This window comes from Moschus berezovskii, chromosome 6 (assembly GCF_049115385.1).
Source record: "Moschus berezovskii isolate FMDL1 chromosome 6, NW_MosBer_1.0, whole genome shotgun sequence".
NCBI classification, from domain to species: domain Eukaryota; kingdom Metazoa; phylum Chordata; class Mammalia; order Artiodactyla; family Moschidae; genus Moschus; species Moschus berezovskii.
In genome coordinates, this window is record NC_142465.1 from 35,789,274 (window position 1) to 35,861,362 (window position 72,089).

At 39.1% G+C, this 72,089-nt stretch overlaps 1 protein-coding gene and 1 pseudogene across 1 annotated transcript; one reads left to right on the forward strand and one right to left on the reverse strand.

The window, feature by feature from the left end:
• The first annotated feature begins 4,804 nt into the window (after nucleotides 1-4,804).
• On the forward strand, nucleotides 4,805-5,722 carry LOC129536675 (olfactory receptor 8S1-like). Its single transcript, XM_055395721.2, has one exon. It carries the CDS (start codon nucleotides 4,805-4,807, stop codon nucleotides 5,720-5,722), a length of 918 nt encoding a protein of 305 aa, XP_055251696.2.
• Nucleotides 5,723-27,689: 21,967 nt separating this feature from the next.
• On the reverse strand, nucleotides 27,690-53,829 carry LOC148777591 (uncharacterized protein C1orf53-like; annotated as a pseudogene).
• Nucleotides 53,830-72,089: the final 18,260 nt, after the last annotated feature.

Below are 72,089 nucleotides of genomic sequence, written 5' to 3' on the forward strand. Positions count from 1 at the left end.
AGTTCCAGTTTCCTTCTGGCCTGTCTTCTGAGTCACTGATATTTCTTCAGCTTTGTCTAATTTTTATTAAACTTGTCTACTGAAATCAGCTCTTGAGCTTTCTAGATATAGAAAAAAATGATCAAAAAAGAGTCAAACATAGGTAAATTTTAATTACCATTAATCACATACTAATAATGCCATATATAATAATTATGTCTTTAATGTGTGTCATGATAAATACATGATGACATTAGCAAAATTATTCAAAGGTAAACTATGAGTCTCTTATCTCCAATGGTAATTCCCAGAGGGATCATCCAGTAACCCTTTTTAGCTAATGAGTCCACAGTATGCTTCAGACTGAGCCTCCCAGCAATCAGGATGGGCCGAGTGCCTCCTGGGCTTTTAGGTTACACCTTGTCATCCCCTTGGCCACCTGAACACACAAGCCCTTCTAAATGGTAGACCTGAGCATCCTTTGTTAGGATGACGCTCTTAGCAGTGGCAATGGTAATAGAGCTATGGAAGGAAACGGTTGCGCAGTTATGCTATGGGAAATATGAAAGAGGTTGCTTTATTCCTTGTTAGGAATTTGAAGTTCTCAAATTTGAAGTTTTCTCTGTCATTTTATGGAGTAATTTAAGGGATAAGAGCAAAATGCTATTAGAGTTTAGAAGAGTTTTCTGACATCTTTATTTGCAGGAGCTTTTAAGGGCTGAGCTTATACATCTCTTTTTATGCCCAGAACGTCTAATAGAAAAATTAATGTCAGTTTACATGATGGAACAGTTGTGGCGTGTTTTCTCTCTTGTTAATTTCTCCTGAGCTCAGAGTTAGCTCAGAAAAACAGGCTGTAATATGCACCAGGAACAGAGAAACTTGGTGATGTTTTCCATTTTCTGATGCTTCTTCCTGCTCTTTTGTTCCCTGTGTAGGAGCCACTTCCCCTCAGTTCCGGCCACCTCTCACCTTCCCCTTGTCAGGCCCCTTTTCTCCTACAGGTCTCTCATCTTGCCTTTGTTGCCCTGGGCTGAAGTAGTGCCCCCATCCCCAAGTCTCTCCAACCTGGTGCTAATTTCTGTCACATAGAATGTTGGTTTGTTCCTCATAATTACTTCTTGTCCTCCTTTTTGGAAAGTTAAACACTCAGGTTAGAGGTGAAGACAGGAGGATCTAATGATTCTTTAGCACCTTGGTTGTCTTCAGTACCACACTTCAGTTAGTAAATTAAGTCCTGACAACATTCCAAGGTGATTATTTTTAGCTTTCTTTTCACATATGAGACAATTACAACAAAAGTTTCTGTAAATCTTACTATACTCTTTGTTCCTGGTGTTGAAAGCCCACGTTATACCAGAAACCTGGAAGTTTGGGGAGGTTAATGCCTAAGAGCTGTCTATGAGAGGTGAGAGGGCATCAGGAAAACGATAGATTTTGGGCACCTCATGAACCAAAATTAACCCTCTCCAAGCACTCCAAACGTACAGGGTCCAGAAACTAATTCTATCTTTAATTACAGGTATTCCCAGTAAGTATGTACTTGTAGGTATGTGCAAGTTCAAGGCACAAAACTTTACACTGGGGCAAATGTCTCCAGTTGGCAGCACTTTTCTCCAGTGTCCTTTCCTTATCTGGTTTCATGCAAGTGCAGGATGTTTCAGTCCCTTACTTGGGCCTAATCAGATCTGATCTCTATGAGTAGTAAAGCCCTAGATTATTTTCTTTCTGATTTTCCTCTGTTTACTTACTCATTCACTCATTTGTGCATTTACTTTAATTGTTAAGTCTCTTTCATTGGAGGCAGATTCTACACCATCTGAGCCACCAGAGAAGACCATTTTTTTTAATTGTTCAACTCTGTTTTATTTAATTTTGAAACAGATCAAAAATACATTGTTAGAATCTTTTAATTCTTAAGAGGGCATGTATTAGTTGTCTTTATCCATTAGCCTGTAAAAGCAAGCTATTTTGTCTACAGCTGGAATTTAGCTTGGCTACGGTAAATGATGAGTTTCTTTTTTAAAGTTAATTAATTTTAATTGGAGGATAATTTCTTTACAATATTGTGGTGGTTATTGCCATACATCGACATGAATCACCCATGGGTGCACATGTGTCCCCCCATCCTGAAAGCCCCCTGCCCACCTCCTGCTCCACTCTGGGTTGTCCTGGAGCACTGGCTTTGAGTGTCCTGCTTCATGCATAGAATTTGCACTGGTCATCTATTTTACATATGGTAATTTACATGTTTCAATGCTATTCTCTCAAATCATCCCAACCTTGCTTTATCCCACAGAGTCCAAAAGTCTGTTCTTTATATCTGTGTCTCTTTTGCTACCTTTCAAATAGTATCATCATTATTGTCTTTCTAAATTCCATATATATGTGTTAATATACTGTATTGGTGTTTCTTGTTCTGACTTACTTCACTGTGTAGAATAGACTCCACTTTTATCCACCTCATTAGAACTGACTCAAATATGTTCTTTTTTATAGCTGAGTAATATTCCATTGTGTTTATGTACCACAACTTCATTATCCCTTCATCTGCTGATGGATATCTAGGTTGTTTCCATGTCCTAGCTATTGTAAAGTGCTGTGATGAACACGGGTACATGTGTCTCTTTTGATTTTGGTTTCCTCAGTGTGTATGCCCAGTAGTGGGATTGCTGGGTCATATGGCAGTTCTAGTTCCAGTTTTTAAAGGAATCTCCACACCATTCTCCATAGTGGCTGTACAAGTTTGCATTCCCACCAGCAGTGTAAGAGGGTTCCCTTTACTCCACACCCTCTCCAGCATTAATTGTTTGTAGATTTTTTTGATGACAGCTATTTTGACCAGCTTGAGATGATACCTCATTGTGGTTTTGAGGAAGCCCATTTTTAAGTAACATTTTTGAGCAACTCCTTTGGGCCAATGCTGGGTCCTTTTGTATGTCTCATTCTAAAATGAACTCTTCTCAGACTGTCTTTCTGTGGAAGTGATCTAGTCAGTTAACTGCATCTAATTATGATACCAAATGAAAACTTATAGTGGTACCATTCTCAGAGCTATTTACATTCTCAATTTGGAATCCGAAGCGTCAATTCTGCATGAATGAAGCATCAAGGACAGTGAATTTGTAGCACCAGGTAAACAAAATAAGTGATTTTATTTACTTCTGTGACCAGAAGTAACTAACTCACTACACCTCTATCTGTGAGGAAGTATGGACCCTGATAGAGCAGTTTCTAGGCTTATCCTTCATAAAAATGCCCTATGCAAGATTTTTACTCTTTGGCTTTTATTTGTAGGAGAATAAGTTTCCCCGAAGTTTAAGGAATTTCTATTGCTCGTAAGTAGGACTCCATTTAGAGATGAGTAAAATGGAGGGCACCAAAATGGAGGGGACCTTCCTTTGTGCTGCCCTCCAAAATTTAATGGGTGGTTCTCTGTATTTCATGACTTGATTTTCCAGTGTCTTCTGCCAGTGATGCAATGTGTTCAATATGAATCCAGATTTTTATAACTAGAGCTACAGTAGTGAGTAAAAGAAAAGAAAAACAGTGTTAATATTGTAAAATTATTATAATCCCATGAGAGGAAGGTTTTAGGTTTTTATAAATAATATATACAACTTAGCCTTTTTATTTTCATCTTTCAGAAATCAAGGGAGAGGTCTGCATCCAACAGGAATTTTTAGACTCCATCTTAACACTGAAAATTCACACCGACTTTCAGACCTAGTCATCTTCTTGATCACTGGATTCAAAAAAAGCTTTTGTTTAATTCTGTGCTAGTTGTTGCTTGACTAGGTGAGAAATACAGATAATGTGAACTTGATTTTTAAGAATAGCTCTGATTCCAGGTGTTGTTTGGATAAACATGGTAGAGAAATAATAATTCCTTTGAGAAACTGAGTGGTGGATCTTTCACTGTGAACACAAGATATTGAGCAGGACAGGAAAGGTTGAGATGGTGAAGTCAATAGTATTGAAGGGTTATCCTGAGTCTTGGGTTGTAATTTCAGTCGTCAGTTTAGAGTAGAGAAAGAGAAGGCCAATCTTTAGAAAGTTAGAGGGTACTCTTTATTTGCAAATGGCATGAAGGCACGGACAAGAGATGTATCTGAATAGATTACACAAGCTGAGCATGGAGATTATGAGCAGAGTATGTTCCCATATTGGTCAGCAGTTTCCTATGATCACTTATATAACATCTGGGATATCGCTGTGCCCCTTATCTTTAATTAATTCCCTTTCTCCTCACTCTGCAAATTGCCAGCCACTACCCCTCTTCACTTTCCATTATTGACCCTATTTAAATATTTAGTGAAAAATAAAAGCCATTTTTTTTTAATGGCAGATCCCTTTTTAACACCAAATCTGCTTATTTCATGCATGTTTGGTGAAGTAAACCCTCTCCTGCCTTCGGCCATGCGCTGCTTCTGCTCTGAGACCCAGCTGCTCTCAAAGACACCATTTCTGCAATTTTCTCTTATTCCTCCTTTAATTTCTCCCTCTTTACTAGTTTATTATCAACAGTTCACAAACATCATCAAGTAACTTTAATAATAAAACAATAGCAAGTAAACTCTAAGACATTAAAGAAGGAACAATAAAAGTGGAGAGGGAGTTGATCTGGGGTTGGGATCCCACAACAAAAATTACAGGTTTTGGTAAACTTAGAGACTTGGGGAAGTTTATCATTTCAAAACTTACATTTTTGAGTAGGCATAAAACTTTGTGAATGGAGAGGGTTAAAACACTTGGATATTTGTTAGCCATCAGAAAATATTTCACCTGATATTTTTCTTGCATTCCCAAGAAAATACCGAAGGCAATGAGAAACCACAGTGTTGTCTCTGAGTTTATTCTTCTCGGACTGTCTGCTGACCCCCAAATCCAGGCTCTGCTCTTTGTGCTGTTCCTTGTTATTTACATCCTGACCCTGATGGGGAACCTGATGCTGCTGATAGTGATCAGGGTGGATTCCCAGCTTCACATCCCCATGTACTTTTTCCTGGGACAGTTGTCCTTTCTGGATCTCTGCCACTCTTCTGTAACTGTGCCCAAGCTATTGGAGAACCTCCTGTCTGAGAAGAAAACCATCTCAGTAGAGGGCTGCATGGCTCAGGTCTTCTTTGTGTTTGCCACTGGAGGCACAGAATCCTGCCTACTTGCTGCCATGGCCTATGACCGCTATGTTGCCATCACTTCTCCTCTGCTCTATGGCCAGGTGATGAACAGACAGCTGTGTTTGGGGTTGGTGGGTGGTTCATGGGGCTTCGCTTTTCTGGATGCTCTCATCAATATCCTTGTAGCTCTCAACTTAGACTTCTGTGAAGCTCAAAATATCCACCACTTCAGCTGTGAGCTGCCCTCTCTTTACCCTTTGTCTTGCTCTGATGTGTCTGCAAGCTTTACTGCCCTGCTCTGCTCCAGCCTCCTGCATTTCTTTGGAAATTTCCTCTTGATATTTTTCTCCTATGTTCACATTTTGTTTACCATCCTGAATATCAGCTCCACCAAATGCAGAAGAAAGGCCTTTTCCACCTGTTCCTCCCACCTCACTGCAGTGATCTTCTTTTATGGCTCAGGTTTACTCCGCTATCTCATGCCAAATTCAGGATCCATTCAAGAGCTGATCTTCTCCTTGCAGTATAGTGTGGTCACTCCCATGCTGAATCCTCTCATCTACAGCCTGAATAACAAGGAAGTGAAGGCAGCTGTGAGAAGAATGCTGAGAAGATGCTTCTAGTGTTTCAAACCATAGATAAAAAATTATAATGATGAGGAACTTGGGTAGAATTGCAATAAATAATGCCTGGATATTTAGGAGAATTCTCTGATATAAGGATCTGCAAGATGCCATACATTTTTTTCTTGAAAATACTTAAGAAAAGGTGAAGGCATTCTATGGAATGATACCAGTTTCATCCTAGTTAGAGGAAGGTGGCTAGATGAACCTTTTATCTCACAATTCTTCTTACAAAAATATTTAATTTATTACACACAGAGTATGGTAGATATTGTTATTACCTGCTTAGGCATTCTTTACCATTTTTCCAGTAACTAAACTCCAGCTAAAGTCTCATAGAGATTGTTAATCACAGTGTCCCCAAATCTTCCCCATCTCGTCTCATTACTCACTCATCCTTTTTGACACAGTGGCTGGCTGGTACAAGAATGAGCACATGGTCAGTGCCAGATCATTCACCCTCTTAAGATATTTGAAATTGTTTATTTTATTGGATCAACATGTTCCCATAGAGATTACAAGTAACACATGTGTTTATCCTGCTTCAAACCATTTACCTAATGCCCAACCATCTCCAGCTTTGTGGGAACCCCATGACAAAAGATTTCCTGGTTCATACACGTGTGTGTGTGTACACGCTCAGTCGCTTCAGTCGTGTCCGACTCTTTGCGACCCTATGGACTGTGGCCTGCCAGGCTCCTCTGTCCGTGGGACTCTCCAGGCAAGAATACTGGAGTGGGTTGCTGTGCCCTCCTCCAGGGTCTCTTCCCAACCCAGGGAGTGATCCTGAAACTCCTGCGTCTCCTGCATCGCAGGTGGATTCTTTGCCGCTGAGCCACCGAGGGAACCCTGGCTTGTACACACTGCTGGACAAATAGCTCTGCCCATGAGCCCGAGTAATGCTGCAGAAAAGGCAGGATGTAAGGAAGTCAGTGGCAGAGCAAGTGCTGTATAAGACTTGTGATAAACCCCAAGACGAAACCAAAAGAATTTCAGCAAAAGCCCTTTGGATCATGAACATAATTAGAATGCTATTGAGAAGACTACTTAGGAGAGGCAATTAAAATTATCATGTCAAAAGTCAATTATTGCTTCTTTCTGAAATTACTGTTTAGTTTTTAAATTATTTACAACCTATCCATTGTAATCCTCCCATTCACATTGTACTCCCCAGGAGCAGAGAATATAAACTCAAAAGACAGCAGTGACATCTTCTGGCATCTTTACTACTTTTTCGAGAATATTAAAATAGTTTCAAACGTATTTGTTGCACAGCAAATATGTTGGACTGTTCAAGTCATGAGCAGAGAAACAGACTATATCTAAGATGAACTCTCACCAGAGGGACCCCACTGCCAAAGTGGTTTGAAATAATTCTTTGAGTAGAATAGCCTATTGTATGAGTGCCAGTCTCTTCCTTCTTGGTGAGGCTAATTCTGGTCCATTGACTCACAAATAGTGTGACTGTGGCTGCAAAGTGGTGATTATATACAGGTTCAACAACATTTTCATTCACCAAGGTTGATCTGCTGTTGACATTGATGAAAATTATTTTACTAAAGGTTACACACAAGTTTTTTTAGATACATTATCAGATACCTTCCACTGTTTCTATTGTGAATTAACAATTCAGTTACTTGGTTATTTCTAATATATAGGAATGCTGTGGTATTTGTACATAAGTCTTGTATGTTATTGAACTTGTATCTCGTTAAACTATCTTCCTATTTCTAATGGCTCATTTATACATATTATTGGATTTTTTAAATTACATTTTAAATATTTTGTCATACATAAGGGAAAGCAGTTTTTTTCTTTTTCCGTGCAGTTTTTATATATTTCATTTTAAAAGTTGGTATAGTAAAGGTCTGCTACAAACATCTTTCTATTGGGATCAGTAAGAAAGCTTCTAATATTTCAGCATTAAGAATGATTATTCTGTTTCTGATCAATACCTTTAACTTATTATAAGAGGTCTCTTCTAACAGTATTTTGCTAAGAATTGGTGTCAGATTTTAACAAGTGCTTTTTCTATTGAGGACCAGGAGTTTTTCTCTTTTGTTTACTAATATGTTGTATCTGTTACATAATAAGCATGTAATAAGTACATATCAAATAAAAAAGTAAATTTATTAAAATAATCATATGGCTTTTACTGTTTAGATTTTTAAGAATAAATTGTATTGCTAGGTGTTCTGGTGTTGAAGAATTGTTACATTCCAGAAATCACCTTACTTAGGTAGAGTAGTAAAACCTGAATTAACTTTTGCCGATGTTTAACTTAGGGATTTCCTATTGATGTTCATAAGTGAGATAGTATAAGTTTTTTTCTTGCAGTCATGTGGTCTGTTTTTTCAACAACATTATTGAGATACTTCACACATCACAAAGTTCACCTATTTCAAGTGTACAATTCAGTGGTTTCTAGCATATTCACAGAATTGTGCAACCATTACTATATAACCCAACCTCAGAGTGTTTTCATCACCTTAAAATAAACCCCATACCCATGGCTGTCACTCTCCATTCCTAACCCCCAACTCTGGCTCTGCTGCTAAGCTGCTAAGTCACTTTGGTCATGTCCAACTCTGTGCAACCCCATAGATGGCAGCCCACCAGGCTCCCCGTCCCTGTGATTCTCCAGGCAAGAACACTGGAGTGGGTTGCCATTTCATTTTCCAGTGCATGAAAGTGAAAACTGAAAGTGAAGTCGCTCAGTCATGTCCGACTCTTAGCGACCCCATGGACTGCAGCCTGCCAGGCCCCTCCATCCATGGGATTTTCCAGGTAAGAGTACTGGAGTGGGGTGCCCTTGGCTTCTCCGACTCTGGCCCTCAGTTCAGTTCAGTCGCTCAATCGTGTCCGACTCTGCGACCCCATGAATCACAGCATGCCAGGCCTCCCTGTTCATCACCAACTCCTGGAATTTACTCAAACTCACCTCCATCGAGTTGGTGATGCCATCCAGCCATCTCATTCTCTGTCATGCCCTTCTCCTCCTGCCCCCAATCCCTCCCAGCATCAGAGTCTTTTCCAGTGAGTCAACTCGTTGCATGAGGTGGCCGAAGTATTGGAGTTTCAGCTTTAGCATCAGTCCTTCCAATGGACACCCAGGATTGATCTCCTTTAGAATGGACTGGTTGTATCTCCTTGCAGTACAAGTGACTCTCAAGAGTCTTCTCCAATACCAGAGTACAAAAGCATCAATTCTTCGGCGCTCAGCTTTCTTCACAGTCCAACTCTCACATCCATACATGACCACTGGAAAAACCATAGCCTTGACCAGACGGACCTTTGTTGGCAAAATAATGTCTCTGCTTTTCAATATGCTATCTAGGTTGGTTATAACTTTCCTTCCAAGGAGCAAGCGTCTTTTAATTTCATGGCTGCAATCAGCATCTGCAGTGATTTTGGAGCCCCAAAAAATAAAGTCTGACACTGTTTCCACTGTTTCCCCATATTTCCCATGAAGTGATGGGACCAGATGTCGTGATCTTAGTTTTCTGAATGTTGAGCTTCAAGTCAACCTTTTCACTCTCCTCTTTCACTTTCATCAAGAGGCTTTTTAGTTCCTCTTCACTTTCTGCCATAGGGTGGTGTCATATGCATATCTGAGGTTATTGATATTTCTCCTGGCAATCTTGATTCCAGCTTGTGCTTCTTCCAGCCCGGTGTTCCTCATGATGTACTCTGCATATAAGTTAAATAAGCAGGATGACAATATACAACCTTGACCTAACAGAAGCAGAAGATATTAAGAAGGGGTGGCAAGAATACACAGAAGAACTGTACAAAAAAGATCTTCACGACCCAGATAGTCACGATAACGTGATCACTGACCTTGAGCCAGACATCTTGGAATGTGACGTCAAGTGGGCCTTAGAAAGCATCACTACGAACAAAGCTAGTGGAGGTGCTGGAATTCCAGTTGAACTATTTCAAATCCTGAATGATGACTCTGGCCCTAGGCAGTCACTAATCTACTTTTTGTCTTTATAGATTTGCCTGTTTTGGACATCTGATCATGTCATCTTTGTATTTTCTTAAAATATTTGCATAAAAAGGCTTATCACTTCCTTGAAGGTTTTATAAAACTCATTTTAAAAATTTTAAAGATTTTTTTGTCTTTTTGTTGTTGTGGAGGAAAAAGTTTGATCAGCAGTTTATTTCCTTTAATAGTTCAGTTCAGTTCAGTTAAGTTGCTCAGTCGTGTCCGACTCTCCGCGACCCCATGAATCACAGCACACCAGGCCTCCCTGTCCATCACCAACTCCCGGAGTTCACTCAAATTCATGTCCACAGAGTCGGTGATGTCATCCAGCCATCTCATCCTCGGTCGTCCCCTTCTCCTCCCGCCCCCAACCTTTCCCAGCATCAGAGTCTTTTCCAGTGAGTCAACTCGTCGCATGAGGTGGCCAAAGTATTGCAGTTTCAGCTTTAGCTACAGTCCTTCCAATGAACACCCAGGATCGATCTCCCTTAGAATGGACTGGTTGGATCTCCTTGCGGTACAAGGGACTCTCAAGAGTCTTCTCCAACAGTTAGTCATGCATTAATTCATGAATCAATTTTAGTGATTTGTAATTTTGTCTATTATTCATTTAATGTTTTTAACTTCATTGGTATTTTGCTGCTTACTATAACAATTTTCAAATGTTTTGCAGCATTCATTTAATATAGAAATAAATTTCTTTACAACAAAATGAAAGAATTTTATGACCAACATCTATATAATCACGAGCTTCCCTGACAGCTCAGTTGGTAAAGAATCTACCTGCAATGCAGGAAACCCCGGTTCAATTTCTGGGTTGGAAAGATTTCCTGGAGAAGGGATAGGCTACCCACTCCAGTATTCTTGGGCTTCCCTTGTTGCTCAGTTGGTAAAGAATTAATCTGCAATATGGGAGACCTGGGTTTGATCCCTGGTTGGGAAGATATCCTGGAGAAGGGAAAGGCTACCCACTCCAGTATTCTGGCCTAAAGAATTCCATGGACTGTATAGTCCGTGGGGTCACAGAGTCTGACATGACTGTGACTTTCACTCACTTTCACTATAATTACACCTGAATTTTACTGTTGACTTTTTAGTATACATACATGGCTTATCTATAGATCCATCAATCCATTAATGCATTTCAAAAAAAGGCATCAGTACTCTTCACCCTAAATTCTTTAGCATGCACATCATTAACTAGAGTTCAGAATTTGACTATACCCTCACCTTTTCTTTTGAGGTAAGTCTACGTGCTGAACTAGTAAGAATGTCATTTGGTGAATTTTGGTAAATTCAAACTGCTATGTAATCCAAATCCCTGTTCAAACATAAAATATTACCAACACCCTAGCAAACTGCCTCATGTCCCTTTCCTCAAGTTATTCTTGTCCCCACTTTTCCACTTGTTAAACACTGTTCTGCTTTGTAAAACACTGTATAAACAGAATCAAATGGTATGCAAGATTTTGTGTCAAGATTATTTCATTCAGCATGTTTTTGAGATTCATCCATGTTGTTCATATATCAGTAATTTATTTTATTTTTGTTGTTGAGTAATATGTGAACATACCATTGTATGAATACATTCCACTTGCTTATCCATTTTGCTGGGTTGTTTCCAGTTTGGGACTATTAGTAATAAAGCTACTATAAACATTCTTATAAAAACTCTTTTGCACATAATTATTTTTATTTATTCTGGGAATATTTAGTATTGGAATTATTGGGTCATAGTAGGCATAAGTTTTATAAGAAATTGTCACATTTTTTTCCAAAAGGGTTATATCGTTTGATGAATCTATCAACAGTGTTTGAGAGTTCTGTTTGCGCTGCATCTTACCATTTGGTATAGTCAGCCTTTCTAATTTTAGCTTTGTTTTGGTGGGTTTCTGTTGAAATATCCACATGATTTGGGGGCTTTTCTGGTGATGCTGGTGGTAAAGAACCTGCCTGCCAATATAGGTAGATGTAAGACACGTGGGTTCAGTCCCTGAATTGGGACAATCCCATGAAAGAGGGCATGGCAACCCACTCTAGTATTCTTGTCTGGAGAATCCCATGGACAGAGGAGACTGGCAGGCTATGGTCCATAGGGTTGCAAAGAGTCAGACATGACTGAAGCGACTTAGTGTGCATGCATCCAAGTGATTTTTGTTGGCATTTCCCTGGTGGTTAATGATGTTGAATGTTTTAGATATTTAGTAGGCATTAATGTATTTTATTATATGAAGTGTTTGATCAAGACTTTTTGCTCATTTTTAAATTATTTGTTTTATTAAGTAGTAGGAATTTTTAATGGGCTTCCCAGGTGGCTCAGGGGTAAAGAATGAGCCTCTAATGCAGAAGACTCAGGTTTGATCCATGGGTTGGGAAGATCCCCTGAAGGAGGCAATGACAGTATCTTGCTTGGGAAATCCCATGGACAGAGGAGGCTGGTGGACTAAGTCCATAGGGTCACAAAGAGTCAGACATGATTTAGTGACTAAACAACCACCAATGCTGGGAATTTTTTATTTATTTATTTTTTAATTTTAGTTGGAGGCTAATTACTTTACAATATTGTATTGGTTTTGCCATACATTGACATGAATCCGCCCTGGGTGTACATGTGTTCCCCATCTTGGGGAGTTTTTAATATATCTTGGGTACTAGTTCTTGTCATATCTATATTGTGTCTTTTCTCCCAGTCTGTGGGTTTTTAAAAATTATTTTTATTGTCTTTTTAAAATTTGTTTATTTTAATTGGAGGATAATTACAATATTGTGATGATTTTTGCCATATATCAATATGAATCAGTCATGGGTATACATGTTTCCCCTCCATCCTTCCTGAAAAAAAAGGAAAGTAGAAAGGAAAGTGAAGTCGTTCAGTTGTGTCTGACTCTTTGCAACCCCATGGACTGTAGCATATACCAGGCTTCTTTGTCCATGGGATTTTCCAGGCAAGGGCACTGGAGTGAGTTGCCATTTCCTTCTCCAGAGGATCTTCCTGACCCAGGGATCGAACCCAGGTCTCCCATATAGCAGGCAGATGCTTTACCATCTGAGCCACCAGGGAAGCCTCCATCCTGAACTCCCTCCCTATTCCCACCACAACCTATCCCTCTGGTTGTTACAGAGCACCGGCTTTGGGTGCCCTGCTTCCTACATAAAACTCACACTGATTATTTATTTTACATATGGTAATACATATGTTTCAGTGCCATTCTCTCAAATCATCCCACCATCTCCTTCTCCTGGTCCCATCATTTCATGGCAAATAGATGGGAAAACAATGGAAACAGTGACAGACTTTTTTTCTTAGGCTTCAAAATCACTGCAGATGGTGACCGTAGCCATAAAATTAAAAGATGCTTGCTCCTTAGAAGAAAAGTCGTATAAGGCCTGGCTGTTCTGGCCTAATGTGGGACAATTCTGATGGTCTAGACTCACTCCAGGGCTTCCTGTGGAGCTAAACTCTGATGCAGGCCTGACAAAGCTGTGGACAATCCAGAGGAGGCCCTGGAGTGAGTCTAGACCATCAGAGTTGTCCCACATCAAGCCAGAACAACCAGGCCTCATATGACTGCCTCACTTAATCAGTGGTACAGTCTGTTCTTAGAAGGACATAACCTTGGCAAGGTCACTCCCTGCACCTGAGGCAGACACTGAAGGAGCTAACAGCTGGAAGCTGTCTGCTAACCACACGCCCTGCATCTGGGCAACGTGCATGTGTGCTGTCACTTCAGTCGTGTCTGACTCTTTGCAATCCCATGACTATAACCTGCCAGGCTCCTCAGTCCATGGAATTCTCCAGGCAAGAATACTGGAGTGGGTTGCCATTGCCCTCCTCCAGGGGACCTTCCCGACCAGGGACTGAACCCTGGTCTCATGCCTCCTGCATTAGCAGACAGGTTCTTTACCACTAGCACCACCTGGGCAGCAGGTCTTACTAAAGCAGAATCTTGGCAGTTTATCTCTGTGTCTGCCACAACCTACAAAAACAAGGCTAGTGGGACTTAACAGCTGTTGCTGCTGTGATTAGTGTCTAGACTGTAACTTCTATTCTTCATCTCCGTTCCCTGAGACCCGTTAGAGCTTCCCTTCACCATCAGCTCACATTCTGCTAAATGAACAAGGACTTCATCGCTGAGGCATATGAGACTTAAATTTCTGTCCTTTATAGGATGTGGCTCCTGTAACTACATGCCAAGAGACATCCTGGAGGATCCCCTGAGTGCTACACGTTTTCTCTGTTATTTCTGTTATGCAGCAACAGTCCTACCTCACAGTGGTCATTGGTGGTCATTCCTGCCATTGCTCCCTGCATCTCAGACATTTAACCTTGGATTAGTTCCCTATTACTCTACGCACACTTTTTAGGTAAGACTTTTAGTGAGAAGTTATTGATGTTAGGTTCTCTGTTGTTTTGTTTGTCAGAAATTGCTTTTATTTAATGCCTACTTGAAAGACATTTGCCCTGAGTATAGAATTCTACATATATAGTTTCTCTCAGCTCACTATGTTCTGGCTTTTGCCGTTGTCATGAAGACAAGTCCAATTTCATTGTCATTACCAGGTAGATATTTGATCACTTATCTTATAGTTGCTTTTCTATACTCCATACATTTGGTATTCTATAGTTTCACTATCATGTGGCTAGATTCATGTTCATTTTTTTCTTAATCTGCTTTGTATTTATTGGAATTCCTAGAAGATATTTTACAGTATTACCTCTTCTTCATCATCTGCGAACTTTCGCAATTCTGATTAAACATGTATTATATCTTCTATCATTCTTATCTCTTATCCTCTTTCTAGTATTTTTAATCTATTTGTTCTTAGAACTGCAAACTGATTAACTTCTTTGATTTAATAATACAATTGATCAGTTCTCTCTAAAACTGTATTTAGTCACTTGTTTAATTCATCCTTGAAATTTTGGACTTCAATTATATGTGTGTTCTTGTGTTTATGACATTTCTACAATTTCTGTTTCTTTTTTTTTTATTTCTCAAATGACTTCATTGTGCCCAGTAAGTCTTATTCCTCGATATAAGTTTACATTGTAAACTTCCCTTATTTCTAAAAATGTATTTAACTAAGCTATTTTATTTTTGGTAACTAATAATCCCAGTATCAAATATCTTGGCATTTCTGATTCTTGATTTTTATCTGGTTTCTCATTCATGGTGAGATTTTTCTCTATATATTTGATTTTCTTTTTAGTGTCTGTGGTTCATTTTTCTTAGAACTTTTATCTGTGGGAATACTTTGAAACTTGAAATTGTATCCCTCAAGTAAATTTGCACCCATCTCTGTTACTTGTCCCAGAGCACAGCCAACCTGTAACTTTAAAATTAAATTCCCCACTTGATGTGTTCAGAATCACATAAAGAAGCTGGAATTTAGAAATCCTCTTTGATGTTATGACCATAAAATTTTCCTTTCCACTCAGAACCAATAGTCCCAGTTTATATATAATTCTAAATTAAAATCCCCACCAAGTATAGGCTGTAGGCTAAGGGTAATCTGTAAAGTGGAGCATCAGGAGTTCAACAGAAACCCTTGGGGTAAAAGTCAGATTTGGCACTCACATCATTATGTTCTGGCTTTCGTTTGGCATTTGACTTTGCAAAATCCTTCTCTTTCCAAGTTCCAGGAATGTATTTAAAATGGTAATTTTAAAATATTCTATGTCCACTGATTTAACTTTTCCAGTTTCAACAGTCATTGAGGGTGTCTAGTCTGCTATATGCAAGAAAAAGGCATCCCTCAAATTTCTTTATTTATTATTACTAATTTTCATGAAAATGTTTTCATCCACATATAGATTGATCACATTCTTTAAAATAAGTGCATAATATACTTATATGAATATACAGCAATTCTACTCTGCTTCTTGTATTTTTAGGTTTTTTTAACTATTATTATTACAAACAGGAATGTGCATTGATCTTTTACCTCTGCGAATATAGGTAAGTATTGCTCTAGGACTGATTTCCAGAAATGAAATTTCAGGGTCAGAGTTTAAATCTCACACAGTTTAAATTTTTAACAGAATTTTTGAGGCAAGTTTGTATATAATAGCTATACATATGTAAAGTATACAGTTTGATAAGTTTTAACAGATGTATACCTCTATGACCAACACAATGAGTATAATGAACAAATTGTCATCCCTAAATATTTCCTTTTGTTGCTCTGTGATCCCTCCCTTTCAACTCTATCATCCTAATAGTCTACTAATTCTGTTATTTCTGCAGTAGTTTCAATTTATTGATTTTTCTACTCACTATGGATTCTTTTCTGCTTCTTTACATTCCTGGAAATTTTTTTATTGTAACCATATAACATGAATTTTACCCTGTTAGATACTTGAAATCTTTTTGAATTCCTGAAAGTATTCTTGAGCTTCATTCGGGGAGCAATAAGGTTACTTTCAGGTTTTGTTTTAAAGCTTCATTAGGCAAGACCAGAGCAGTCTTTAGTCATGTTTAATTTTCCCTAGCATTGAGGCAGTACTTTGCTGAACACTCTGGGGAAGAAATCACAATGCCCACATGAAGGCAATTTCCAGACAGAGATATATGAGCACAGAGGAGCAGAAAGAAGAAAAAACAAAGCAAACAAGAAAGAACCCAATTCAAATTAGTCTGTGAGCCATAATTTCAAAACATATGAGGAAAGACAGACTAAAAAAATTCAGTGATCAAAAGAGGAATGACTATATAAAAAATTCACATTATGACCTATAATGACAAAAATATTTTAAATAGATGTAGTTAAAGACATTCAAAAGGATTAAATGAAGGCATAATTTCCATTTACGACAAACAGGTAACATGGCAGGGAAAAAAAAAAACAAGATCACAGAGAGATAAAAATATTGCATTAGTATTTTCAAAAAAATGGCCACTGAAATGAAAATGTTACTATATGAAATAAACCCCAGACTTTATTTAATTATTAGAATATCTCAGTGTTGTCAAAGATGGACAGTCATACTGAGAAACTCATCACAATGAAGCACACGACACAAGATATTAAAGATATGAATGAGCTACTAAGAGGCTCCAACTTTCTAATAGAAGGACTTAAGGAGATCAAGGAAATAATAAAACATGAAGATATAAAGTCTGAAGAAATAATTGTAACAAATTTTCCATAGTTTAAGAAAATACGACTCGTAAGAACAAACTAGTGGTTACCCCTGGGAAGAGGGAAAGAAGGAGGGCCAAGACAGGGAATTAGGAAGTACGAACTACTACATATAAAATGAATGAGCTACAAGTGTGTATTGTGCAGCACAGGGAATATAATTAGTACTTTATAATAAGTGTAAATTGAGTACAACCTTTAAAAATTGTGAATCACTATGTGTGGCCTTCCCAGGTGACTCAGTCGTAAAGAATACGCCTGCCAAGCAGGAGATGCAGATTTGATCACACGTTCAGGAAGATTCCCTGAAGAAGGAAATGGCAACCCCCTCCAGTATTATTGCCTGGAGAATCCCATGGACAGAGAAGCCTGGTGGGCTGCAGTCCATAGTGTCTCAAAGAGTTGGACATGACTAAGCGACTAACACTTTGATGTTGTACACTTGAAATTTATATTGTAAACCAGCTATACTTCAATTAAAAAAAAAAAGACTGCTCAAGTACTTCAAGGAAAGAAAAATTCACATTAGATAGTGAAATGATAGATGAATGGAGAGAAGGCTTCCAATTTCATCTTAGAGATGTTGAGAGCTGGAAGGAGCACCACTGTTATCACTGCAACAATAAAATTGCTATACATACTGCAGATTAGCACCTGCAGTTCTTGAATCCATAAGCAACTTCAGGTTCCAGGGAAAATGGCTAACTTGAAATCTAGAGAGAGACAAGCAACAGCATGGTTCCAGGATCCAAGCTTAACTAGAATAGATACCACTAAAAGCCATAGAAGCTGGTATGAAGAATAAACAGATTATTAATGAATTCCTAAAGACTGAGTGTAGACTAGTGTGAAAATAAAAGATGGGGCCCCTGGGACCACAGATACTAGAGGTTCACACTTTGTTGCAGGCTTTTCCTTTGAGAAATGTGTGAAGAAACAGAATACCCTAACAGAGCCTCCCTGTGGTGCTGGATGGAGTAGGGGAACAGCAGCCTTTAGAGAAACTCCACTTAATCCTATCTCCTCTATTTCCCTTATGGATCAAAGGCCTTAATCTGCATGCGCTATATAATCAGAACCTTTTGCTTGAGGGTGCTGATAAAATTTCTTCACACCTTGGAAAGAAGAAAAAGGGTGGGGGGAGGAGGAGTACTACCCATGGGGAAAGGGCAAGAATTTGTGCTAGACAGAAAAAACATTCACTGCCTACAGAGATACACTTATAAGAATTAACACAGAATTCCCATTAAAACCATGCAAACAAAAAGACAATGGAATGAAATCTTTAAAGTGCTGCAGAAAGAAATGGTCAATTAAGAATTATCAACTCAGAAAAAATTAGCCTTCAAAATGAAAGAATATATAAAGGCTCTCTCGGCAAGCAAAACATTAATTTATTGCCAGAAGACCTACTTTACAAAAAAGTTAAATGAGGTTCTCAGGTATATAGAATATGATACTATTCTTTGTGTGTGTGCATGCTAAGTTACTTCTGTTGTGTCCGGCTTTTTGTGACCCTGTGGACGGTAGTGCACCAGGCCCCTCTGTCCTTGGGATTCTCCAGGCAAGAAAACTGGAGTGGGTTGTCATGCCCTCCTCCAGGGGATCTTTCCAACCTAGGGATCGAACCTACATCTTTTATGTCTCCTGCAAAATCACAACTATTTACAGAACAACGGTCAGTGAAAAGTGTTGGGGACATACCAGAAAAGATCTTTGACAGCTAAAGACATAAAGAAGAAAGCATGATGAGACAGGTAGGATAGGTGGACTTATGATATAGTCAAGTACCATACCTCTGAGTAGGTGACCCACGAAAGGGAGAATGATTACAGTTGCACAGGTTCTCACCAAGGATTGAAGGATCTGAACTCCACTTTAGGCTTGCGAACCTGTGGGTCCTGTGCCAGGAAGATAACCCCCCAGAACATTTGGCTTTGAAGGACAATGGGACTTTCTTGGGGAGTCACAGAGGGCTGTGTGAAATAGAAACTCTACTCTTAAAGGAAACATGCAAAATCTCATATGTTCTGGTACCCAGGGCAGAAACAATAATTTGAAAGGAGCCTGGGTCAGACCTACCTGCTGATCTTGGAGAATCTTCTAGAAAGACAGGCAGCATCGTTTTTTGGGACCTCCTTCTGTGGACACTACTGACAAATGCCATTTTGGAATCCTCTCTCTAGCTTGTTAGCCTTAGGACCCAGCCCTACCCCTGCCTAACAACCTGTAGGCAACTGTACTGGTATATCTTGGACCAAGAAGCTGACTGGGCAGGGACACAGCCCCATCCTCATAGCATTGTAGCACAGGAAGCAGTGACCAAAACCATCCTAAAGAAAAAGAAATACAAAAAGGCAAACTGGTTGTCTGAGGAGGCTTTACAAACACCTGAGAAAAGAAGAGAAGTGAAAGGCAAGGAAGAAAGGGAGAAATATACCCAACTAAATGCAGAGGTCCAGAGAATAGCACAGGGAAGTAAGAAAGTCTTCTTAAGTGAACAGTGCAAAGAAATAGAGGAAAAATAATAGGAAAGCCTAGAGATCTCTTTGAGAAAATTGGAGATATCAAGGGAACATTTCATGCAAGGATGGGCATGATAAAGGACAGAAGCTATAAGGACCTAATAGAAGCACAAGATACTAAGAAGAGGTGGCAAGAATACACAGAAGAACTATACAAAAAAGGTTTTTATGACCTGGATAACCACAACGGTGTGGTCACTCACCTAGAGCCAGGCATCCTGGAGTGTGAAATCAAGTGAGCCTTAAGAAGCATTACTCCAAACAAAGTTAGTGGAAGTGATGGAATTCCAGCTGAGCTATTTCAAAACCTAAAAGATGATGCTGTGAAAGTGCTGCACTCAATATGCCAGCAAACCTGGAAAACCCAGCAGTGGCCATAGGACTGGAAAAGGTCAGTTTTCATTCCAATCCCAAAGAACGGCAGTGCATCAGAATGTTCTAAATGTTGTACAGTTGCACCATTTCACATGCTGGCAAGGCAATGCTCAAAATCCTTCAATCTAGTCTTCAACAGTATGTGAATTGAGAACTTCCTGATATACAAACTGGGTTTAGAAAAGGCAAACATAGAAATCAAATTGCCAACATTGCTGGGTCATAGAGAAACCGAGGGGATTCCAGAGAAACATCTACTTCTGCTTCATTGACTATGCTAAAGCCTTTGACTGTGTAGATGACAAAGAACTGTGGAAATTTCTTAATGAGATGGGAATACCAGACCATCTTACCTGTCTCCTGAGAAACCTGTATGCAGGTCAAGAAGCAACAGAACCAGACGTGGAACAATGGACTGGTTCCCAGTTGGGAAAGGAGTACATCAAGGCTGTATATTGTCACCCTGCTTATTTAACTTCTATGCAGAGTACATCATGGAAAGTGCCAGGCTGGATAAATCTCAAGCTAGGCTCAAGATTGCCGGAAGAAATGTCAACAACTTCAAATACACAGATGATACCACCCTAATGGCAGAAAGTAAAGAGGAAATAAAGAATTTCTTGATAAAGGTAAAAGAAAAGAGTGAAAAAACTTGGCTTAAAACAATATTCACAAAACTAACATCATGGCATCTGGTCCCATTACTTCATGGCAAATATATGGGGAAAAAGTGGAAATAATGACAGATTTTCTTTTCTTGACCTCCAAAATCACTATGGACAGTAACCACAGTCCTTGGAAGGACAGCTATGACAAACCTAAACAGCATATTAAAAAGAAGAGACATTACTTTGCCAACAAAGGTCCATCTAGTCAAAGCTATGGTTTTTCCCAGTAGTCATGTATGGATATGAGAGTTGGACTGTAAAGAAAGCTGAGCACCATAAAGAAGGCTGACCTTTCCAGGAGGTCTTGAACCCGGGTCTTCTGCACTGCAAGCAAATTCTTTACTTCTGAGCAACCAGGGAAGCCCCTTAAAGCTCAGCATTCAAAAAAGTAAAATCATGGCCTCTGGTCCCATCACTTCGTGGAAAATAAATGGGAAACAATGGGAACAGTGACAGATTTTCTTTTCTTGGGCTCCAAAATTGCTGCGGACCATAACCACAGTCAAGAAATTAAAAGATGTTTGTTCTTTGGAAGGAAAGTTAGGTTGACAAACCTAGACAGTGTGTTAAAAAGCAGAGACATTACTTGCCAACAAAGATCCATATAGTCAAAGCTATGATTTTTCCAGTAGTCATGTATGGATGTGAGAGTTGGACCATAAAGAAGGCTGAGCACCGAAGAATTGATGCTTTTGAACTGTGGTATTGGAAAAGATTCTTGAGAGTCTCTTGGATTGCAAGGAGATCAAACCAGTCAATCCTAAAGGAAATCAAACCTGAATATTCATCGGAAGGACTGATGCTGAAGCTGAAGCTTCAGTACTTTGGCCACCTGATGTGAAGAGCTAACTCATTTGAAAAGACCCTGGTGCTGGGAAAGATTGAAGGCGGGAGGAGAAGGGAACAACAGAGGATGAGATGGTTGGATGGTATCATCGACTCAATGGACATGAGTTTGAGCAAGCTCCAGGAGATGGTGAAGGACAGGGAAGCCTGCTGGGGGTCTCAAAGAGTCAGACATGACTGAGCGACTGAACAACTCCTTTTCCCACCGAGTCCAAAAGCCTGTTCTTTATGTCTGTGTCTCCTTTGCTGCCCTGCGTGTATGATCGTTGGTACCATCTTTCAAGATTCCATATAGATGTGTGAATATATGGTATTTGCCTTTCTCTTTCTATTTACTTCACTCTGTATAATAGGCTCTATGTTCATCCATTCATGAGAACTGACTAGAATGTGTTCCTTTTTATAGCTGAGTCATATTCCATTGTGTATATGTACCAGACTTCCTTATCAATTCATCTGATGGACATCTAGGTTGCTTCCATGTCCTAGCTATTGTAGATATGATGCTGCAGTGAACATTGGGGTACATGTGTCTTTTTCAGTTCTGGTTTCCTCAGGGTATATGCCCAGTAGTGGGATAGCTGGGTCATATGGTGGTTTTATTCATAGTTTTTAAAGGAATCTCCATACTGTTCTCCATAGTGGTTGTATCAGTTTGCATTCCCACCAGCAGTGTAAGAGGGTTCCCTTTTCTGCACACCCTCTCCAGCATTTATTGTTTGTATACTTTTTGATGATGACCATTCTGGCCAGTGTGAGATGATTCCTCACTATGGCTTTGATTTGCATTTCCCAGACTCTTGAGAGTCCCTTGTACCGCAAGGAGATCCAACCAGTCCATTCTAAGGGAGATCGATCCTGGGTGTTCATTGGAGGGACTGATGCTGAAGCTGAAACTGCAATACTTTGGCCACCTCATGCGACGAGTTGACTCACTGGTAAAGACTCTGATGCTGGGAAAGGTTGGGGGCGGGAGAAGAAGGGGACGACCGAGAATGAGATGGCTGGATGGCATCACCGACTCGATGGACATGAGTTTGAGTGAGCTCCGGGAGTTGGTGATGGACAGGGAGGCCTGGCGTGCTGTGATTCATGGGGTCGCGGAGAGTCGGACATGACTGAGTGACTGAACTGAACTGAACTGAATAATGACTGATATTGAATGTCTTTTCATGTGTTTATTAGCCATCTGTATGTCTTCTTTGAAGACTTGTCTGTTTAGGTGTTCTGCTCACTCTTTGGTTGGGTTGTTTAATTTTTGTTATTAAGCTGCATGAACTGCTTGTATGTTTTGGAGATTAATTCTTTGACATTTGCTTCCTTTGCTATTATTTTCTCCCATTCTGAGGGCTGTCTTTCACCTTGCTCATATTTTCCTTCATTGTCCAAAAGCTTTTAAGTTTAATTAGGTTCCACTTGTTTACTTTTGTTTTTGTTTCCATTACTCTGGGAGGTGGGACATAGAGGATCTTGCTGTGATTTATATCATTGAGTGTTCTGCCTATGTTTCTCTCTTAAGAGTTTTATAGTTTCTGAGCTTACATTTAGTTCTTTAGTCCATTTTGAATTTATTTTTGTGTATGGCATAGAAAGTGTTCTAATTTCATTCTTTTACATGTAGTTGACCATTTTTCCTGGCACAACTTGTTGCAAATACTATCTTCTCCATTGTATACTTTTGCCTCTGTTGTCAAAGATAAGGTGTCCATAGGTGCATGGATTTATCTCTGGGCTTTCAGTTTTGTTCCATTGATCTGTATTTCTGTTTTTGTGCAGGCACCATACTATCTTGATGACTTTAGCTTTGTAGTATAGCCTGAAGTCAGGAAGGTTGATTCCTCCAGTTCCATTTTTCTTTCTCAAGACTGCTTTCGTTATTCGGGATATTTTGTGTTTCCATACAAATTGTGAAATTATTTGTTCTAGTTCTGTGAAAAATACTGCTGGTAATTTTTAGGGATTGCACTGAATCTATAGATTGCCTAGGGTAGTATAGATATTTTCACTATATTGATTCTTCCAATCCAAGAACATGGTATATTTCTCCATCTATTAGTGTCATCTTTGATTTCTTTCATAAGTGTTTTTATAGTTTTCTGTATGCAGATCTTTTGTTTCTTTAGGTAAATTTATTCCTAGATATTTTATTCTTTTTGTTTCAATGATGAATGGGATTGTTTCCTTAATTTTGGTTTCTATTTTTTCATTATCAGTGTATAGAAATGTAAGGGATTTCTGCATATTAATTTTATATCCTGTGACTTTACTGTATTCATTGATCAGCTCTAGCAGTTTTCTGTGGCATATTTGGGTTTTCTATGTAAAGGATCATGTCATCTGCAAACAGTGAGAGTTTTACTTCTTCCTTTCCAAACTGAATTCCTTTGGTTCTTTTTCTTCTCTGATTGCAGTGACTAGGACTACCAAAACTATGTTGAAAAGTAGTGAGTGAGATGGGCGCCTTGTCTTTTCCTGATTTTAGAGGAAATGCTTTCAATTATTCACCACTGAGGATAATGTTTGCTGTGGGTTTGTGGTATATTGCTTTTACTGCTGCTGCTGCTGCTGCTAAGTCGCTTCAGTCGTGTCCGACTCAGTGCGACCCCATAGACGGCAGCCCACCAGGCTCCGCCATCCCTGGGATTCTCCAGGCAAGAACACTGGAGTGGGTTGCCATTTCCTTCTCCAATGTGTGAAAGTGAAAAGTGAAAGTGAAGTCGCTCAGTCGTGTCCAACTAGTAGCGACCCCATGGACTGTATGTTGAGGTAAATTCGTTCTATCCCTACTTTCTGGAGAGTTATTTTTTTTTTTTTATCATAAATGAGTGTTGACTTTTGTCAAAACTATTCTCTGTATCTATTGAAATAATCATATGGTTTTTATCTTTCAATTTGTTACTATAGTGTATCACACTGATTGATTTGTAGAAATTGAAGAATCCTTGAATCCCTGGATAAAGCCCACTTGATCATATATATGATTTTTTAAAATATGTTGTTGGATTCTATTTGCTAGAATTTTGTTGAGGATTTTTGCATCTATGTTTATCTGTGATGTTGGCCTGTAATTTTCTTTTTCTATGGCATCTTTCCCATAGAAAAGACCCTTATGCTGGGAAAGATGGAAGGCAGGAGGAGAAAGGGACGACAAAGGATGAGATGGTTCGATGGCATCACCAACTTAATGGATATGAGTTTGAGCAAGCTCTGGGAGATGGTGAAGGACAGGGAAGCCTGGCGTGCTGCAGTCTCCTTGCAAGTGTTTGATCTCTATGTACTCCAAGGGACTCTCAAGAGTCTTCTTCAACACCACAGTTCAAGAGCATGAATTCTTTGGTGCTCAGCCTTCTTTATGGTCCAACTCTAACAACCACGCATGACCACTGGAAAAACCATAGCTTTGACTCCACAGACCTTTGTTGGCAAAGTAATGTCTCTGCTTTTAGTATGCTGTCTAGGTTTGTCATGCCTTTTCTTTCAAGGAGCAAGTGTCTTAAATTTCATGGCTGCAGTCACCAATTGCAGTGATTTTGGAGCCCAAGAAAATAAAATCTGTCACTGTTTCCATTGTTTCTCCATCTCTTTTTCATGAAGTGATGAGACCGGATGCCATGATCTTCATTTTTTGAATGTTGAATTTTAAGCCAGTTTTTTCATTCTCCTCTTTCACTTTCATCAATAGGCTTTTTAGTTCCTCTTTGCTTTCTGCCCTTAGGAAGGTGTCATCTACATATCTGAGGTTATTGATATTTCTCCCAGCAGTCTTGATTCCAACTTGTGCTTCATCCAGCCTGGCATTTTGGCTGATGTCCTTTGCATATAAGTTAAATAAGCAGTACTCCTTTCCCAATTTGGAACCAGTCCATTGTTCCATGGCCAGTTCTAACTGTTGCTTCTTGACCTGCATACAGGTTTTGCAGGAGGCAGGTCAGGTGGTTGATATTCCCATCTCTTTAAGAATTTTCCAGTTTGTTGTGATCCGCACAGGCAAATGCTTTAATGTAGTCAATGAAGCAGAAGTACATGTTTTTTGAAATTCTCTTGCTTTTTTTATGATCCAGTAAATGCTGGCAATTTGATCTCTGGTTCCTCTGCCTTTTCTATATCCAGCCCGTAAGTTACTTCCAAATCTAAGTTCTCAGTTTTGAGCATTACTTTGCTAGCATGTGAGATCAGTACAAGTGTGCTGTAGTTTGAGCATTCTTTGCCTTTCTTTGGGATTGGAATGAAAACTGACCTTTTCCAGTCCTGTGGCCACTGCTGAGTTTTCCAGATTTGCTGGCATATTGAGTGCAGCACTTTCACAGCATCATCTTTTAGGATTTGAGATAGCTCAGCTGAAATTCCATCACCTCCACTAGCTTTATTTGTAGTGATACTTCCTAAGATTTGACTTTGAATTCCAGGATGTCTGTCTCTCAGGTGTGAGTGATCATACCATCGTGGTTATCTGGGTCATTAAGATGTTTTTTGTATAGTTCTTGTGTGTATTCTTGCCACCTCTTCTTAATTATCTTCTGCTTCTATTCAGTCAGTTCAGTTCAGTCGGTCAGTCATGTCCGACTCTTTGCGACACCATGAATCACACCTCGCCAGGCCTCCCTGTCCATCACCAACTCCTGGAGTTCACTCAAACGCATGTCTATTGAGTCAGTGATGCCATCCAGCCATCTCATTCTCTGTCGTCCCCTTCTCCTCCCGCCCCCAATCCTTCCCAGCATCAGAGTCTTTTCCAGTGAGTCAACTCTTCACATGAGGTGGCCAAAATATTGGAGTTTCAGCTTTAGCATCAGTCCTTCCAATGAACACCCAGGATTGATCTCCTTTAGAATGAACTGGTTGGATCTCCTTGCAGTCTAAGGGACTCTCAAGAGTCTTCTCCAGCACCACAGTTCAAAGGCATCAATTCTTCGGCGATCAGCTTTCCATACAATTTCTGTCCTTTATTGTGCCCATCTTTGTATGAAATGTTCTTGAAGAGATCTCTAGTCTTCCCCATTCTATTATTTTCCTCTATTTCTTTGCATTGTTCACTTAGGAAGGCTTTCTCATCTCTCCTTGCTATTCTTTGGAACTGTGCATTCAGATGGGTATATCTTGCTTTTTGCTTCTCTTCTTTTCTCAGCTGTTTGTAAGGCCTCCGCAAGATAACCATTTTGCCTTTTTGCATTTCTTTTTCTTGGGGATGGTTTTGATCACTGCCACCTGTATAGTGTTACGAACTTCCATTCATAGTTCTTAAGGCACTCTGTCTGTCAGATCTATCCTTTGGAGAGGGAGGGACACTGCAAATGCTGCTGGCATGTGTGGGGAGCGCTCACAGTGGTTGGGCCACACAGGGGTTGCCACAGCCCAATGTGTGCATGCACCTTCCAGGGCCAAGCTCCTGGGTATGCTGCAAGGGCACAGTCCCAGGTGGACTGTGCTCCTCAGGGGAGCTGGTCTAAGGCTATGCCACTCTTGGCAGATCTGAGCCTTCCAGGATCCCAGGAAGATGTGGGTAGTAACTGATTGGCTGTTCACAGCTTGGTGGCTGATGCCATCTCTGGGGCCAAAACTGCAGTGATCTCTTACCTTCTACCTCTGGCTGTCTCGCACCTGCCTCTCTGCAGGGGTCATAAATGGCAGCTGGCTCATCCCCCCTTCAGTGTTTTCTAGGACAGGATCCTTTGTTCTGTGAGCACACCAGGGGTCAGAGTGCTGTGTTAGAATCTTTCCGAGGGAATGGTCCTCTGTTTCTCTTTGTTTTTCTGGCAGTCCCACAGTTTGTCTGTTTGTGCCATGTGACATTAGCCCCCTCAGAGTGGCCTCAGGTCCTTTCCCTGAGGACTGATGACTCAGCCCACACCTCCACACTTAGCCCCCACTGGCTGCAGGCATGAACAAGCATGTGAGTCACTTCTCAGCTGGAAATTGGCATTCTTTTTGATTTCTGTGATCAGTTTTCTTGATTATGCTTCCATCTGAGATTCCTAAGCTCCCTACTGACCCCGCCTGTGAGAGAGTTTCCTACTGTATGGAAACTTCTCCTTCACGACTCCCTCCCCAGGATGGTCCCTGGTCCCTGTTCTGAAATCCTTTGTCTCCCTTTTCATCTTTATCCTTTGCCCTACCTCATTCTGAGGAGACTGGTTTGCCTTTCTGGGCATCTGGGGTCCTCTGCCAGTGTTCAGAAGTCCTTCTGTGAGAGTTGCTCCACATACAGATTTTTGATGTGTCTTTTGGGGAGAAAGTGGTCTTCCCATCCTATTCCTCCACTGTCTTGGGATCAACCCCCGTATTGTCTTTTAAGTGCAGTGTTTAAAGAACCAGCTTCATTCACTTTATTTTTTCTCATATAAAACTATGGTGGCTACAGCTGGAGTCTGGGTTCTCTGCATGGAAACTCTGGGGTGGGTCTTTACAAGAAGGTCAGTGAATTACTGATATGGAAACTTGGTGATCTCTGTCTCTTTCCATAGATCAGGGGTGAGATAATTGCATATTCTGGAAATGGCATCAAAAGTGGCCTTGGCGAAGTTGCCCATATTGGCGGGGCGACCCCTTGCAGAGGTGCAGCAGTGATCAGTCCTGGCCATCAGCAGGAGCTTCTTATGCACAGGTGCCAAGACAATGCCAGTGCCCCTGGGGCAGAGATGAGGTGCTAGGTGCAAATTTTTAAATTTTGATGAGATTTAAATCATATACTTTCTGTTGTACTTCCTGCTTTTTCTGTCCTAAAAATTTTTTGCCTAACACAAGGTCACAAGGGATTTTCTCCTATGTTTTTTCCAGAAATTGTTTTTTATTGAGGTATAATTGGCAGATACCATATTAGTTCCAGGTAGATAACATAATGATTTGAGATTTGTATGTATTGAAAAATGATCACCACAGGGGATTCCCTGGAGGTCCAGTGCTTCCACTGTAGAAGGCATGGGTTTAATCCCTGGTTGGGGAGCTAAGATCTTACATGCTGTGCAGCATTGCCAAAAAAAGAAAAATGATCACCACTTAAGTCTAGTTAACATCCATCATGTAAGTAGTGACAAATTTTTTTCTTATAGAACTTTTAAGATTTACTGTCTTAGCAACTTTCAAATATGCAATACTGTATTATTAACTGTAGCCATCATGTTATATAGTATATCCCCACGACTTAATTATTTCATAGTTGGAAGTTTGTACCTTTTGAGCGCCTTCTCATTTTGCCCACTCCCCATTTCCTGACTATGGCAGCCATTACTGTTCTTTGTATCTCTGAGATTGGTTATTTTTTTTGTTTTTGTTTTATAGATTCCACATATAAGTGGGTTCCTATGGTATTTGCCTTCTCTGTCTGACTTATTTCACTTAAGCATAGTACCTTCAGGGCCCATCCATGTTGTCACAGATGGCAAGATTTCATTCCTTTTTATGGCTGAACAGTATGCCATTGTATACATATACCACAGCTTCTTGGTCCATTCATTCATTGATGGACATTTAAGTTATTTTCATATCTTAGCTATAGTAAATAATGCTGCAGTGAACATGGAGGGTACATACATTCTTTTCCAGTTAGTGTTTTAGTTTTTTTTTTTTTGGTGAATACCCAGAAGTGGAATTTCTGGATCATACTGTATTCGTAGTTCAGGCTTTTTTTTTTTTTTTTTGTAATTAATTTATTTTTTATTGGAGGCAAATTATTTTACAATATTATATTGGTTGGTTTTGCCATACATTGACATGAATTCGCCCCGGGTTTACATAAGTTCCCCCTCCTGAACCCCCCTCCCACCTCCCTCCTCCCTCCTCCCTTTATCCTCCTTCTGGGTCATCCCTGCATGCCAGCCCCGAGTATCTTGAAACATGCATTGACCCTGAACTAGTGATTCATTTCACATATGAGAACATACGTGTTTCAATGACATTCTCCCAAATCATCCCACCCTCACCCTCTCCCACAGAGTCCCAAAGACTGATCTATACATCTGTGTCTCTTTTGCTGTCTCGTATACAGGGTTATCATTTGCATCTTTCTAAATTCCATATATATGCGTTAGTATGCTGTATTGGTGTTTTTCTTTCTGGCTTACTTCACTCTGTATAATAGGCTCCAGTTTCATCCACCTCATTAGAACTGATTCAAATGTATTCTTTTTAATGGCTGAATAATACTCCATTGTGTATATGTACCAAAGCTTTCTTATCCTTTCGTCTGCAGATGGACATCTAGGTTGCTTCCATGTCCTGGCTATTATAAACAGTGCTGCAATGAACATTGGAGTACATGTGTCTCTTTCAATTCTGGTTTCCTCGGTGTGTATGCCCAGGAGTGCGATTGCTGGATCATATGGCAGTTCTATTTCCAGTTTTTTGAGGAATCTCCACACTGTTCTCCATAGTGGCTGTACTAGTTTGCATTCCCACCAACAGTGTAAGAGGGTTCCTTTCTCTCCACATCCTCTCCAGCATTTATTGCATGTAGACTTTTGGATAGCAGCCATTCTGACAGGTGTGAAATGGTATCTCATTGTGGTTTTGATTTGCATCTCTCTGATTATGAGGGATGTTGAGCATTTTTTCATGTGTTTGTTAGCCATCTGTATGTCTTCTTTGGAGAAATGTCTGTTTAGTTCTTTGGCCCATTTTTTGATTGGGTCATTTATTTTTCTGGAATTGAGCTGCAGGAGCTGCTTGTATATTTTGGAGATTAATCCTTTATCAGTTGCTTCATTTGCTATTATTTTCTCCCATTCTGAAGGCTGTCTTTTCACCTTGCTTATAGTTTCCTTTGCTGTGCAGAAGCTTTTGATCTTAATTAGGTCCCATTTGTTTATTTTTGCTTTTATTTCCAATATTCTGGGAGGTGGGTCATGGAGGATCCTGCTGTGATTTATGTCGGAGAGTGTTTTGCCTATGTTCTCCTCTAGGAGTTTTATAGTTTCTGGTCTTACATTTAGCTCTCTAATCCATTTTGAGTTTATTTTTGTGTATGGTGTTAGGAAGTGTTCTAGTTTCATTCTTTTACAAGTGGCTGACCAGTTTTCCCAGCACCACTTGTTAAAGAGACTGTCTTTTCTCCATTTTATATTCTTGCCTCCTTTGTCAAAGATGAGGTGTCCATAGGTGCGTGGATTTATCTCTGGACTTTCTATTTTGTTCCATTGATCTATATTTCTGTCTTTATGCCAGTACCATACTGTCTTGATGACTGTGGCTTTGTAGTAGAGCCTGAAGTCCGGCAGGTTAATTCCCCCAGTTCCATTTTTCTTCCTCAAGATTGCTTTGGCTATTCGAGGTTTTTTGTATTTCCATACAAACTGTGAGATTATTTGTTCTAGTTCTGTGAAAAAGATCGTTGGTAGCTTGATAGGGATTGCATTGAATGTATAAATTACTTTGGGTAGTATACTCATTTTTACAATATTTATTCTTCCAATCCATGAGCATGGTATATTTCTCCATCTATTAGTGTCCTCTTTGATTGCTTTCAGTAGTGTTTTATAGTTTTCTACGTACAAGTCTTTTGTTTCCTTAGGTAGATATATTCCTAAGTATTTAATTCTTTTCGTTGCAACAGTGAATGGAATAGTTTCCTTAATTTCTCTTTCTATTTTCTCATTATTAGTGTATAGGAATGCAAGGGATTTCTGTGTGTTGATTTTTTATCCTGCAACGTTACTGTAATCATTGATTAGCTCTAGTAGTTTTCTGGTAGAGTCTCTAGGGTTTTCTGTGTAGAGGATCATGTCATCAGCGAACAGTGAAAGTTTTACTTCTTCTTTTCCAATTTGTATTCCTTTTAGGTTTTTTGAGGCACTCTACACTTTTTCTTTTCCATAATGGCTATACCAATTTACATTCCCACCAACAGTACACAAAATTTTCCTTTTCTCCGTGTTCTTGCTAATAGTTATTTTTTTAATTGTCTTTTGATACTAGACATTATTGCATGTGTGAGGTGATATCTTATTGTGATTTGTTTTGCATTTCCCTGATGATTTGTGATTCTGAGCACCTTTTCATGTACCAATTTTTATTTGTATGTCTTTAGAAAAATGTCTATTCAGATCTTCTGCCCATTTTTTAAAATTTTTATTTAATAAATGGTACAAAGCACAATGCCAAAAACATTAGCAGTTAAAATTTCACCAAATGAAAAAATACTATAGAATACACAGTTGTAAAAAGCTACATTAAGTTATTTTACAACTGCCTCAAGCGGCAAAAAGAAAAAAAACCCAGTACCATACCTAAGTTATCCCTCTCTCAAAATAATGCCATTTATGTTATAAACCGTGAGCATCCCATCAAAAGACGGGAACTGCTTTTGTTAGTTCATATATATATATATATATATATATATATATATATGACTGTATCACTTTGCTATACACCTGAAACAAACACAACACTGTAAATAAAATATAGTACAATATAAAATAAAAATAAGTAGCAGACCTTTGGGGCTTTACACCGAGTTAGAGTTCCAATCAGAGGGATAACAGCACCACAGCCATACTGAATCCACATGAAGGAGGATTCATCCACATCTCTCTTCTGCCCATTTTAAAGATTTTTTTTTTTTTTTTGCTATTGAGTTGTATGAGTTCTTTATATATTTTGGATATTAACCCTTTATCAGATATATGATTTGCGAATAATTTCTCTCATTCATTAGGTTACCTTTTCATTTTGTTAATGATTTCCTTTGCTGTGCAGACTTTTAATTTGATGTTGCTCCACTTTATTTTGCTTCATTCTTAATATAAAAAGTCTTCCTTCAATTTATTTCCTTGTCAGTAATATTTCTATTCTCTCTAAAAGCTTTTAATATTTTAAAAAATCTTTGATGATACTACTTCAGATCATTAGAATGGCTATTATTAAAAATCATAAAAAATGTTTTGTCAAGGATGTGGAGAAATTGGAACCCTTATGCACGACTTGGTGGAAATATAAAATACTGCAGCACTGTGGAAAACAGTATATGAATGGCAGGTCCTCAAAAAAATTAAACATAGAGCTGTCATATGATCCAGCAGTTCTGCCTATATGCTCAAAAGAATTGCAAGCAGGGCCTTGAGCATATTATTTCCACTCTCATGTTCACAGCAGCGGGGCTCCCCAGGTGGTGCTAGCTGTGAAGAATTCACCTGCCAATGCAGGAGATGCAAGAGATGAGCGTTCAATTCCTGGTTCAGAAAGGTCCCCTGGAGTGGGAAATGGCAACCCAGTATTCTTGTCTAGAAAATTCCATGGCCAGAGGAGCCTGGTGGACTACCATGGGACTGCAGAGTCAGACACGACTGAGCGACTCAGCACTCCTACTACTCATAGCAGTGCTATTCAATACAGTCAAAAGCTAGAAGCAACCTGATTGTTTGTCCACAAATTAATAAACAAAATGTGCATATGTATAAAATAGAAAATTTTTCAGTTTTAAAAAAGAAGGAAATTCTGACATGTGCAGTAACTCGGGTGGACCTTGAGGACATAATGCTAATAAGCTAAACAAGCTAATCACTACAAAACAATTATTGTATAATTCTGGCTACATGAGGTATACAGAACAGTCAGATTCATAGAGATAGAATGCATTGTGTCAGTTGTCCGGGGGTCTGAGAAAAGGGAGAGTTGGGAGTTACTGTTTAATATTTGGAGTTTCAGCTTGGGAAAGTGAAAACGTTCTGGAGACGAATGGTGATGACAGTTGCACAACTATGTGAATGTACTTAAAGCTACTTAAAGCTACTGAACTGTACTTTTAAATGATTAAAACAGTTTAAAATAACCTTTGATACTCATCAGTTTCACTAGAATATGCTTTAACATTGATTTATATTTATTTATCCTGCTTAGTGTGAATACACTTTCAATAAATAAGATACATCTTTACAGAAAATTCTCTGGTTCTTTATTAAAATATTCTCTATCATTCATTTCCCTTTGGAGCTTTTGGATAGTCTCAGTAGGGCTATGCAATTTCTCAACATATTTTTGTCTCTTAAATGGTTTTCCTTTTTTATGTCTTATTTTGCTATGTTGCATTCTGAGAGAATTTTGTAATACTATCTTCAAAATCACCCATTCATTTGTAAACAGTGTAGTATAGATATTATTCAATCCATTACAGTTGTAAGTTTAATGAGAATACTTGTAAAGAGATCTAGTAATTTATTTCATTAGCTGTTTGATCTTATTTCATTTTTACCTTTATTTTTTCAGAAATCCTTTTTAATATTTAAATTGTGTCATTCATTTGTTCCTTTGAGTGTCCTAAAATCATCTGTACTAATGTCTATGTTATAGGGTTCCAAAATAGTAGTAAATTGATGATTTTGTTGGCTAGATTTATATGACAGTCATGAAGAGGGTGACAGAGGGTGAGAGGACTGGATAGCACTATCAACTCAATGGTCATGAGTTTGAGCTAGCTTTGGGAGATAGTGAAGGGCAGGGAAGCCTGATGTGCTGCAGTCCATGGGGTCACAAAGAGTCAGATGCAACTAAGCAACGGAACAACAAGAAAAGGATATTTTTCTTACAATTTTAAATTCTATATTATTTCAAGGCATATAGAATCCTCTGACCTGTGTATGCTTCATGTGGTGTCATGCACATTAAGAACTCAATAAATAATTTTTGAAATCAGTACTCAGTACAATTCAAATAATGAGTTGCCAAGAGAATGATAAGATATCTGAATAAGGGAAGGATGAAGAGGAGAGTATGATAATCGCCTCAGTATTTCTTGGTGGTGCTGATCAATGCGTATAGATGAAGCTCATTGAGTGACATGAAATAAAATCATCTGGTGTCAAACTAACAGTGCAAGATTCAGAGAATAAGTCTGGTACATCTCAGGTTTATGAATGACAATGAATCGGGGAAGAAGTGCCTGCAGGGAAGAGGAGAGCCAGCCCAGTGAGATATACCATCCTGAAGTAGAGGAGCATGGCCAGAGAGGAGGATGAACAGGGAGTTTGTTTCCCATTGCTACATGGGAATGCAGTCATTAAATTTCTTATAAAGGGAAATTCAGTGCATCCTATAGGTAACAATATATGTAATTTACCATGAAAATTATCTATTTCCAGAAAGAAATTTTAGAAAGAATAATACTTAATATGAGGAGATATAGGACAGGAATAAGATTATGAGTGCAGAAGGATGTTTCAGTTAAGGTCAAAAGTGTGAATGAAGAAGGATAAACAGAAAGTACTAGAAAAGGATATTAGAAATTAATCTAAATAATGGTAGTCATTATCATTCATGTAGAGTTCAATACACATTCCTAGGGCTGAATACATGCATAGAAAAATCTCAGTGAACACCTGGCTTGCACTTCTGGTTGATCTCTGCATTTTGTGCAAGCCAGAAGTAAAGGTTAAGGCAGAATTGTCAGTAGTTTGGCTAAGCATTGAAGGATATCTCGAAGAAGAAGACAATTCCTTAATATGATAAAAGATATCTGTAAATAATCATCATCATACTCGGAGAAGGCAATGGCAAGCCACACCAGTACTCTTGCCTAGAAAATCCCATGGATGGAGCAGCCTGATAGGCTGCAGTCCATGGGGTTGCTAAGGGTCGAACACGACTGAGTGACTTCACTTTCCCTTTTCACTTTCACACATTGGAGAAGGAAATGGCAACCCACTCCAGTGTTCTTGCCTGGAGAATCCCAGGGACGGGGGAGCCTGGTGGGCTTCCGTCTATGGGGTCACACAGAGTCAGACATGACAGAAGTGACTTAGCAGCAGCAGCAGCAGCAGCAACATCATACTCCATGGTGAAAGACCAAAACCCTTTCCCCTAAATCAGAAATAAGAAGGATGCCACTTTCACCACTGCTATTCAACATTTGGCTTGAAGTTTTAGTTAGCAGTTAGGCAAGAAAAAGAAATGAAATACTTTCAAACTGGAAAGAAAGTTAAATTGTCCCTATTTGGAAGTAATGTAATCTTATATATAGAAAATCCTAAATACACCATAGATGACATGATCTTACACACAAAAATATCCAAAGAACCAACAGAAAAAATTACACCACCTAATAAATGAATTTGACAGAGCTGTAGGGTACAACATCAACATGCAAAAAATCATTTGTGAGACAAAGTCAGCAATGAGCAGTGTGAAAAGAAAATTGAGAAAACAAATCCATTTATGCATGAAGGTACAAGAAATGTACACCGAAAACTCTAAAACATTGTTGAAGAAAATTAGAGAACACCTAATTAAATGGAAAGATATGTTGTGTTCATGGATTAGAATATTTAATACTGTTGAGATGTCACTACTACCCAAAGTTATCTACAGATTCAATCAAATTTCTCCCAAAATTCCAGTGGTCTTTGTGCAGAAATGGAAAAGTCAATCCCCAAACCATATTGACTTGCAAGTGGCCTGGAATAGTCAAAACTACAATTGAACAAAGTTTGAGGACACTCTTCCTGATTTCCAAACTTGCTCCAATGCTGCAGTATAAAAACAGTGAGGCACTGACCTAAAGAAGACATATTGACCAGTGGAATAGAACTGAGAATCCATAAGTAAACACATTCATCTTTGGCCAATTGATTTTCAACAAAAGTGCTAAAATGTATACATGCTCATGTATACATGTATACATGTCTCATGCTTGAAACATGCTGTTTCTTGATCTCCACTCAGACAACCAGTTTGCCTTTTTGTATTTCTTTTTCTTTAGGATGGTTTTGGTCACTGCCTCCTGTGCTACAATGTTATGAGGATGGGGCTGTGTCCCTGCTCAAAATGTATTAAACACCTGAATATGAGCCAACGCTATAGGAAAATAGGGATAAATCATTATAACCTTGAACTTTGCAGTAGATTTTAGAAATGACAACAAGCAACAGAAGAATGATACATTGGGCTTTACCAAAATAGACATTTGTGCATTAAATGACAGTATCACTAATGTAAAAAGACAATGTGCAGAATGAGAAAATTATTTGCAAGTCATGTATCTGATAACATTTTTATCACCACAAAAAATACAAAATAATACCTGTAAACATTAAGTAGTAACTCTTCATTTTCTCCTCCCCCACAGTCATAGACTTTCTGTTTAAATTTACTGATCCTGGATATTTCATATAAATGGAATCATAGTGTATGTTGCCTTTTGGGTCTGATTTGTTTCACTTGGCTTAATGGTTTTGAGGTTCATTCACACTGTAGTGTATATCAGTACTTCCTTTTCTTTCCGCCTCTGAGTATTATCCCATTGAATGGTTAGACCAAATTTATTTTTCCACTCATCACATTTTGTCCCTGTAGTGAAGCTATGAAATTGATATAGAAGTATTTATATAAGTACCTGTTTTAAATTCTTTTGAGAATAACAAAGGAATGGAGTTGCTGGGTCATATGGTAATTCTATGTTCAATTCTTAGAGGAACTACCAAACTCTTTTCTATAGCTACTGTGCCATTTTACCTTTCCACCAGCACCATAAGAAGGTTCCATTTTCTCCACATCGTCATGAACAGTATTTTGTCCTTTTTAAAAGATAGTCATCCTAATAAGTATGAAATAGAATCTTTTTGTGGTTTTTCACTTGCATTATCCTAATGGTTAATGATATTGTCTCTTTTGTTCATACTGGCCATTTGTATATGTTCTTTAGAGCAGTGGTCCCCAATCTTTTTGGCACCAGGGACCAGGTTCATAGAAGACATGTTTTTCCCATGGACTGGAGTAATGAGGGGTGGTTTGGGGATGATTCAAATACATAACATTTATTATGCACTTTATTTCTATTATTATTACATCAGCACCACCTCATATCTTCAGGCATTAGATCCTGGAGGTTCAGGACCCCTGCTTTAGACAAATGTCAATTTCCAGTTCTTTTGCCCTTTAAAAATATAGATTTTTGGGGTCTTTTTGTTATTGACTTGTAATAATTTTTATTTATTCTGGATAGTAGACCCTTACTAAACTTGTTCAGATCTTCAATGGAAAAGCCAGGATTTTTGTCCCTTCCACACCATCCTGTGTTGTTGTTGTTGAGTTGATAAGTCATCTCCAACTCTTTGCGACCCTGTGGGCTATCTCCAACCAGGCTCCTCTGTCTATGGGATTTTCCAGGCAAGATTACCAGAGTGGGTGGCCATTTTCTTCTTCAGGGGATCTTCCCAACCCAGGGATCGAACCCGCATTTTCTGCATTGGCAGGTAGATTCTTTACCTCTGAGCCACCAGGGAAGCCCCACATGACTGTATATCCACAACTTATTCTACTAAACTATAGTGCTGTTTTTACTGCCACTCCAGAGTAAAGATAAACTTCCCTGGTTGGCACCAAACATTAACCAATCTTAGTAATAACATCACATGGCAGATACCCTGTTTCATTTGGTCTTGTTTGGGTCATGGTGTTGGATAGTTTATGTTCCCTGAATAGTCTCAATGTGCATCTAAGCTGCAGAATCAGGGCGCTAGTTGTTTCAGGCTGTAATTTTCCTGATGCTTTCATTACTCTCATTTTTTCTTCCTTGACTTCAGCTGATACTCTTCTGAAATTTCTAGCCCTCAAATTCTGACTCAAAGCTAGCTACTCTTCAAACTTCATCTTAGTTTTTGCCTCCTCCATTACACCTCTCTTGATTACTTCCTTCTAGGCTGCCCAGATTATGGAAAATAATAATATTTATAATTTATTTGTTGTCATTTATGTTCTAGATACTATTAAAATATTTAGTGTTTCTCTATTTGAAGATCCTAACAAAATGGTGAGGGCTGCATTATCCCAAATTTTATAACAAGGAAATTGAAGGTGAAAGTGTTATAGCAACATGCTAGTTTTGAGAGAGTAAATGAGTTCATAAGTTTTATATCCATCCCAGGTCTATGGAGCTACAAAATCTGTGCTTTCTATACCCTGCTGACATTCATTTTATGCACATCTGCTATACTCCACCTTGTCTGTTATTTCATTCCTTACTCTCCTAGACATTTCTGTGCCTTTCATGAATATCTACCTGGCTCTTTTAGCAGGAGGTGAATAGTAAGTCTTTTTTGATCATTTATGTTCCCTGTTCCTGGAGTATAGGTTTGAAATCAATCATGGATGGCATCACTGACTCGATGGACATGAATTTGAGTGAACTCCGGGAGTTGGTGATGGACAGGGAGGCCTGGCGTGCTGTGATTCATGGGGTCGCAAAGAGTCGGACACGACTGAGCGACTAAACTGAACTAAATGCTATCTAAAATCCAGAATTCATGGGACAATGAGAGACTCATAAGGGGTCATATCATTATTTGTTGAATGTAGAGAGAATGGAAAGGTGAAACAACCAGAACATATCATGTGTGTATGTTCTTATGAAATGTCCCTAGCTTGAATTTCAGTTTTAGGAAATAAGCAAGCTTGAGAAAGACTGGGAGATGTTGGGGAAATGGGGAAAAATAGAACCCAAATTATTTTAAAAGTCATTTTCTATTGTGTGTGTTTGTGAAATTCTGTTGAATTAAAATAGTTTATTTGTAGTCTTCATTCAGTTCAGTTCAGTTGCTCAGTTGTGTCCAACTCTTTGCGACCCCATGAATCACAGCATGCCAGGCCTCCCTGTCCATCACCAACTCCCAGAGTTCACTCAAACGCATGTCTATTGAGTCGGTGATGCCATCCAGCCATCTCATTCTCTGTTGTCCCCTTCTCCTCCTGCCTCCAACCTTTCCCAGCATCAGAGTCTTTTCCAGTGAGTCAACTCGTCGCATGAAGTGGCCAAAGTATTGGAGTTTTAGCTTTAGCATCAGTCCTTCCAATGAACACCCAGGATTGATCTCCTTTAGAATGGACTGGTTGGATCTCCTTGCAGTCCAAGGGACTCTCAAGAGTCTTCTCCAGCACCACAGTTCAAAAGCATCAATTCTTCAGCGCTCAGCTTTCTTCACAGTCCAACTCTCACATCCATACATGACCACGGGAAAAACCATAGCCTTGACTAGACGGACCTTGGTTGGCAAAGTAATGCCTCTGCTTTTTAATATGCTATCTAGGTTGGTCATAACTTTCTTTCCAAGGAGTAAGCGTCTTTTAATTTCCTGGCTGCAATATATCAGTACAAAATATGAGGAGTATTTTGTTGCTCAAGATGTTTGTCTAGGTGAAAGCCCTGCAGCAAAGGGCCCCAGGCCTCAACCTGTCTCACTTCCTTGTAGTTATTTACTTCCTTGTAGTATATTTCCTTCTGATCACTGCTTTTATAGCATCCCATATTTCTTGCCTGGAAAATTCCGCAGACAGGAAAGCTTGACAGGGTACAGTTTATGGGGTCTCAGAGTCATACACAACTGAGTGTGTGTGCGCGTGCACACACACACACACACACACACACACACACACAGACAAAGGGCTTTCTAATTTCCCTTGTGATTTCTTCTTGACTTTTTGATTGTTTGAGTATACAGTTTAGCTTTCATATATTTGTTAATTATCCAGTTTCCTTTTGTTACTGATTTATAGCTTCATTCTACTGTGGTAAGAGAAGATACTTTGTATGATTCAATCTCTTTGAATTTATTGACATTTGTTTATGGCCCTGTGTATGGTTTGTCCACAAATGGCCAATAGGTGCCTAGTCTTACTAATCAGGAAAATGAAAACCAAAACCATTGTGTGATATACTCTCACCTGCAGAATAGCTATTATCAAAAAAAAAAACAAAAGACAACAAGTATTGGGAATGTCGTGGAGAATCCCTGCACACTGTTGGTGGAAATACAAAATGGTGTGTCCACTGTGGAAAACATTGTGGAGGATCCTCAAAAAATTAGAAGTAGGACTACAATACTATCAAACTATTGTACTTTTGGATATTTATAAAAAATGTTGATATCAAGATGTCAAAGAATATTAGCAGTCTTGTGTTCACTGGAGCACTCTTCATAATAGCCAAGATGTGGAAATAAATGGTCATTAGTGGATGAATGAATAAAGAAGATGTGATATATATATATATACACAATGGATTACTATTTAACCTTTGAAAAGAAAGAAATTATGCAATATGCAACAACATGGATGAATCTTAAGAGCATTAAGCTGTGTGAAATTAGCCAGTCACAGAAAAACAAATACTATATGATTTTACTTTTATGAAGTATCAAAAATAGTTGAACTCATAGAATCAGAGAGTGGAGTGGTGGTTTCTGTAGGATGGAGAATGAGGGAAATGGGTAATTATAATCAATAGGCATAACGTTTCAATTAAGCAAGATGATGAGCTCAAGAGATCGGCTGTACAGCATTGTACTTCTAGTCAAGTATAATGTATGTACACTTAAAAATTGTTCAGAAGGCAGATCTCGTGTTAAGTGTTCTTACCTTGATAAAATAAAATATGCTCAACTTTCAGTAATCAGGGAAATGCAAATTAAAATTCTAATTAAAATCATATACCTATTCACATATTGGCAAAAATTTAAAAGACTAAAGCAACTAAGTATTGTTGAGGGTATTAAGCAGTGAGAATCTTATGTTACTAGTAATGAGGTGTTCACTGATGTAATTTTCATTACAAGAGAGACTGCCACACCACAAGTGGGTTGAAGCTTTATCAATTTAAAGTGGACAAAAATGATGTCATATAAAACATTTGGTCTATTGATTGACTCCTTTGATCATCACAATTTGTAACCCAGATGTTTATACTTTACTTCCCAACTCATACTGATGGAGGAAAATAAGTAAGCTGTGGGTGCCTGCATGGTTTCTGTATGACTTCCTAGATGAAGCATCTGATTCCTAACAGGTCTAGGGAAAACTGAAGTAAGGCCTCTAGAATTGCACCTGAAGCCCTTGACTAAAGCTCTGAACACAGGTTACCAGAGAGAATGTGATATGGTTCTTACAAATTCCAACTCTTCTATAGTTTGGTGTTTGGTGATGACTTCAGGTAATTCAGAAAATGCACCCATCTGTCTCCTGAGCCACCAAACTCAGCTGGCCAATTTACCGATTGCCCTTCTGATGGATTATATTGGAAAATTGCTTGTTTCACTGATACTTCAACCTGGTATTTAGAATCACAAAGGCAGCTAAAGGAAAAGATGCCCATGCGATTTCATCTTGATCAGATGAGAGGAGTTTCTTAGATACCCCTTGTAAGAATCTAAGAAGATTTTCCACTGTGGTTAGTTAGTTAGAAAGGCCTAATGGCGTAATTTATTTGAAACTCCTTCATTAGAGATAGTCGACTTTTCTGTCATCTTTGAGACCTGCACTTAAGAAAAAAAAAGTGTCTACTGGTTCAACAGTTGGGCTCTAGAATATTGGTTATTACATGTAGAAAAGAGTGCCTGACTACAATTGACTCCTTACTCTATGGGAAGAACCAGAGAAAAACTGTCTTCTGTTACAGGAAGTGTCAAGAGCTCGGGAATGTCCTCCATAATTTCTTTAACGATCTGTACCCCCATTGGAAACTTCCAGTTATGTTTGTCTCTTCTCATCTGGCCTTCTACTCCTGGCTACCTAAGGCTACTCTTCTCATCTCTGTCCTCTCATCACTATTTCCTTGTACTGGAGCTGAGCTCTGAACTCTCAGCACCAATTAGATCAGGGCTTTAAGGATTTATTCTCCGCTGAGGGTTTTGTCTTTAGCTACTCATACTATCTACTCAATAATGGCTCTCTCTGCTTCCAGAGTATTATTTAAAATTGGTTTGTTGATTTCATGCATTCTTGCTACAAAATTTGCATTGATTGGAAATTGCAGGGATAAAAGAAGGTGAAACAAGTAGCTTAGAGGTTCCTATTCTAGAGAGATGCTGGGGAAGTACATCAAAGTAGAAAGTGAAAGTTTCTTAGTTGTGTCTGACTTGTTTGTGACCCATGGACTGTAGCCTGCCAGGCTCCTCTGTCCATGGAATTCTCCAGGCAATTCTACTGGAGTGGATAGCCGTTCCATTCTCTAGGGGATCTTCCAAACGCAGGGATCGAACCCAGGTATCCCACATTGCAGGTGGATTCTTTACCATCTGAACCACCAGGGAAGCCCAGAGTAGAAAGAAAACCTAAAATTCTTTTCCTCTTCTGAAAGTCTAATCATATATTCTAGAGAGTTCATTTTTCTTCTCTTATTTATCTCCCTGTCCAGAGGTGGTAAAGGGAGTAGGGGGAAAGGACCAAAGAATTTCAGGGAAGGACACTCAGGTGAAGCCTAACTCTAACAAACACTGTTTCTCCCCATTCCTGGTGCCTCCCAGGATGCCAGGGGAAGACAAGTGCAGCCTCTCAGCACTAGGCTGTCTTTCCTTGTATCCTCATTACTCCACCTTGCCAGACATTCATTCAGAGTACTAAAATTTTCTGTGTTAGATGTAGAGTCGTCCTCAGCTACCTATATCTTTGTAAATATTAGGATAAGATGATCAGAACTCAAGGATTTAATAATTTATAAATAAAATAATGCAATGTGTCTCCTGGAGCTGTTTGAATTTTAAATTTAGACACAACTTATTTTAAGAAGTATGAGTTCCCAATACTAGAATTCCTGCCCTAAAATGTCTGATTATTTTTCTTTTTTTTTTTCCTTAAATGTTTTTCTTAAAATGACCTAAAATATCAACCTCCTGCTCTACTTCTTGAGATAAAAATCTGAAAACACGAAGGCCAGATACCAACAAGTGGCCTCTGAGGGTGCTCAAAGAGAGCTATCCCTGGAAAACTGGCAAAATAAGTATCATATTAAGTAGAAAGTCCTTGGCTCCCATTTGGATCTTCTACTCTTCTTTGTGTAAGCAGAGATACTGTCCTCTTTTCTGAATTTCAGATGTAGTCATTCATACATTATGGACTGAATCCACTGTGTAGGTGGTGGAAGGAGTGAGTTCTTCCAACATAAGTGAGAAGAATTTGGAATTGGTGTTTGTCTTTTACTATCAAGTTAAAATGAGCTTTGGCCTCCCTTCATCACCATAAGAGTTGGGAATTGGAGTGAGAAAATCTGGAATCTCACAATATGGGTTTCTATGTACCTTGCTGATGGATTGTGTGGGCTGAATCTATATCAAATATAAATGTGGTAGAATTGAAAGAATTATCAGCTCAAAATTAAGCAGCAAACTGAAAATACTTAGACATTTTTCAGTTGAATTGACTGATGCAAAAGTCAGAGAGGCTTTATTTCAATAGGATTTGACAAGCACAGAGATGAGAAAAGCATGAGTTTTCCATTTGATTTTTCCTCTTCATGGCAGTCTGAATTAACTTGGGCCACCACCCTAGACCACACTTTACCCTCTGGACACAACTAAGACGTAACGTGGATCTGATATCTGAGAAGTGCTTGGAATATGGGAAACTAACTATCATACAGCATGACTGAAGAAAGCCCCAAAGAGCAAAGACTTATTCATGGCCCATCTCAGCATAAATAGAACTTGTTATTTTGACTTCTATGGGCAATACCAACATCAAACTATTTCATATCAAGTGGAAGCTAAAGAATTCACAGCTGTTTCAGAGTTTCAGCGGGCAGTTTAGGATTACTGTAAGAAGTTACCAATAAACATTGAGGAAACTTTGTTTGCTCCTAATGTCAGACTTGAAAAGTTACCTTGTAAAGTCCCCTTTCTCGGAAATGTACCCCCAAATCATCAAGGTATATTCTTGCTTTGGTTTATATATTCTTTCTCAGAGGCAGAAAAAAAAATTCATTTGATAACTATTTAAATTCCAGGTAATTTGGTTACAGACATAAAGATACAGTGTTCTGTTGTTTGTGAAACTGTAATAATATGCTGCAGTTCAGTTGAGTCACTCCTGTCTGACTCTTTGCGACCCCATGGACTGCAGCATGCCAGGCTTCCCTGTCCATCACCAACTCCCAGAGCTTGCTCAAACTCATGTCCATATTCTGATACAATATGCTTAGTATCAGAAAAAAACTGTTTATGTCAACTGTTTATGTCCTAAATTCTTCCCTGAAGGAAAAAAGACATGGGCTTGAGACTCGTGAAGGGATGAATTAGAAGGTGGGTTTAAGATGAGCTCTGACTGAAGAGGAGCTTAGAGGCTCTGTGAAGAATTATCTGGTGTGTGACAAATGATAGAGAATGCCATTCATTCTAGCGTCCTACAACAGCCCTGCTATTTCCCCTCCTAGGTTTTACTGGTGGCTCATAACTTTAAGTCTGGTGAATCTTGTTCTGGGGAAAGTGATGATGTTTGGAAAAGAAGTAGGGAGGATCCTAGGCAGAGGTTTCCTGAGGAAAGAACAAGTTGATCATAGAGAAGAAACATGATTCTAACACCAACTGCTGTGCTGCTGGTGGCATCAGTGCCACGACCACCTGGGAGAGGAACTGCAGACGATGCTAGGACAGCTGAAAGTGCTGCGCTGCTGATGCCGGAGTCAGAACGCGGCTGCTGTGTCTCCTCCTTCTCCTCCTCTTCCTCATTCTTCTTTCCTCCTTCTCCTCCTCTTCTTCCTCCTCCTCCTCTTTTTCTCCTTCTGCTTCTCTTTCCTCCACCACCTTCTCTTTAGCATTCAAACAGACCACTGCCTCCAACTGTAACCAGAACCCTTACTAGCTAGTTTCCCCCTCTTTCTCCCTTAGTGTTCCTTTTGTTTCTCTTTTCCTTCCTGTCTCTTAGTTCAGTTCAGTTCACTCGCTCAGTCGTGTCCGACTCTTTGCAACCCCATGAATCACAGCACGCCAGGCCTCCCTGTCTATCACCAACTCCCAGAGTTCACTCAAACTCATGTCCATCGAGTTGGTGATGCCATCCAGCCATCTCATTCTCTGTCGTCCCCGTCTCCTCCTTCCCCCAATCCCTCTCAGCATCAGTCTTTTCCAGTGAGTCAACTCGTCGCATGAGGTGGCCAAAGTATTGGAGCTTCAGCTTTAGCATCAGTCCTTCCAATCAACACCCAGGATTGATCTCCTTTAGAATGGACTGGTTGGATCTCCTTGCAGTCCAAGGGACTCTCAAGAGTCTTCCCCAGCACCACAGTTCAAAAGCATCAATTCTTCTGCGCTCAGCTTTCTTCACAGTCCAACTCTCACATCCATACATGACCACGGGAAAAATCATAGCCTTGACTAGACGGACCTTGGTTGGCAAAGTAATGCCTCTGCTTTTAAGTTTTTCCTAATTTGGGACATCAGAAGCATAGAATTGAGTTAGTCTCAATTCCTTGTTCACAGTGCACTGTCATAATTGGTACACATATATACTACTTTATTTCATTTATTTACTTTTTGTTAAGATGTTCCTTTGTTTATAAAGGTATTACAAACTCATGACCCACCTTCTAACCTAAACTAAAACTTATTAGTAATTATATCCACCTTTGTTTTTTCTCCCTTATCCTGACCGTCTTCTGAGAAGTTACTTGCCACCTTGAATTTTGTGTTTAGGAGTAAAACAGGCCTGTAAACTTCCTTTGGTATTTTATTATTCAGTTCAGTTCAGTCACTCAGTCGTATCCAACTCTGTGACTTCATGAATTGCACCACACCAGTCTTCCCTGTCCATCACCAACTCCTGGAGCTTGCTCAAACTCATGTTCATCGAGTCGGTGATGCCATAACCATTTCATCTTCTGTCATCCCCTTCTCCTGCCTTCAGTCTTTCCCAGCATCAGTGTCTTTTACAATAAGTCAGTTCTTTGCATCAGGTGGCCAAAGTATTGGAGTTTCAGCTTCAGCATCAATCCTTCCAATGAATATTCAGGACAGATTTCCTTTAGGATTGACTGGTTTAAAATATATACTGGTCTCATAGAATAAATTCAGTAATTGTCCTTTTGTTATTCTTTGATAGAGTTATGTAAGATCAAAATTAATTTTTTTGAAAATTTGGTAGGACTCATGATACTCACCTATACGAACATTGTAGTCCTGAGGTTTTCGTGATAGATTCCTAATTACTGCAATAATTTCTCTAAAAACTGTAATCTCTGCAGGTTTTCTATTTCATCCCGAATCTGTTGAGGTAAATTATATTTTTAATAGGAATTTGTTCATTTCATCTAACTTTATCATGTCACTGGCATAAAGTCCTGATACAATTTTCTTATTAACTCTTAAAAATTCTTCCATATATGTAGCTATTCAGTTCAGTTCAGTTCAGTTCAGTCGCTCAGTCGTGTCCGACTCTCCGCGACCCCAGGTATCAAAGCACGCCAGGCCTCCCTGTCCATCACCAACTCCCGGAGTTCACTCAAACTCATGTCCACAGAGTCGGCGATGCCATCCAGCCATCTCATTCTCTGTCGTCCCCTTCTCCCCCGCTTTTAAATTCTACTTTATCATATTATTTCATATATCATTGTCTTTTTTGAAGTACAGATGATTTACAATGTCATATTAGTTTCAAGTGTACAACATAATTGATATTTTTATAGATTATATTCCATTTAAAGTTAATGTAAATTATTGATTATATTCCCTGTGTTATATATTACAACCTTGTATCTTACTTATTTTATACTAGCACTTCATACCTCTTAATGTTTCCCCTTTCTTGACCCTACTGCAAGCCCCTCCCCACCGGTAACCACTAATTTGTTCTCTGTGAGTCTGTTTCTGTTTTGTTATATTCACCATTTGTTTTATTTTTCAAATCCCACACTTAAGTGAAAGCATGCAATATTTTTCTTTCGCCTTATGTGCGTGTGTGCTCATTTGCTTCAGTTGTGTCTGACTGACTCTGTGTGACCCTGTGGACTGGAGCCTATCAGGCGCCGCTATCTATGGGATTCTCCAGGCAAGAATACAGGAGTGGTTTGCCATACCCTCCTCCAGGGGATCTTCCTGACCCAGGGATTGGACCTGTGTCTCTTACCTCTCCTGCACTGGCAGATGGGTTCTTTACCACTAGAACCACTGGGGAAGCCCTTCTGACTTCACTAAATATAATACCCTCCAGGTCCATCTATATTGTTTCAAAAGAAAATTTTCTTCTTAATTTTTTTCCTGAATTAAGGTTTTATTTATTTAAAACCTTATTTAGATGGAGAACAGAGATGAAATTACTGTCAAACAAAAAATATGAATTGAATTGTTTTTTTTTTTTAAATGGATCTTTAATATTGACTTGACCATATGGACAATGTCTGCTGGCAGATGCAGAGCATTCACCTCTCTGCAAGTGGGCCAGCTGTGTAACCTGTGACATCATGTAACCTGTAGCTGGTCCACATAAGTTAGTTGGAGAGCCACGCGGATGGCCAGTCACACAGCTCTGAAATCTGCTGGTCCCCCACTATTAACTTTTGGCTTGCTGGACACCGTGAAGATCCCTCTGGCCGCCTGTGAGTAGGGCCCGGAGCCACCTCAGTCTGCTTCTGAAGAGGAGCAGAGGGTGAAACTGAGGAAACCCTGCTCCAATGTCGGGAGGTTTTGATGGTATGGGACCTGGGTTGCCTCCCAAGCATGGCACCCTCAGAAGCCAGGGCTCTTCTGGCAGCCTTGGCTGCTGCCTGTGGGATGCAGGATGTGCGCGCTGGGACCAACCATGGATTGGCCCTGGCTGCTCCTGGAGAGGCTTCCCCCGCCCCCACCCAATATTTCCTTCTTTTTCATTGCTGAGTATTCCAGTTTATAGGCTTCCCAGGTGGCTTAGTGGTAGAGAATACACCTGACAAACAGGAGATGCTGGTTTGATCCCTGGGTCAGGAAGATCTCCTGGAAGAGGACATGGAAACTCACTCCAGAATTCTTTTTCTGGAAAATCTTACGGACAGGGAAGGCTGGTGGGCTACAGTCCATGGGGTCTCAAAGGGTTGGACACAACTGAATGACTAAGCACAGCATATATATATATATATATATATATATATATGTATTATATAATATACATAAGTATATAATGAATTACATTGTATGATATATAATGGAATTTTGTATATTTAATATAATTTTATTTAATATTTATTCCATTATATATATATATATATATATATACACACACACACATACATACACACCACACACTTAGGTTTCTTCCATATTTTGGCTATTGTAATTAATGCTGTGAACAGTAGAGTTCATATATCTTTTCAAATTGGTGTTTCTACTTTCATCTTTCTAAATTCCATATATATGCATTAGTATACTGTATTGGTGTTTTTCTTTCTGGCTTACTTCACTCTGTATAATAGGCTCCAGTTTCATCCACCTCATTAGAACTGATTCAAATGTATTCTTTTTAATGGCTGAATAATACTCCATTGTGTATATGTACCAAAGCTTTCTTATCCATTCGTCTGCAGATGGACATCTAGGTTGCTTCCATCTTCAGATAAATAACAGGAATGGAATAATTAGATCATATGGTACTTCTGATACAGACCCAGGACTCTTTTCCTTCCCAATCAGTAGAAATTAATAAGAGGTTAGTCAAGAAATTCAGTCAAGGTTTTGTTAGGGCTCCTGCTATAGTTCAGTTCAGTCGCTCAGTCATATCCAACTCTTTGCGACCCCATGAATCACAGCACGCCAGGCCTCCCTGTCCATCACCAACTACCGGAGTTCACTCAAACTCATGTCTGTCAAGTCGGTGATGCCATCCAGCCATCTCATTCTCTGTCATCCCCATCTCCTCCCGCCCCCAATCCCTCCCAGCATCGGAGTCTTTTCCAGTGAGTCAACTCGTCGCATGAGGTGGCCAAAGTATTGGAATTTTAGCTTTAGCATCAGTCCTTCCAATGAACACCCAGGATTGATCTCCTTTAGAATGGACTGGTTGGATCTCCTTGCAGTCCAAGGGACTCTCAAGAGTCTTCTCCAGCACCACAGTTCAAAAGCATCAATTCTTCGGCGATCAGCTTTCTTCACAGTCCAACTCTCACATCCATACATGACCATGGAAAAAACCATAGCCTTGACTAAACAGACCTTTGTTGGCAAAGCTCATATCTAAATCTTCTTCAAGCTAATACTCCTGCTCTTCCTTATTGACAGACAATATTCAGAGCCAGTTCCAATATCTAACAGGTATTTTTCAGTTCTGTTCTCTCAGGGTGAAACTTCTGACTTGTCTCTGTTGATCATTCAGTCCTTAACATCAATTTTTCCCCCCTTGGCTCTCACGACCTGCATTCAGATGTTTCCCTGAAAACCTCTCTGATCATTGATGCAAATATTACTAACATATCCTTCTGAGAAATGTTTAGGAATTCAAATCATGAGGACAAAGGAAAAAACCTGAAGGTCAGTTAAAGATCAATGCACAGCTTCCCATGTCATTCCCAAATGTCATATACTGAGAGTGCTGCTGCTGCTGCTGCTAAGTCACTTCAGTTGTGTCCGACTCTGTGTGACCCCATAGACGGAAGCCCGCCAGGCTCCTCCGTCCCTGGGATTCTCCAGGCAAGAACACTGGCATGGGTTGCCATTTCCTTCTCCAATGTGTGAAAGTGAAAAGTGAAAGTGAAGTCGCTCAGTCATGTCTGACTCGTAGCGACCCCATGGACTGCAGCCTACCGGGCTCCTCCGTCCATGGGATTTTCTAGGCAAGAGTACTGGAGTGGCTTGCCATTGCCTTCTCCGATACAGAGAGTAAGTACATGAAATATGTTGTGACTCATCTTGCCTCCTTTCAAACCCCACTAGACAGACAACAGAGAGTTTTCATCAGAGCCAAAGCTTCAGCACAGAGGTTACAAAAGCCTACACTAAATAGAATCCACTGAGTCTTTTAAAAGTTGCAGTATGTTTTATTAGTAAGTCTAAAGTTGAGTTTCAAGCTGTGACCCCAGAGAATAAAGGACATCAGTATTTCTGTCTCCTGGGCTGTCAGGCTCAGCTAGCCAATTACTGACTGCTTAATCTTTACATGCCTTTCTAAAGGTTTATATGTGGGAATCACTCACATCATGGGTTTTCCTAGCATAGTGTTTAGAATCAGAGAGTAAAATAACTAAGGAGTTGCCCAAGTGGTTGGGCTTAAGACCCTCAGAGAGAAGCTCCTCATACCTTTTGTTGAGGGTTTAAATGTCCTAGTGGCTAGTGGAAAAAAAGCAGGACCAGTCCAAAGCTGATAGGATGCATGTCCTGGAGCTTCAGGGGTTGTCATTTGTGAGGCTTTTACTGTGAGTTAGCAATAAAAATAAATCATCTGAAGTTCCTGTAAATGGATTATAAAAATATTGGTTCCTATGGATACAGAGACCTCTCAGCCTCAGGAAAGATAAGTGCAACAGGAAATCTGAGCCATAAAAAGCCCAGAGCTCGGTAATTTCATCCATGATTCTCTGAAGTTTTTTCTCTCTTTCTCTCCTTCCTCCCCCACTTCCTCTCTTCTGCTTACTTCTTTCCAAGAAAGTGACCTCTTTCTTGCTCTCTGAGATCACCCTGGGTCTTCTTTTCACCCTGGGTTTTTCATAGACTTTCTATGCCTGGACAATGAACCAGATTTAGACTTTCATATTTTTTATGCTGTGGGATCTATGTGTTCACCTCTCTGAACAGTTACTTGGGAAACACTGTCTGTCCAAGGTGACTTGTGTTGGGCATTGGGAATGGGGATTTCATGTACTTAGGATTCAAGCTTTGTATTAGCCTAGACTCTCAGCATTCAACGAATGTAGAATACAGAAAAGCTAGGCTAATAGTACAGGAATAGGGAGAATATAGGAAAATAGATGGTAGAGTTTTGGTCCTTTCAAGGACCTAACCACATGTACCTTTTTTGCTTTTTTAAAATTCTATCTTCAAGATTAATCAGATTTATATAGATGCCAAAGCATGCAGGAGAGAGGCAGAAATCAAGAAAAAATTTAAGAAAAAAATAAAATTCAGTGATGTTAAATTGTTCGATACTTGCCTATTTTCATCCCTCTTTCTAGTTCCAGGGCCTCCCAGATACCCATGGGATTTATCCTACCTCTGACTATCCAAACTGCCCTGTGTGGGGTCATATCTTGTGGTCTCCCACGCTCAGTGAATAGAGAAAACACTGAACCTCTCCATTCCCCTTTTCATTAAGCCATCAATCCCAGCACTATCACTGAGATTGTGATGATTAGCTATCACTTTTACTTTAAATATATGTGAGGCTAGCAGACTCTTAGGAATCTTTTGGTATAGTGTCATTCTCAAGGAATAGTTCCCATCTATCCATCTTTTTGGAAAGGGTGCAGTAAGGCACATGCCATGGTACTGAGCTCAAATTCCAGCTCCATCACTTGAAACCTGTGTGGCTTTGGGCAAGTTGCCTAACTACCTTCTGCTTCAGCTCTTCATCTATTTTTCAAGAAGTAAAAAAGATAAAGGATAAAAACAGCCAGTATCCTCTAAGATTTATGTGAGAAAAAAGTAGGTTAATATATGTTAAGTGCTTGGGGGTAGTGTCTAACATCTTATTCACCTCATTAGCACTATTATCAGAATTTTTCATTGGTTCTAGCGGTGTTACTGGAGAAGGCAATGGTAACCCACTACAGTAATCTTGCCTGGAAAATCCCATGGACGGAGGAGCCTGGTAGGCTGCAGTCCATGGGGTCGTGAAGAGTTGGACACGACTGAGCGACTTCACTTTCACTTTTCACTTTCATGCGTTAGAGAAGGAAATGGCAACCCGCCCAGTGTTCTTGCCTGAAGAATCCCAGGGACGGAGGAGCCTGGTGGGCTGCCGTCTATGGGGTCGCACAGAGTCGGACACAACTGAAGTGACTTAGCAGCAGTGGTGTTACTGTTGAGCCTGATTCTAAGTGCTATCCCACATTTAAATACATACTCATTCTAGTGGAATAGATGGTAGAACAACAGAATGACTATTAAAATAGCCCCCAAAATTCAGCATCCTGCTGATCTATGAAGTGTAACTGGGCAGAAGTGTTCTCATATTGTCATTTTTACAAACTGATAAACTCACTTCCCATTAGGAGCAACATTCTGACTAACTTTTACACTGATCTCTCTTTTCTCCCTGTAAAGATGAATACATCTCTTCTTCTGCTATGCTGGCTTTGGTCTCACCAAAACTTCAGTGTGAATCGGAGGCACTGTGATATCTCTGGAAGGGTAAGCAAGCACAATGAGGCTGAAAGAGAGCTGTGGAATAATTGAATCAATTATCTGCCTAACTCACATAGAAAATTTCAGACACAGAAAAGTTCATATTCTTGCTGATAGTGGCCTCAACTTCTTTTACTATTTTGTTTTGGGTTTGCTAGTATAACTACCAGAGAGGTTGATTGTTTCCAACAGGATTTGACAGATGCAGAGATATAGGGACTCAAATTTTATTTTGTTGCAGCATTCAGTTTCCTTTCATTGTTAAATTTGAGTGGATTTGAGCCATCTGTGCTGCATATTAGCCTGGTGGGAAGACCTGAGATATAAACTGAATCTAATAAAGTCCCATCATCAAGGAAGATATATGAATATTCAATATTAATAGTGGAGAAATGACCAAAAAGAACAAAGACCGAGAAGGTGACTGCTCTGTAGGATTTCAGTTCAGTTCAGTTCAGTTCAGTCGCTCAGTTGTGTCCGACTCTTTGCGACCCCATGAATCACAGCACGCCAGGCCTCCCTGTCCATCACCAACTCCCACAGTTGACTCAAACTCACCTCCATTGAGTCAGTGATGCCATCCAGCCATCTCATTCTCTGTTGTCCCCTTCTCCTCCTGCCCCCAATCCCTCCAAGCATCAGAGTCTTTTCCAGTGAGTCAACTCTTCGCATCAGGTGGCCAAAGTATTGGAGCTTCAGCTTTAGCATCAGTCCTTCCAATCAACACCCAGGACTGATCTCCTTTAGAATGGACTGGTTGGATCTCCTTGCAGTCCAAGGGACTCTCAAGAGTCTTTTCCAACACCACAGGTCAAAAGCATCAATTCTTCAGCGATCAGCTTTCTTCACAGTCCAACTCTCACATCCATACATGACCACTGGAAAAACCATAGCCTTGACTAGACGGACCTTGGTTGGCAAAGTAATGTCTCTGCTTTTTAATATGCTATCTAGGTTGGTCATAACTTTCCTTCCAAGGAGTAAGCGTCTTTTAATTTCATGGCTGCAATCAGCATCACTAAAGGATTTAACTTGTTGCAAATCCTTTGGGCAACACCAAAGTCAGACTTGGTATAAGGGCAAATCTTGAGAATATAGAGCAGATTTACACCCTAAGAGGACTGATCAGAAAACTATATGGTGTAACCAAGCCAGGCAAGAGTTTTCATGAGTAGGTATAACCTAAATATTTAGCTGCAAGTCAGGTATTAAATTGGGCATGAGTAAAATGTTAAGAGAACAAGTCCCTGAATGTTGGACAAGAATGACTTAAAATTTAAAAGGAAAAAAGTGTTCATATCACAGTTGAAGGGCAGTTGGTACTAGGCTGTTTTCCTCTCGGTGTCTATCATATGATGTCTGAACAAATGGGCTTCTGGAGAAATAGAAGAATACACAAATGGAAAGAAGGACTATGAATGGAAACTTTGGATTACGAATGAACAGATGACTAGACAGATGGGCAAAGCATAAATTGATGATGGATAGATGAATGGATGGGAGGTTATAGGCTGAGTGTAAAGGTGTTTTATTATCCCTTTATGTAAAATGTCAATAGCATAAAACTTACCATTTCAATCATTTTTAAGTGTCATGGGTTTTTTAACAATTTTTTCCAGTATAGTCAAAAAGTATGAAACAAGTGTGGAATGACTGCTTGAATGCAATGATCAAATAGGCATTGGTAGATGCATAATTAAGGTCTATACCAGATTCTTCAGAGTTGTAATAGTATACAGTACAGTCACTGTTTCAAGTCACTGTCTTAAAACATCATAATGTCGTTGGAGGGAAAAAGAAAGAAACATAATAACACGTGCACTAACTACCGGATCAAGAGAGAGGTTCATGTGATGGTGTATAGGGAGGAGCTCTTTAATGTGATCTAATAAATTACATCAAACTATGGAGAAAAAGTAAGATGGTAGGCACTGAGAGAGGGCATAAGAGGGCAGACAGACTGAAACCACAATCACAGAAAACTAGCCAATCTGATCACATGGACCATAGCCTTGTCTCACTCAATGAAACTAAGCCATGTCATGTAGGGCCACCCAAGATGGATGGGTAATGTTGGTGAGGTCTGACAGAATGTGGTCCACTGGAGAAGGGAATGGCAAACCACTTCAGTATTCTTGCCTTGAGAACACCATGAACAGTATGAAAAGGCAAAAAGATAGGACACTGAAAGATGAACTCCTCAGGTTGGGAGATGCCCAATATGCTACCGGAGATCAGTGGAAAAATAACTCCAGAAAGAATGAAGGGATGGAGCCAAAGCAAAAACAACACCCAGTTGTGGATGGGACTGGTGATAGAAGCAAGGTTTGATGCTGTTAAGAGCAATATTGCATAGGAACCTGGAATGCTAGGTCCATGAATCAAGGCAAATTGGAAGTGGTCAACCAGGAGATGGCAAGAGTGAACATAGACATTCTAGGAATCAGTGAACTAAGATGGACTGGAATGGGTGAATTTAACTCAGATGACCATTATATCTACGACTGTGGGCAGGAATCCCTTAGAAGAAATGGAGTAGCCATCATGGTCAACAAAAGAGTCCGAAATGCAGTACTCGGATGCAATCTCAAAAATGACAGAATGATCTCTGTTTGTTTCCAAGAAACCATTCAATATCACGGGAATCCAAGTCTATGCCCCAACCAGTAACACTGAAGAAGCTGAAGTTGAACGGTTCTATGAAGACCTTTCAGAAATGACACCCCAAAAAGATGTCCTTTTCATTATAGGGGACTGGAATGCAAAAATAGGAAGTCAAGAAACACCTGGAGTAACAGGCAAATTTGGCCTTGGAGTACAGAATGAAGCAGGGCAAACGCTAATAGAGTTCTGCCAAGAGAATGCACTGGTCATAGCAAACACCCTCTTCCAATAACACAAGAGAAGACTCTACACGTGGACATCACCAGATGGTCAACACCGATATCAGATTGATTATATTCTTTGTAGCCAAAGATAGAGAAGCTGTATACAGTTAGCAAAAACAAGACCAGGAGCTGAATGTGGCTCAGATCATGAACTTCTTATTGCCAAATTCAGACTTAATTTGAAGAAAGTGGGGAAAACCACTAGACCATTCAGATATGACCTAAATCAAATCCCTTATGGCTATACAGTGGAAATGAGAAATAGATTTAAGGGACTAGATCTGATAGAGTGCCTGATGAACTATGGGCAGAAGTTCATGACATTGTACAGGAGACAGGAATCATGACCATCCACAAGAAAAAGAAATGTGAAAAAACAAAATGGCTGTCTGAAGAGGCCTTACAAATAGCTGTGAAAAGAAGAAAAGTAAAAAACATAGGAGAAAAGGAAAGATATTCCCATTTGAATGCAGAGTTCCAAAGAATAGCAGGGCAAGATAAGAAAGCCTTCCTCAGCGATCAATGCAAAAAAATAGAGGAAAACAATAGAATGGGAAAGACTAGAGATCTTGTCAATAAAAAAATGGGACCTAATTAAAATTAAAAGCTTCTGCAAAGCAAAGGAAACTTTAAGCAAGGTGAAAAGACAGCCTTCAGAATGGGAGAAAATAATAACAAATGAAGCAACTGACAAAGAATTAATCTCCAAAATATACAAGCAGCTCCTGCAGCTCAATTCCAGAAAAATAAACGACCCAATCAAAAAATGGACCAAAGAACTAAACAGACATTTCTCCAAAGAAGACATGCAGATGGCTACCAAACACATGAAAAGATGCTCAACATCACTCATAATCAGAGAAATGCTAATCAAAACCACAATGAGGTACCATTTCACGCCAGTCAGAATGGCTGCTATCCAAAAGTCTACATGCAATAAATGCTAGAGAGGTTGTGTAGAAAAGGGAACCCTCTTACACTGTTGGTGGGAATGCAAACTAGTACAGCCACTATGGAGAACAATGTGGAGATTCCTTTAAAAACTGTAAATAGAACTGCCATACGACCCAGCAATCCCACTGTTGGGCATACACACTGAGGAAACCAGAATTGAAAGAGACATGTGTACCCCAATGTTCATGCAGCACTGTTTATAATAGCCAGGACATGGAAGCAACCTAGATGTCCATCTGCAGACAAATGGATAAGAAAGCTGTGGTACATATACACAATGGAGTACTATTCAGCAATTAAAAAGAATGCATTTGAATCAGTTCTGATGAGGTGGATGAAACTGGAGCCTATTATACAGAATGAACTAAGCCAGAAAAAAAAAAAAAACACCAATACAGTATACTAAGGCATATATATAGAATTTAGAAAGATGTTAACGATAACCCTGTATGCGAGACAGCAAAAGAGACACAGATGTATAGAACAGTCTTTTGGACTCTGTGGGAGAGGGTGAGGGTGGGATGATTTGGGAGAATGGCATTGAAACATGTATAGTATCATATGTGAAACGAATCACCAGTCCAGGTTCGATGCATGATACAGGGGCTGGTGCACTGGGATGACCCTGAAGGATGATATGGGAAGGGAGGTGGGAGGGGTATTCAAGAAGGGGAACATATGTACACCCGTGGCAGATTCATGTCAATGTATGGCAAAACCAATACAATAATGTAAAGTAATTAGCCTCCAATTAAAATAAATAAATTAAATAAAAAAGAAAATGTGAGATACCAAGGGAACATTTCATGCAAAGATGGGCTCAATAAAGGACAGAAATGGTAGGGACCTAACAGAAGCAGAAGATATTAACAAGAAGTGGCAAGAATACACAGAAGAACTGTAAAAAAAAGATCTTCATGACCCAGATAATCACAATGGTGTGATCACTCACCTAGAGCCAGACATCCTGGAAGGTGAAGTCAAGTGGGCCTTAGGAAACATCATTATGAACAGAGCTAGTGGAGGTGAATTCCAGTTGAGCTGTTTCAAATCCTGAAAGATGATGCTGTGAAAGTGCTACATTCAATATGTCAGCAAAATTTTAAAACTCAGCAGTGGCCACAGGCCTGGAAAAGGTCAGTTTTCATTCCAATCCGAAAGAAAGGCAATGCCAAAGAATGCTCAAACTACCGCACAATTGCACCCATCACACATGCTAATAAAGTAATGCTCAAAATTCTCCAAGCCAGGCTTCAGCAATATGTGAACTGTGAACTTCCAGAAGTCCAAGCTGGGTTTAGAAAAGGCAGAGGAACCAGAAATCAAATTGCCAACATCTGCTGGATCATGGAGAAAGCAAGAGAGTTCCAGAAAAACATCTATTTCTGCTTCATTGACTATGCCAAAGCCTTTGACTGTGTGGATCACAAAAAACTGTGGAACATTCTGAAAGAGATGGGAATACCAGACCACCTGACCTGCCTCTTGAGGAACCTGTATGCAGGTCAGGAAGCAACAGTCAGAACTGGACATGGAACAATAGACTGGTTCCAAATAGGAAAAGGAGTATGTCAAGGTTGTATATTGTCACCCTGCTTATTTAACTTATATGCAGAGTACATCATGAGGAACACTGGGCTGGAAGAAGCACAAGCTGGAATCAAGATTGCTGGGTGAAATATCAATAACCTCAGATATGCAGATGACACCACCCTTATGGCAGAAAGTGAAGAAGAACTAACGAGCCTCTTGATGAAAGTGAAAGAGGAGAGTGAAAAAGTTGGCTTAAAGCTCAACATTCAGAAAACTAATAGCATGGCATCTGGTCCCATCACTTCATGACAGATAGATGGGGAAACAGTGGAAACAGTGGCTGACTTTATTTTTCTGGGCTCCAAAATCACTGCAGATGGTGATTGCAGCAATGAAATTAAAAGACACTCCTTGGAAGGAAAGTTATGACCAACCTAGACAGCATATTAAAAAGCAGAGACATCACTTGGTCTACAAAGGTCTATCTAGTCAAGGCTATGGTTTTTCCAGTGGTCATAAACGGGTGTGAAAGTTGGAGTATAAAGAAAGCTGATCACAGTAGAATTGATGCTTTTGAACTTTGGTGTTGGAGAAGACTCTTGAGAGTCCCTTGGACTACAGGGATATCCAACCAGTCCATCCTAAAGGAAATCAGTCCTTGGTGTTCACTGGAAGGACTGATGTTGAAGCTGAAATTCTAATACTTTGGCCACCTGATGCAAAGAGCTGATTCATTTGAAAAGACCCTGATGCTGGGAAAGATTGAGGGCAGGAGGAGAAGGGGATGACAGAGGATGAGATGGTTGGATGGCATCACCGACTCAATGGACATGGGTTTGGCTGGACTCTGGGAGTTGGTGATGGACAGAGATGGTGCGGTTCATGGGGTTGAAAATAGTTGGACACGACTGAACGACTGAACTGAACCGAACTGTTGGAGAAAAATAGGAATTACTAAGAAATTCTTAAGAAGTAAGGGAAAAGATAGAAAAGCAGCCTTTTGAAAATAGAGATCATTACAACTTTTGTTAATAATATGGGAAAATATTAAAATATTATGCTTGCTTATTTTTGAAAGATGGATATAATGATTTGCCATAATTTTTTTATAATTAAAAGCTTAAACATTTTAGACATGCATAGAACTTATCAGGTTCTCACTAAATAATGTTTGTTCTATTATTACATATTATGATGAGTTTAGAGAAAGAAATGATCAAAAAAACTAAGAGGATTGAAATTAAAGTGAAAATGACAACTAGGATCTGAATTGAAAGGGAGGGCAGTCGAAGCTTAGCAGATGCTTGAGCAAAGGTAGAAAGAAAGGATGTCCCTGGAGTGCTCAGCAGCAAGTTTAATACACCAGTCAACCCTTAGTAGTGAGTCCTTTTAAGGATAATGTATCAACAGCTTTAAAGATACGTGAATGCCAGATTTTGGAAAACATTCACTGTCAAGTCTTGATTCAGAGGCTCTGTGTGGTAGACAGATTTCTTGCCCTGGGATCCTACATAATAGACTCAAATATTAACTTTAAATTGGGCATTTAGACAAGTTATATAATACCTTGGAATTTTCACTTCTGTTAAATGGATTCAGCAAGATACTCCTTTATTTCTCCTACCTCGTCCTCCAACATAAAAAAAAATAAAACATACACAGACACACATACAGGTACATTAACACATGCTTTCCCTTGCACCTTTTAGTTTTCTCTACAAAGTAGAATAGGCAATGTATGTGACATGGCTGTAAGAAAGCAAAAATGATACAATTAACCAGTTATGTCCCTTGGATAGGTCTTGAATAGGAATAAGAATCTAAGTGACACAGCAGAGAAGACAAATTTGGAACATTACACCAGATGGTCAACTGCAACCCACAAAGTGTAGGAAAATTGTTGAGCCCAGTTTCAGTTGAAAGAGTCTAAATTAGGTCTCGGTTCAATTTGGAAATATTTATGAATTTCTTCAGCAATCTTTGAGATAGAATATATGCCACAAAGTAATAGAATATCTGCCACAAAGTAATATCGTGGTGAATTTGACCCAGAGTTAAGGACTACAGTAGAGTATTAACACAGGAAGAAAGGATTCTAAAGAACAAATTAGGGCATATATGAAACCTGATGCTAAAGCTGAAACTCCAATACTTTGGCCACCTCATGTGACGAGTTGACTCACTGGTGAAGACTCTGATGCTGGGAGGGATTGCGGGCAGGAGACAGGGACGACAGAGAATGAGATGGCTGGATGGCATCACCGACTCGATGGACATGAGTTTGAGTGAACTCCGGGAGTTGGTGATGGACAGGGAGGCCTGGTGTGCTGTGATTCATGGGGTCGCGGAGAGTCGGACACGACTGAGTGACTGAACTGAACTGAACTGAACTGAAACTAGTTAGAATGGAGCCTCCGCCCCTGTACTAATTACATGTGGTCAATAAAGTCTTCAGGGTTTTTTTTTTTTTTTCACATTAAAAGTTGATTTACGCAGACAAAATTCACATAACATAAAATTAATCATTTAAAAGTGAACAATGTGATAGCATTTAGCATAATCACAGTGTTGTTCAACAACCACTTTTGTCTAGTTTCAAAACATTTTCATCACTCCAAGTAAAACTTGATACCTCTAAGTAGCTTCTTCCTAACTGCTCCTGATTCTAAGGCCCTGGCAACCATCAGTCTATGTCTGCCCCTAAGGATTTACCTGACTGAGCGACTGAACTGAACTGAACTGAACTGATATTTCATATAAATGAAAACATATAATATGTGACTTTTTTGTGTCTTCTTTCACTTAGCATGTTTTGGAGTTTCACCCACATTGTAGCATGTATCACACTTAATTCCTTTTTTATAACTGAAAAAAGATTTCCGCTCTAATTTCCATAGTTGCCGAATCATTTTGCATTCCTATCGGCACTGTACATGGATTCCAATTTCTCCATATCTTTGCTAAAACTTGTTATTTTCTGATTTTTTAAATACCTAATATGTGTAATGTAGTATCTCCAGTGTTCTTGCCTGGAGAATCCCAGGGACAGGGAAGCCTGGTGGGCTTCCGTCTGTGGGGTTGCACAGAGTCGGACACGACTGAAGTGACTTAGCAGCTTAGCAGTATCTCCTTATGGTTTTTGATGAGCACTTCTCAAATGACCCATGATGCTGAATATCTTTTCATGTGCTTATTGGCAATTTACATATCTTCTTTGGAAGAATATATAAAACATTGCCCCTTTTCTAATATAGTATTTGTATTTTGTTGTCAAACTGTAAGCGTTCTTTCTGAACACTGGTTTCTTAGCAGATATATGATTCGCAAATATTCTGTAGATTGTCTCTTCATTTTGTTAATAGTATTCTTTGACGCACACAATTTTTTTTTAAAATTTACTTAGTTTTAATTGAAGGATAATTGCTTTACAATATTGTGTTGATTTCTGCTTCATATCAACATGAATCATCCTCAGGCATACATATGTCCACTCTGTCTGGGCTCTCCCTCCCACCCCATCCCACCCCTCTAGGTTGTCAGAGAGCACTGGTTTGAGTTCTCTGAGTCATACAGGAAATTCCCACAGGTTATCTGATTTACATACGTTAGCGTATGTGTTTCCAAGCTACTCTCTCCATTCATCCCACCCTCTTCGTTCCCCTCTGTGTCCGTATCTGTTCTGTATGTCTGTGTCTCCATTATGGTGGTGGTGGTTTAGTTGTAAGTCATGTCTTACTCTTGCAACCCCATGGGCTGTCGCCTGCCAGGTCCTCTGTCCATAGGATTTCCCAGATAAGAATACCAGAGTGGGCTGCTATTTCCTTCTCCAGGGGATCTTCCCAACCCAGGAATTGAATCCAAGCCTCCTGCATTGCAGGTAGATTCTTTATCAACTGAGCTACGAGGGAATCCCGATTCAGTTCAGTTCAGTCGCTCAGTTGTGCCCGACTCTTTGCAACCCCATGGACTGCAGCACGTCAGGCTTCCCTGTCCATCACCAACTCCCCGAACTTACTCAAACTCACATCCAATGAGTCGGTGATGCCATCCAACCATCTCATCCTCTGTCGTCCCCTTCTCTTTCTGCCTTCAATCATTCCCAGCATCAGGGTCTTTTCCAATGAGTCAGTTCTTCACAACAGGTGGCCAAAATATTGGAGCTTCAGCTTAGCATCAGTCCTTCCAATGAATAAATATTCAGGACTGATTTTCTTTAGGATGGACTGGTTAGATTCTCTTGTTATCCAAGGGACTCTCAAGAGTCTTCTCCAACACCACAGTTCAAAAGCATTAATTCTTTGGTGCTCAGTTTTCTTTATACTCCAACTCTCACATCCATACATGACTACTGGAAAAACCAAAGTCTTGACTAGACGGACCTTTGTGGGCAAAGTAATGTCTCTGCTTTTTAATATGCTGTCTAGGCTGGTCATAACTTTTCTTCCAATCCCAATTGCTATCCCACAAATAGATTCCTCACTACCATCTTTCTAGGTTCCATATATATATGCATTATGATTATTTTTCTCTTTCTGACTTCACTCTGTATAATAGGCTCTAGGTTCATCCAGCTCATTAGAACTGACTCAAATATGTTCCTTTTTATGACTGAGTAATATTCCATTGTATATATGTACCATACCTTCTTTTTCCATTCAGCTACTGATGGACGTCTAGATTGCTTCCACGTCCTAGCTGTTGTAAATAGGGCTGCAGTGCACATTGGAGTACATGTGACTTTTTCAATTTTGGTTTCCTCAGGGTATATGCCCAGTAGTGAGATTGTTGGATCATATGGTAGTTATATTTCTAATTTTCAAAGACATCTCCACACTGTCTTCTGTAGGGGCTATATCAATTTACATGCCTACCAACAATACAAGAGAATTCCCTTTTTTTCACACCCTCTTCAGCATTTATTGTTTGTAGATTTTTGATGATGGCCATTCTGACTTATGTGAGGTAGTTTTTGATTTGCGTTTCTCTAATACTGAGCAATGTTGAACATCTTTTCAAGTGTTTATTAGCCATCTGTATGCCTTTTTCTGAGAAATGTCTGTTTAGGTCTTCTACCACTTTTTGATTGGGTTGTTTGTTTTCCTGGCATTGAGTTGCATGAGCTGCTTGTATATTTTGGTAGTTAATCCTTTGTCAGTTATTTCATTTGCTGCTATTTTCTCCCATTCTGAGGGTTGTGTTTTTACAATGTTTATGGTTTCCTTTGCTGTGATGCATACAAGTTTTTAATTTTGATGAGGTCAACTTTGTTTTTCTTTAGTCACTTATGCTTTTGGTAACAAATCTAAGAAGCCATTGCCTAGTCCATGATCATGAAAGGTTATTCTTATATCTTACTTTAAGAGTCTTATAGTTTTAGCTCTTATATTGATAATTAGGTTATTGATTCATTTTGATTTAATATTTGAATATGGTTTGAGGATAGTGATCAGTTTCATTCTTTTGCATGTGGATATACACTTGACTCAGTACCATTTGTTGTAGAAACTCTTCTTTCTTTATTGAATGGGCTTGGTACCAATGTGAATTTGCAACAGATTTGGGTTTTTTATTTTTTTTCAGGCCTCTCAAATCTGTTCCATTGGTCTATAAGTTTATTTTTATTTCACTAACACAATGGTCTGATAGCTAAACTTTGTAGTAAGTTTTGAAATCAAGAAGTATAAATCCTCTATGTTAATTTTTTCAAGAATTTTTGGCTATTCAGGACTCCTTGCAGCTCTGTATGGGTTTGATGGTCACATTTTCCATTTCTGCAAAAAGAAAAGGTCATTGAAATTTTTTTTTAAATTTTTATTTATTTATTTATTTTAATTTATTTTATTGGAGGCAAATTACCTTACGTTAATATATTGGTTGGTTTTGCCATACATTGACATGAATCCGCCCCGGGTGTACATGTGCTCTCCCTCCCGAACCCCCCTCCCACCTCCCTCCTCCCCATATCCTCCCTCCATGTCATCCCCATGCACCAGCCCCAAGCATCCTGTATCATGCGTCGAACCTGGACTGGTCACTTATGATAATATACATGCTACAATGCCGTTCTCCCCAATCATCCCACCTTCACCCTCTCCCACAGAGTTCCAAAGATTGTTCTATATGCCTATGTCTCTTTTGCAGTCTCGTATACAGGGTTAAGGTTACCATCTTTCTAAATTCCATATATATGCGTTAGTATACTGTATTGATGTTTTTCTTTCTGGCTTACTTCACTCTGTATAATTGGCTCCAATTTCATCCACCTCATTAGAACTGATTCAAATGCATTCTTTTTGATGGCTGAAAAATACTCCATTGTGTATATGTACCAAAGCTTTCTTATCCATTCATCTGCAGATGGACATCTAGGTTGCTTCCATGTCCTGGCTATTATAAACAGTGCTGCAATGAACATTGGAGTACATGTGTCTCTTTCAATTCTGGTTTCCTTGGTGTGTATGCCCAGGAGTGCGATTGCTGGATCATATGGCAGTTCTATTTCCAGTTTTTTGAGGAAACTCCACACTGTTCTCCATAGTGGTTGTACTAGTTTGCATTCCCACCAACAGTGTAAGAGGGTTCCCTTTTCTCCACACCCTCTCCAGCATTTATTGCATGAGGACTTTTGGATAACAGCCATTCTGACTGGTGTGAAATGGTATCTCATTGTGGTTTTGATTTGCATTTCTCTGATTATGAGGGATGTTGAGCATTTTTTCATGTGTTTGTTAGCCATCTTTATGTCTTCTTTGGAGAAATGGTCTGTTTAGTTCTTTGGCCCATTTTTTGATTGGGTCATTTATTTTTCTGGAATTGAGCTGCAGGAGCTGCTTGTATATTTTGGAGATTAATCCTTTATCAGTTGCTTCATTTGCTATTATTTTCTCCCATTCTGCAGGCTGTCTTTTCACCTTGCTTAGAGTTTCTTTTGCTGTGCAGAAGCTTTTGATTTTAATTAGGTCCCATTTGTTTATTTTTGCTTTTATTTCCAATATTCTGGGAGGTGGGTCTTGGAGGATCCTGCTGTGATTTATGTCAGAGAATGTCTTGCCTACGTTCTCCTCTAGGAGTTTTATAGTATCTGGTCTTACATTTAGCTCTCTAATCCATTTTGAGTTTATTTTTGTGTATGGTGTTAGGAAGTGTTCTAATTTCATTCTTTTACAAGTGGCTGACCAGTTTTCCCAGCACCACTTGTTAAAGAGACTGTCTTTTCTCCATTTTATATTCTTGCCTCCTTTGTCGAAGATAAGGTGTCCATAGGTGTGCGGGTTTATCTCTGGGCTTTCTATTTTGTTCCATTGATCTATATTTCTGTCTTTATGCCAGTACCATACTGTCTTGATGACTGTGGCTTTGTAGTAGAGCCTGAAGTCTGGCAGGTTAATTCCTCCAGTTCCATTTTTCTTCTTCAAGATTGCTTTGGCTATTCGAGGTTTTTTGTATTTCCATACAAATTGTGAGATTATTTGTTCTAGTTCTGTGAAAAAGATCGTTGGTAGCTTGATAGGGATTGCATTGAATGTATAAATTACTTTGGGTAGTATACTCATTTTCACAATATTTATTCTTCCAATCCACGAACACGGTATATTTCTCCATCTATTAGTGTCCTCTTTGATTACTTTCACTAGTGTTTTATAGTTTTCTACGTACAAGTCTTTTGTTTCCTTAGGTAGATATATTCCTAAGTATTTAATTCTTTTCGTTGCAACAGTGAATGGAATAGTTTCCTTAATTTCTCTTTCTATTTTCTCATTATTAGTGTATAGGAATGCAAGGGATTTCTGTGTGTTGATTTTATATCCTGCAACATTACTGTATTCATTGATTAGCTCTAGTAGTTTTGGTCGAGGGACACATACAGACTGAAAGTGAAGGGCTGGAAAAAGATATTCCACGCAAATAGAGACCAAAAGAAAGCAGGAGTAGCAATACTCATATCAGATAAAATTGATTTTAAAACAAAGGCTGTGAAAAGAGACAAAGAAGGAAACTACATAATGATCAAAGGATCAATCCAAGAAGAAGATATAACAGTTATAAATATTTATGCACCCAACATAAGAGCACCACAATATGTAAGACAATTACTAACAATTATGAAAGGGGAAATTAACAATAACACAATAATAGTGGGAGACTTTAATACCCCACTTACATCTATGGATAGATCAACTAAACAGAAAATTAACAAGGAAACACAAACTTTCAATGATACAATAGACCAGTTAGACCTAATAGATATCTATAGGACATTTCACCCCAAAACAATGAATTTCACCTTTTTCTCAAGTGCACATGGAACCTTTTCCAGGATAGATCACATCCTGGGCCATAAATCTAGCCTTGGTAAATTCAAAAAAATTGAAATCATTCCAAGCATCTTTTCTGACCACAATGCAGTAAGATTAGATCTCAGTTTCGGGAGAAAAACTATTAAAAATGCCAACATATGGAGGCTGAACAACACACTGCTGAATAATGAAATTTTGATAGGAATTGCATTGAATCTGTAGATTGATTGGGTATTATTGACATCTTAATAATTCTAAGTCTTCCAATCTATGAACAGGGAATCTTTCTATTTATTTAGATCTTCTTTAACTTCTTTCAGCAATGTTTTGTATAGTCAGTGTTCAACCCTTTCATTTCCTTAAGTTTATGCCTAGGTGTTTTATCCTTTTGTTAAAAAAAAAATTTCCCAATTTCTTTTTCATACTGTTCATTTGTGGCTTATTGAAACATAACTAATTTTTCTGTTTGATTTTATGCCTTGCAACTTTGTTGAAAGTTTTTATTAGCTCCAGTAATTTTGATGTATTCATTGTGATTTTCTATTTATAAAAGCATGTCTTTGCAGTTTTCTTTATAATAGCCAAGATATGGAAGAAACCTGTGACTATTTATAGGTGAATGGATAAAGAATATGTTGCACATATATAAATATGTACACACACACACATATATGCATACAGTGGAATAGTATTTAGCCATTAAAAGGATGAAATCTTGCCATTTGCAACAATGTGTATGGATCTGGAGACTATTATGCTAAATTCAATAAGTCAGATAAAGACAAATATTTTATAATTTAATTTATGTGGAATCTATAAAACAAAGCAAATGAACAAGCATAACAAAACAGAATCATAGATACAGTGGACAAAAAGGTGATTGCCAGAGGGGAGGGGAGTGGGGATAAGTGAAATAGTTGAGGAATATTAAGAAGTACAAACTTCTAGTTAAAAATAAATGAATCACAAATATAATATGCTATTGCTTATATATATGAAATCTAAGAAAAAATGTACAATGAACTTCTTTACAAGGCAAAAATAAGAGTTACAATAGGGAGGCTCCTCCCCTCTGGCAGTCACTTTTTAACAAAAGGTATATCTATGATTCTGTTTTGTTATGCTTTTTAATTTGCTTTGTTTTATAGATTCAACATAAATTAAATCATAAAATATTTGTCTTTATCTGACTTACTGAATTTTGTCTAATACTCTCTAGATCCATCCATGTTGTTAGAAATAGCAAGATTTCATCCTTTTTAATGGCTGAATAGTATTCCTCTGTGTGTGTATGTATGTGTGTGTGTGTGTGTAGAAAGCAAACTTATGCTTACCAGGGGGTAAGTGGGGGATGAATTGGGAGACTGGGATTGACATATATGCACTGTATATATAAAATAAACAATAAGGATCTACTGTATCTATAGCACAGGGACCTCTATCCAATGCACTGTAATGACCTACAGGGGAAAAGGGTGAATATATATAAAATATATCACTGAGTCACTTTGCTGTATACCTGAAACTAACACAATAGATCGACAATACTCCAATAAAATTTTTTTAATATAATATTATTGGGAAGTCAACAAAAATAAAAAAATAATTGAGTCATAGGAATTAAATGTACAGCATTAAGAATGTTGTCAATAACAATGTAATCACTTTGCATGGTGACAGAGGGTAACTAGATTTGTTGTGAACATTTTGGTAATGTATAAAAAATTGAACCATGTTGTACACCAGGAACTAACAGTGTTATAAGTCAATTATGATTCAAAAACAAATAATCAAATAAACAAGCAAACTCATAAAAAAAGAAATCAGATTTGTGGTTCCCAGAGTTGGAGATTGGAGGATAGGGAGTTGGATGAAGGTATAAGCTTCTGGATATAGGATCAATAAATACTAGGGATATAATGTACAACAAGATTAATATAAATGACTGTTATATGGTATAGTTGAAACTTGTTAAAAGTGTAAATTCTAATAATCATCATCAAAAGGAAAAATATTTTTTCCTCTTTTAATTTTGGTATGTATATGAGATAATGGATGCTAACTAAATTTATTATTGGAATCATTTCACGATGTACGTAAGTCAAATTATTACACCCTAAACTTATACAGTACTTGTCAATTATATCTCAATAAAACTAGAAGAAAAAGTTCTGGTTAGAGAATTTAGGCCATAAAATGATGTAAAAGTCATCCAAATTAGAAAGGAAAGGAAGAATGATTCATTACAAATGATTTTATATATAGAATATTGAATCATCCTTGCATCCCAGGGATAAATCCCACTTGACCATGGTGTATGATCCTTTTAATGTATTGTTGAATTCAGTTTGCTATTATTTTGTTGAGGATTTTTCCATTTGTGTCCATCAGTGAAGTTTACCTGTAATTTTCTTTTTTTTTTTTCTGGTGTCTTTCTCTGATTTTGGCTTCAGGGGTTGCTAATCTAGGATAGATTCAAAAGTATTCTTTCCTCTTCATCTGTTTTGTTTGTTTTCTTTTTAAAAAAAATAGTTTGTAGAGAATAGGCATTAACTCTTCTTCTCTGATGCGAGGGGGCATCAGAGGGCAGACACACTGAAATCATAATTACAGAAAACTAGTCGATCTGATCACATGGACCACAGCCAAATGTGGTCCACTGGAGATGGGAATGGCAAGCCACTTCAGTGTACTTGCCTTGAGAACCCCATGAACAGTATCAAAAGGAAAAATGATAGGATACTGAATGTGGAATTCCCCAGGTCGGTAGGTACCCAGTATGTTACTGGAGATCAGTGGAGAAATAACTCTAGAAGGAGTGAAGGGATGGAGCCAAAGCAAAACCAATACCCAGTTGTGGATGTTACTGGTGATAGAAGCAAGGTCCGATGCTGTAAAGAGCAATATTGCATAGGAACCTGGAATGTTAGGTCCATGAATCAACACAAATTGGATGGTCAAACAGGAGTAGGCAAGAGTGAACATAGACATTCTAGGAATCAGTGAACTAAAATGGACTAGAATGGGTGAATTTAACTCAGATGACCATTATATCTACTACTGTGGGCAGGAATCCCTTAGAAGAAATGGAGTAGTCATCATGGTCAACAAAAGAGTCCAAAATGCAGTACTTGGATGCAATCTTAAAAATGACAGAATGATTTCTGTTAGTTTCCAAGGCAAACCATTCAATATTACAGTAATCCAGGCCTATGCCCCAAAGAGTAACACTGAGGAAGCCGAAGTTGAACGGTTCTATGAAGACCTACAAGACCTTTTAGAACTAATACCCCAAAAAGGTGTCCTTTTCATTATAGGGGACTGGAATGCAAAAGCAGGAAGTCAAGAAACACCTGGAGTAACAGGCAAATTTGGCCTTGGAGCACAGAATGAAGCAGGGCAAAGGCTAATAGAGTTTTGTCAAGAGAACACACTGGTCATAGCAAACACCCTCTTCCAACAACACAAGAGAAGACTCTACCAATGGACATCACTAGATGGTCAACACCGAAATCAGATTGATTATATTCTTTGCAGCCAAAGATGGAGAAGCTGTATACAGTTAGCAAAAACAAGACTGGGAGCTGACTGTGGCTCAGATCATGAACTCCTTATTGCCAAATTCAGACTTAAATTGAAGAAAGTAGGGAAGACCACTAGACCATTCAGATATGACCTAAATATAATCCCTTATGATCATACAATGGAAGTGAGAAATAGACTTAAGGGACTAGATCTGATAGATAGAGTGCCTGATGAACTCTGGATGGAGGTTTGTGACATTGTACAGGAGACAGGGATCAAGACCATCCCCATGGAAAAGAAATGCAAAAAAACAAAATGGCTGTCTGAGGAGACCTTACAAATAGCTGTGAAAAGAAGAGAAGTGAAAAGCAAAGGAGAAAAGGAAAGATATAAGCATCTGAATGCAGAGTTCCAAAGAATAGGAAGGAGAGATAAGAAAGCCTTCCTCAGCGATTAATGCAAATAAATAGATGAAAACAACAGAATAGGAAAGACAAGAGATCTCTTCAAGAAAATTAGAGATTCCAAGGGAACATTTCATGCAAAGATGGGCTCGATCAAGGACAGAAATGGTATGGACCTAACAGAAGCAGAAGATATTAAGAAGAGGTGGAAAGAATACGCAGAAGAACTGTACAAAAAAGTCCTTCACGACCAAGATAATCGCGATAACGTGATCACTGACCTAGAGCCAGACATCTTGGAATGTGAAGTCAAGTGGGCCTTAGAGAGCATCACTACCAACAAAGCTAGTGGAGGTGATGGAATTCCAGTTGAGCTATTTCAAATCTTGAAAGACGATGCTGTGAAAGTGCTCAATATACCAGCAGATTTGGAAAACTCAGCAGTGGCCACAGGACTGGAAAAGGTCAGTCTTCATTCCAATCCCAAAGAAAGGCAATGCCAAAGAATGCTCAAACTACCACACAACTGCACTCATCTCACACACTAGTAAAGTCATGCTCAAAATTCTCCAAGCCAGGCTTCAGCAATATGTGAACCGTGAACTCCCAGCTATTCAAGCAGGTTTTAGAAAAGGCAGAGGAACCAGAGATCAAATTGCCAACATCCACTAGATCGTATAGAAAGCAAGAGAGTTCCAGAAAAACATTTATTTCTGCTTCATTGACTATGCCAAAGCCTTTGACTGTGTGGATCACAATAAACTGTCGAACATTCTGAAAGAGATGGGAATATCAGACCACCAGACCTGCCTCTTGAGGAACCTGTATGCAGGTCAGGAAGCAACAGTCAGAACTGGAACAACAGACTGGTTCCAAATAGGAAAAGGAGTACATCAAGGTTGTATATTGTCACCCTGCTTATTTAACTTATATGCAGAGTACATCATGAGAAACGCTGGGCTGGAAGAAGCACAAGCTGGAATCAAGATTGCTGGGAGAAATATCAATAATCTCAGATATGCAGATGACACCACCCTTATGGCAGACAGTGAAGAGGAACTAAAAAGCCTCTCGAGGAGAGTGAAAAGGTTGGCTTGAAGCTCAACATTCAGAAAACGAAGATCATGGCATCTGGTCCCATCACTTCATGGGAAATAGATCAACATTCAGAAAACAAAGATCATGGCATCTGGTCCCATCACTTAAATGGGAAAACAGTGGAAACAGTGTCAGACTTAATTTTGGGGGGGCTCCAAAATCACTGCAGATGCTGATTGCAGCCATGAAATTAAAAGACGCTTACTCCTTGGAAGGAAAGTTATGACCAACCTAGATAGTATATTAAAAAGCAGAGACATTATTTTGCCAACCAAAGTCCGTCTAGTCAAGGCTATGGTTTTTCCAGTGGTCATGTATGGATGTGAGAGTTGTACTGTGAAGAAAGCTGATTGCCGAACAATTGATGCTTCTGAACTGTGGTGCTGGAGAAGACTCTTGAGAGTCCCTTTGACTTCCTAGGAGATCCAACCAGTTCACTCTAAAGGAGATCAGTCCTGGGTGTTCATTGGAAGGACTGATGCTAAAGCTGAAACTGCAATACTTGGGCCACCTCATGCGACGAATTGACTCTGGAAAAGACTGGATGCTGGGAAGGATTGGGGGCAGGAGGAGAAGGGGACGACAGAGAATGGGATGGCTGGATGACATCACCGACTCGAGGGACATGAGTTTGAGTGAACTCTGGGAGTTGGTGATGGACAGGGAGGCCTGGTGTGCTGTGATTCATGGGGTTGCAAAGAGTCGGACATGACTGAGTGACTGAACTGAACTGAACTGAACTTCTTTAAATATTTGGTAGAATTCACCAGCAAAGCTAATTGGTTCTGGACTTTCTTTTGTGTGATTTTTTTTTCTGTTTTAGTTTAACTACTAGTAATTGGTCTGTTAATATTTTGAATTTCTTCATGATTCAGTACTGGTAGAGTGTTTGTTTCTAGGAATTTGCTCATTGTTTTCTAGGTTGATTTGCATTGTTGTATTAATTTTATGTGTACAGCAAAGTGAATCAGTAATATATATATACATATATTCATGCTTTTTAGATTCTTTTCCCATATATGTCATTTCAGAATACTGAGTGGAGATCCCTGTGCTACACAGTAGGCCCTTATTCGTTATCTATTTTATATATAGTAGTGTATATTCATCCTCATCTCCCAAATTATCCCCCTCCCCGCCTTA

Excerpts from the sequence above, each read along its gene's own strand:
- LOC129536675 (XM_055395721.2), top strand. The coding sequence starts at position 4,805 with ATGAGAAACCACAGTGTTGTCTCTGAGTTTATTCTTCTCGGACTGTCT.